The sequence below is a fragment of the Gastrolobium bilobum genome, unplaced genomic scaffold, assembly GCF_033153095.1.
Source record: "Gastrolobium bilobum isolate Gb01-03AN ecotype WA unplaced genomic scaffold, APGP_CSIRO_Gbil_v1 utg6496, whole genome shotgun sequence".
NCBI classification, from domain to species: Eukaryota; Viridiplantae; Streptophyta; class Magnoliopsida; order Fabales; family Fabaceae; genus Gastrolobium; species Gastrolobium bilobum.
The window spans coordinates 1-56,399 of record NW_026898615.1 but is presented as its reverse complement, the minus strand read 5'-3'; the positions used below and the strand labels follow the sequence as shown (position 1 = coordinate 56,399).

The following is a 56,399-nucleotide window of genomic DNA, read 5'->3' as shown; positions in this document are numbered from 1 at the left end:
AGATCAATCGTGAACTCAATCTCTCTATGAGGCGGAAGTTGTGGAATTTCATCTGGAAACACATCCACAAACTCCCTCACCACGGAAATAGTGCCAATCTCCTCTCATGACTTCCGCCTACTACTTTCTAACCTGCAACACAGATAGATATGGGGAAGAACTAGTAGCAGAATCATCAGCATCAAGCACAATCCTTTTACCGCAGCAGTCTATCATAGCACAGTTCTTTGACAACCAGTCCATACCCAAGATAACTTGAAGGCTGATCATAGGTAAACAAATAAAATCCAGCACGTAATCTCGGCCTTCATATTTGAACTCAACATCTTTACACAACACGGATGTATAACACTCCTCTCCAGTAGCAGTAACCACTTTCATTGGAGGGCGAATGTCATACATTTGCAAATTTAGCCCAACGGCCATAAAATCAGACATACAGGAGTGTGTAGCTCCTGAATCAAACAACACTTCAACATCCATATTATCAATGTAAATTGTACCTTTCACTAGATTCGGAGCCTTCTCCGATTGCTGACGGTCCATGGTATATATTCTACCAACCGTCTGAGACTCTAGCATAGGTTGAACAACAGAGACCGGAACAGCAGTAGCTTGAACTGCCATAGTCCTTGCTTCATTCTGAGGACACTGCCTGGAGTAGTGACCGGATCTTCCACATTTAAAGCAAATCACCTCACCAGTAGCACATGGACCTCTATGCTCTTTGCCACATCCCTTGCACTTGGGAGGAGGTCCTCTATCAACAAACTTCTTCTGAGTACCGGGTTTCTTGAACAAGTCAAAGGGCTTATTCGCATTCAGCTTCTTGCCTTGCACCTTCCTGTTCTTCCAATAACCTGAGCCCGTTGCTTTATTGGAACTAGGTGCCTGGGCCTCAGAAGACTTCTTGGTTTGGGACACCTTATACACTTCCTCCACCTTTCTACACTGGTTTACAAACCGACTGAACTCTCGGATGTCACAATTTGACATCTTCCGAGACATCTTCTCATTAAGACCCCATTGGAACTTGGAGGTCATTTCAGCCGGGGTGGGTAAGGCTCGCCCATAGTTGGCGTATTTCACCAACTCATTGAATTTTGAGAAGTATTGGTCAATAGACATCGACCCTTGTTTGAGATCGTTATACTCATTCTGCTTTTGTTCCCTAGCCTCTCTAGGGAAGTAGTTATCCAAGAACAATGTCTCGAATAACCGTCATGTGATCTCCCGACCTTCAGCTTCTAATGGCTGCACGGTATTTGTCCACCAATCTTCTGCTTCCTCTTCCAGCATATAAACAGAGTAAGCCAACTTCATTGCGTCAGGGCACCTCATCACCCTGAATATCTTCTCCATAGCTTGGAGCCATTTTGCAGCTGCCATTGGCTCATAACCTCCCTTAAAAGAAGGGGGTTTATGTTTTCGGAAAGCCATCAATCTCCTTTCCTCCATTTCATGATCGCCGACATTTTCAACTTGAGGTTGACGAACCTCGGTGTGATGACTCAGACTCCCAGAGTGGTGACTACCTTCACCCTCATTGTTACCCACTCCACCCTCTTCCTGTGACGGAGGCGGAGAAGGCGTAGCAGTGTGAGGAGGAGGAGCGGGTTGCCGGTTCACGGGCCTAGGACCCCTCAACGTCCTCAGCTCGGTCATCATCGCGGCCATAGCAGTCCGCGAGTCTTCATTTGTCTTTAACAAATTTTCATTGGCTTGCCTGCTAGCAGCCAACTCTCTCTGAACGGCTGCAAGAGCTTCAGCCACGGGATCAGGCGGTACGCCCGTTGCCCCACGGCCACTTCTAGGCCTCACAAGAGCAGCCAAAACAGGTTCTGGCTGAGCATTGGTGTTTGATGGTCCGGGGTTGTTTCGGTTCCTCGTCATGTCACTACACATGTTACACAAAGAAGTGAGTTGATCAGGCCCACACTTAGTGATCACAAATGCAATAATCATCAAGAGTACTAAAACAACTATAAAGCATCAAACACTAAGCATACTTAACAATTTCCGACGAAACTGCTCTGATACCATAAAATGTAACACCCCGTTCTAGAACCGGTTTGTTAACATCGCATTATGATATTAAGCGCAGTTACAATCACATGGGTTCAATTAAAATCCGGATAAATTTTTCATTTTAAAACGTACCGAACTTATAATACCCAATTTCGTGATCATAACCATATTACCTTGCGGAAACAGATAAATTAAGCTTAACATCATGTTCATTTCCCATTTTTAAACCATTAATTTACTTCTTGTTTAGTTCAATACTTCTACTATATTGTAGGTTTCTTCATTAGCTACCCGTGGCTTCAAACCGTGCTCAAATCGGAGCACTGTAGTCCAAGTTAGGACAATTTGAAGCAACACAAGAGAGTGTTGGTCACAGGCCCCGCGCGCTTCAGCGCGCTACCGGGCGCTCAAGCGCGCGCTATCGGGCGCTAAAGCCTCCATCTGGGCGCTTAAGCGCACGGAGGCAGTAAGCATCAGGCATTCCAGTGTGGATGGGCGCTTAAGCGCGCAACAGGGCGCTCAAGCGCGCTATCCTGGGCGCTCAAGCTCCCACGGGGACGTTTTAGCACGCAGAGACAGAAGCATCTCCTCCTTCAGTGGCGAAGGGCGCTTAAGCGCGGACCAGGGCGCTCAAGCGCGCAACCCTGGGCGCTTAAGCCCCACCCTGGGCGCTAAAACACGAGGGGGCAGTAAGCCACCCAACTTTCTGCAGCAAAGGGCGCTTAAGCGCACGCCAGGGCGCTCCAGCGCGCAATCCTGGGCGCTTAAGCCCCCACTTGGGCGCTCCAGCGCAAGGAGGCAGAATGCATTGGCACTCGCAGGGGCAGCAGGGCGCTTGGGCGCGCTCCTGGGCGCTTAAGCGCGCTGCCAGGGAATTCCAATTCCCACATTTCTCAAGTCCAAGCCTAGGGGAAAATGCATCCCCATTACAAACCCCAAATGTCCATGCCCCAAGACTAAATCCTAGCACTCATCCAACCTCTCCTCATGAGATTTAGCTAGAATTTGGGCAGCATGACCTTTGTTTTCTCATCGTTTACCAGTTTAAACGAAGAGGGTACCTAATTGATTTTCAGCCCAACCAATTCAACAACTCAATACATAACAAGCATGCATATATTGAATTCCAAGTAGGCATCATTTACATTACATATCCTTTACAAATCCTAGAACTTAGCTTACAAAACACTATGATCATTCCCTTGGCTCCCATCAACAAAAGGTGTAACCAAAGGCATGAGCATAGGCTAAGTTCATCCAATGAATCAAGATATACAAATGATCATGGGCTTTCAAAATAAAATCCTATACATGTCAACTACAAAAGGCATGCATAAACTCAAAGAAGTGCCATATTTCATGCATAATCTAGGTATGGCCACTTGCCACCAGAGGCTCCTGCAGCATCCTTACCTGAAAGGGGGTCCCCACAACACGGGGTGAGATATACGAATATATCCAGTAAACCAGGGGTCCTTGGAGCATCTCTCCACCCCACAGTTCCATATCAGTGTAATAGCAATAACAATAATAATGCAGTAAATACATATCTATGCAAAGTGCAATACATCTCCAGGAGAAATCCCTCGAGCTCTCAAGCTGTCCTAAGGAAACCCAGATGCAAATAGTCCTACTGGCCAGCTAACTACCAAGTATGATTTACGCATCGTCATGCCACATACCCACATAGGGAAACACCATCCTATGCCACACCAAATGCATACACATACGTATAACAAAGCATTACACTATTTTATTGCATTTATATACACTATAATCACCACTACCCTTTCAGGGCTTGGTGGAACAATCAAGGGAATTACACCCAAGGTCCGAAGGCTTACCTCAATGCTTCAGTCGACCTTTGTTCTTCACCAATGTCAACAATACTCTACTCCAAAACCAACACCTACACATGGTGTAATGCAATCAACACATTGCATCCAAGAGTATTTCACAATCAACCATCAAATGTTCAATTCAAAACACCACACAAGTGTGAGCTTACCAATTCCAATGAGCTATTCAAGCTCCATAGCTTGCTCCAATGGTTGATCACTCACGGTTGGTCCAAATGTCTCAATCCTAGACATCACAAGGATCCAATCAATCATTCAACTCACTAATTGTTCAACATGCTAGAATACTAACCAATCCAAGCATGAATTTTCCAATATTATGAACAATTATCAAATGACTATCTAGGCTCATTTCCACCGATTAAATGACATTCCTAGCATTTTCCATAACATGCTCTAAGCTCCATTCTTCCTAGAACATAGCTAATTCAACTACATTTCATAAAAATCCCAATTTACTATTCACAAACCCTAACTCATGCAAATTTCAAGGGATCATGAGGTTCAAGGGTTAGAATTTTACCACCAATGGTCACATAACCAAGGATTGATGGCTCCTCAAGCTTCAATGGAGGTAGAAACTCTCAAAACCCCAAATTTCTCCAAAGGGCCGAATTTTTGAGAGCCAATATCCCACCACACAAAGCTCCCCACTTAAAACTAAGCTTGGATTATGAAAGAGGGCGAGATTCTAAGCGATTTAGGCTTTTGAATCATCCAAAACCATCAAGGTTTGATCTCTCTCTCTCTTCCTCCCTTCCTTCCTCCTCTTTTCTCCTTCTTCTTCTTCTTCTCTCTGTTTCTTTCTCGACGGGTTGCAGGGGGAAATGGGTTCACTTTTGGCTTTTGGTCACTTAACATTGGTTAAGTGGCTTTAAGCGGGTATTGGTTCGTCTATCTATTCAACTCCAATAATTACCAAACTTTACCCAAAAGTCTGGAATATTATTCTAGGAATATTACTATTTTTATTTTTATATTTTGGGTACTTTTGCCAGTACCCATTTATACCCCTTAATTTTCTCTGAGTACACTTTTAACTCCAAAGTGACTCAGATTCATTTAATTAAGCCTTATACTTAATTTCACTCACTAAAACATATTTAATTAATTAATTATACTTGATTTACTAATTAATTAAGATGGGCTATTATAATGTCCTTATCTTGAGGCAATCAAGCACTTGATACAATAGATTCATCAGTTTTAAGTAGCATTAGAAAAACCATTCTCTGCCCCTTGTTCAAAAGTTTAAATTTCTTAAGTGGATCTTTGACACGGTGTTAGTATATTGCTGACTAAGGGGTCTAAAGTTTTATCCTTATATCCCCAAATATAAAGTAAAATAGCGAGACTTACTTGGTCTATGTTTCAAGGCATGTTTAAGTTATAAAAACCATTATTGGATTTGGACCATTACCTAAAAGCTTAAGTCACAAAGCTTATACCAAAGAAAACACAACAGAAAAATCATGGAATGGTTAGCCGCAAACACTGTAAGCAGATATGGGACAATATTATGTTCATATAATAGGAATATATCCTTCCAAAAGTAACCAGAAGAATGAAAGCCAAGTTACTTATTCATAATTTTGTTCAATGCCTTCACTGTATCCTTTCTTACACTTTTATATTCAACCAATTTAACTGAATCTGTTTTCCTTTTCCCCATTTTCCCCAGTTAATTTTCACAGCTAATTTTCTATTTACAGAATATAAAAGCTTGAATAACAAAATTCAAAGTCAGCTCAGCTTCTTACTCCTCTCTTCTGCAACTGTGTCAGAGAATCAATGACAATTTTTTTCAGAATGTGTCCCTCATTAAACAAGCCTGAAAATTGCTAGGAGCTTAATAATGCTAGCTGCCAGCTTCAGACATTGTTTTTTCATGAACCACACCAGGGGAAAGAAGTTAAGAGCACCTAAGAGATCCCTATACCAAAAGTTAAACGGGGGCTGTGTTGATATTCCCATTAAGTCCTCATGAAGAAAAATTCACAAAACAGTAATGCTTAAATCCTTTCAGATATGATGCATAAGAATTTGAAAACGTAGCAGCAAAGATTCCTCAGCTAAGATATATAATTAGCACTTGCAAACTCCCTAAATATCATTTTGGTTTTTGCACTCACCGTATGAAGGCTGAATAATTAGCAAGAACACTTTTGCGCATTTCTTCTGCAGAAGCCTTCTTCAGGTCAACAAGATAAGCGCACAAGTGCCTTATCTCCTGTAAACAGTGCAAACATTGATTGAATAAGAAGGCAGCAAAATTTCTTCAATGAAAAAATGGACAAAAACGGTAGCATTTTTTCCATAACCACTTGACTTCATTTACCAAGAATATTTGGCACTGAGCACACTGCCTAATTAACACATTGCATACGAACGACATGGGTATTGAAATTATAATTATAATTATAGTTTTAAAGCATGGAAAATTAGTTTAATTCTTATGACTTAGGATTACTCAACCACTCTGTATTGGAACCTTTTACTAGGATGAATATCTAGGACCTTTACATCACAAATTTGTAAATTGCACGAATCTAAACTAGAATTTTTTTATTTAATAAAAAATCTATCATCTAACAGTAGACATATGAAACCTTCAACATAGCAGGCATGAATACAGTGTTATAAGCACAACACTTTTATTTTAATTTTTTTGGAGATATTCCAATGGATTCATCGTTTCGCGACTAGTCCGATTCAGGGCGGGTTTCAAGGCTTTAAACTCTTCCCAAAGACAGTACTGGGATCGAATAGATGCTCTCACCCCCACCTGTTCTTTTCTGACTCCAATTGAACTACCATCATTTGGTATCACAACACTTTTATAACAACTAAAAACTCAGCAATTTTTTCCCTATATGTTTTTTTTTTTTAGTTTTGACGAAGCTCCCATGGCGAAACCCAATTTCGAGCAGTCAACCTGCCAATGGAAGAAGAAAACACTACAATAGAAGAATCTCAAGAAATCCTAGGAGTTAGGGTGAGATTGTGAGAGAGACATCCTATTTATATTTTTCACTAAAGAGTCTCACGAAATTCACACCAATAAAAAATTCATTAAAATCGTCAGATTTTTGAATACCACGAGATTGTGATTCCATTGTTTAAAATCATGATTGAATACCAACGTATTTGGACGGATTCTAAAATAATCCTTTAAAATCCTAATCGAATACCACGTGATTTTTTTTCAATACATTAAAATCCTAATCGAATATCAACGGATTTTTTTGTCCAAAAGCAATTCATTAAAATCTTTTGAAATTTCAATCTAATACACTCCCTACGGTATATTACTCACTTTTCTTCCCGAGCCAAAAGGCCATATTCCACTAGCTACTCCAACTCCCTTAACAATCACACCACAATTCCTAGGCCCATAACCTAGATCTCGAATCAGTAATAAATCTAAATTATCTAATCCACACAATAATTAAACAAGTTTATTAACCCCATAAAGATGATGCAAGGTCTCACTTAAGAAAAAGAGGATAGACACTTCATTAGAAGGTTTACTCATTATCTCACTGTTAGACCTAATTTCATCATCATCCATAACCTTAGAACGAGTCTTGCATTCTATTCACCAACAACAACTAATCACGAACTCGTACCAAACAAAAGAAAGATCAAAAGCCAAACCATAATCGCCTTAAAAAGTCTAATCTATCACGCAATTCCCAAACAAAAGCATCTTCCCCAAAACGCCACTGCATAATTTTCAAATTAGCCTTGCTAAATAGCAATTATACCCTCACGATGTAATCTCGATTTTACTACCGCCACACCACCCTTATAAGCGGTAAATACTGTGACGGTGACCGGGAAAAGAAGGTCAAATTTTACTACCGCCACACCACCCTTATTTTTCTCGTTCTCTATATAACATTGTGAAGTGTGTCTTTTATTGGCTCTTCTTTCTCTCTGTTCTGTTTGTTTGCCCAGGAAATCAAAAGAGAAAATAATTCTCTTTCGAAATTCAAACTTAGAAGATAAAAAAAATTCTCGAAAAAAACCTTTGTGTTCTTTCAGCACTACCACGTTGATGCTTTCAGAAGAATCACAAAGGCTTGAGAAAAACTGTTAAACAAGGCATTTTCTCTATCTACACTGACAAAGATATCATTTTCGATTCATTGCAGGCATGATCAATCATATCAAAGAATGTTCATTTAGTAATTAACATAAACAAATATAGACCCATTTATCCAATTTCTACAATGGAAGATAAGGAAGAGACATATATATATATATATATATATATATATATAGAGAGAGAGAGAGAGAGAGAAAGACCTTCTCGTTCATGCTGCGGGATTTGGAGGCGACATAGGCATTGGGATCAAAAGTGGAGCTTTTGAAAACCTTGAGCTTATCGCTGAGTGTGAGATTGGCCTCAAGTTCTGCAGAGTCTCCAATGCTTGATGACAAAGATCCTCTCGGAGTCGTGAACGGTGATGGATCCATTATTGTCTTTGTTTAAAACATGCATGCAAAAACACAACACAACACAACACAACTGATGTTTGTTTCAATTCAATTGCCTCTATAGAAGAATGATGAAACGAAAGTACAGAATGTAATCAAAGTCATAGAGAGAGAGAGAGAGAGAGAGTTGGATTTATATGATGTGATGATGAGAGAGAAGTGCAGCCATTCCAAACACGTAGGAATCGTTAATGGTTGTTTTTCTAAGTAGTTTTTATCATTTAGGGTTGTTGGCTTTATTTCATTTTGAATGTATGACAATTCAATGATAAAAATCATTTGATTACAGTTCCAAAAAAAAAATATGTTAAGGGTACAAGATAATTTAAAAATAAAAAATAAAAAAATCAGTGTTCATAAAGATATAAAGTCCATACTGTGACACCTCTCTAACTTTTTATAATTTAATACCTCATGGCCTCAATTTAGTTTCGATTAGAATTAACTTCAATCGATCTAATAAAAACACTAATTGAGTAATTTATGGGAATTTTTAATCAATTATAAAGGTGTAAAAAGTAAGAAATATCAAAATTGACAAAGAAAAATTAATAAAAAAAAAGTTTATAAATAAACGGACAAAAGTTATAAAAAAAAAAGTAATCATTTCGTAGCTCTTTATAAATGATTCGTATTGAAATATCAAGGATGTGGACTCTCATGTTGATTGGTAACGAATTTAGTGATATTCATATTAATATTAGTAAGAGAATTCATAGACTGCATGTCTTAAGATTTTGATTCTAAAATATAATGATGACCCCATTCATTATAAGGGGAATGATCCGTTTATAATTTTTTTTTACAAATTACATTAAATATGACCGGTCATACATTCTTGATTGAAGTATGATCGGTCATACTTACTGTAGTTTGTAAACAAAATGTTTATAAATATAATTTTCCTCTTATTATAATTGGTGTAACTTAATGTACTTGTGGTAAATTTTCCCATGAGCTCTTTCTAAACCATCTAACGATCCACTAATCAAGGATTACTAGCAATAATTACTCATAAAAAGCCATTGCAGTTTGATTTTAGGATGTATGGATAACAAAAAAGGAAAGTTAGGATTTGAAGAAGTTTTACATATTTACGTCACTTTACATATAAAACTCGAGCTTATTAACTTTGGCAATTTCGATTGATGTATACCTTAATTAACTTAAAACTATGGCTAATATCTGTGATTCCGACTTCCGATTTTCACTTTTTTTTTTTATCTTTTAAGATTAATTATGAGAAATGTCATCTTAATCTTTGTCATATTTCCACCATAAGTATAGATGTTTCCTTGTTTTTACTATTGATTATAAGATGTTGGTGGGTAGCACATGGAATGCAAGCTTTGCCAAATTTAGACCTTAAATTGGTGATGGAGAATCATTTTATTAGCAAGGTTTATGATGGCCACGTACAACTGTCCCAGATCCATAAATGTGATTTATACAATATATAGTTTAAACCCAAACATGCTAGCAATAATGAATGAAATAGATACACAACAAACTAAAAATGTAAGCTTAATTATATTGGAAAGTATATTATAGTAGTGTTGGGAAAACAAATACCTTTATCCATAGTAATTTTGGGTGCGAAATGTTTAAAAACCAAATACTTTTCTTTTCTTTTTTGGTAAAAAAAAAAAAAAAAACATACATGTACTAATCTAGTAACTAACACACATGTACTAATCTATTAAATCATTTCTGCTAATAATTTATTAAATCATTACTGTTGTAGAGGGATTTTTCCACTTTCGTATAATTTTTGTTTTTAAAATTTATTGTTATTTATTATTCGTTTAATGATCAGAATTTGGGGTGCTGAATCATTGATATGATAGCTTCAACCTTATACAAATCTTCAGTTCTGAATATTAATTTTATTTTTTATCAATAATATATAAAAAAATTATGCATCTCGTCCTTCTTATAAAATCTTCTTACTCTGCCTTTGAGTTTGAATTAAGTTTAACGGGAGGATGAAAAAAAAGATACTACAAAAAATTATGTGATTTGTGGAAGTTATTTAGTGGAGGTTAATATACCCTCCAGAAAATATAAAAATTTTGGCGTTTTTTTAGAACGCCACCATCCAATTTTGTTTTTTTGTTAATTTAATAGTTAGCGGAGGGGTTTGACCCCAAAATTTATATAATTATTTTATCATTATTATTGATGACCGCTACAACTTTATATCTATCGTTAAAAAAATATTTATTTTTCATCAAACTCAGCGACACCTCCCCAACTTCTTCCTTCTCATGCTATCTCCTAAGCGTATTTCCACGTTAGAATCATGGTGAGATCTACAGTAGGGTAATTTCTTCATCCTTTTTATAGAGGATGATGACATTTTCATCTATACACTTTCATTTTTATCTTTTGCTACTTGAGATTTTTATCTTTTGCGGTTCAGATTTTGGATGAGGTTGAAGTTGCGAAGAAACGTTTTGGGAAGCCGAACACGATAGTGATGAATGCGGTCATGGAGGCTTGTGTTCATTGCGATGTCATCGATTCAGCTCTGACGATGTTCCATGAGATGAAAAACCCCAAGGGTTGTGGTGTGGATACTGTCACACATGCTATGCTCTTGAAGGTATTTGGATGTACGTGATTTTCGCAATTCCTTTTTTCTTTCCAAATATTCGTTGATTTTTTTGTTATAAGTGTTCTGGTTTTAGAAATGATGAAGTAACCGAATGATACTCTGTAACTAAGGTATCTTTGGATGGTGGAGTAGAGTACATTTTTTATTTTAAGAAAATATTCTATTAAGAAAATACTCTTAAAATGAGGGGAATAAAAGGAGATATTAGCGTATAACCTCTAATTATCTTTATTTTATTTTGTTGTTTATAATCATTATATGACTTCCATTCCAAAAATGAAAAAGTAACCCTTTATATCCTTTTTTTCTGAACCTTTGTATCCAAACGTACCCCTATAGTCTTACAAATAGTCTCGTTCTCTATCTAACAATTCTGTTATGTGGAATTGTTATCATTTAAAAATTCCACATTGGTGTTTGGAGTTGTTTAATAATTCTATGTTGTTGTTTGAGTTTTTCATCCTTTGCTGTTTGGAGTTAGTGTACACTGTAGACCCCATTACATGTCTGGCTTAATAGTTCTGTACTGTGATGTTGTCTGTGAATTGGTGTGTTGTTTTTATTGGCTGCTAATGCTAAATCTTTATTACAGGCTTGTGGATTTTTGTAATGTATCAATTTGGTTGTATGTTTGCTTGCTAGAATTGGGAATTTCGAATGGGTAGTTTAGTAAAGGTGATGAAAGGAATAGAGAAAATTTTCTTCATTATTTATATGTAATTTATACTTTTAGAGGAAATTGCACGGGAACTTGATATTTTTGGTATTTCGATAGAGTTAATTTTTATAAATTGATTTGCTGAACTGATATTAGGAGGGGTTTCATGAATCCTTAATCAAACTAATTGGAAGTCTAAAAAAATCTTGCTTTTTAAAAACTGTTTGAAACTAATCTGTTTTAGTCTACTTAAATGGAATATTTTGATCAGTTTTTCCCCTTGGGACTGTGATTGAAAAAAATTTGTTTCATGTCTCATTTTTTTTCCTTCAGAAAGCTGCATATTGGTTCCCAATCATATGGATTATTCTGGAAACAAAAAAAAAAGTTGTTTGCTGAGGTTGAAGTTTCCCCATTCATACGTGTGCTTCCCACTTGGGTTTGACAAGTAATAAGATTCACTTGTGCTCGGTTACTCATTTTCTGCCTACATCTAGAAAATTGTTTTCACATGCATTCTTGATTTATTATCATGGTACCTAGTACTTAAGTTTATCTTCTTCCTGGCATTCCTAACTATTGCAATAACTATGTGTGGATCTTTGCTATCATGTATAACTGCATTTTTTTTGAAATTTTTGGATTGTTGATTCGTTGCAATTGACATTTTCTAGATAAACAACATAGAATTTTCTATGTTGCAATTATGAAATGTATAATGGATACCTTTTCTGGATGGCTTTTTGATACTTTTTGACCCTAGTAAAAAGCTGGCAAGGGTGTGGCTTTGAAATTATGTTTTAGCTTTTCCTCCTGTTTAAGGAAACAAATGTTAAGATATGCCATTTGTGCATATTATATATTTGATTTGTTTTATTTATTTGATATAATTTGAGTTATATCAAATGTGAACAGTTTCCCTTGTTCACACTTCTTGTTTTTGATTCAAGACAACATGCACTTCCTGTGGCATGGGTCATTACACGTAGCTTTGCCAAGCCTGATATGTCTAAGTGGCTGAAAGCTTTAATTCATCGAGCTCGTAGTGTCGAGCCTAGATGGAAAGTCAGTGGATTTTTAATTGATGATGTTGCAGCTGATATTGATCTATTGAGGCAAGAGCGCAAGATTTGTTGTTTTCGATATGAATTTGGTTTAAAACTCTATAGTTGTGTTTAATTTTCTTTCTTCTATTGATTGCTTTTACATAGATATATTTTGTTGGCCTGTCCTGTTTTCACTATAACGTGTTCGTAGATCATGGCTAAGGAATATTGTTAAGAAATGCAGTAATATTGAGGTTCAGCGGGAGATTTTTAAATGTCTTGGAACAGTGGTGTACAACATTTGGGGAGGAATTAATACATCACTTGGCTTGGAACAATTTATGCTGGATTTTGTTGACCAAACTGATTTCATGGAATATTTTAGAGCGTCCTGGTTGCCAAAGATTGGTTAGTTCTTTCTCCTCTGCTCTCTTGCATGCACATAAAAAAACTTGTTTGGATAAGGCATATTTGCATACAATACAAATGAAATATTTTTAACATTTTGCTTCAGAAATTATGGCTTAGTCAGTTAGTTATTGATATATTAACTTGCTTTTTCTCCTTGCCCTTCCTTTGCCCTGTTGTGCAGAAATGTGGCTTTCAACAATGAGAAATTTTCCACTAGCAAGCCAGGAAGCTTCTGGAGCATTAGAAGCCTATCATATCAAACTGAAAGCCAAACTTTTTGATGATTCACATCTTGGAGCACTGCAAAGAGTAGATTGGTTAGTTCACAAGCTAACAACTGAGTTGCATTCAAGCTATTGGCTTGACTGCAATGCTGATGAGAGTGATTCTTTCCAGAATGTGAAGGAGGAATATATTGCTTCTACATCATGGCATCGAGCACTTTAAATTCCTAACTCTGCTATTCCCAACTCTGCTTCATTAATCCTATGCCATAAATAGAAGATGTTGTTATATCGACAGAATAAGTAAGATTCTTTGTTTCAACCATTTATGTTACAATTGTCACATTTATTAGGCCAACTTTGCTTATCTTGCAGATAAGGAGCTAGCAAAGAACCCAGTTAAAATGAAGCAATTTCTTTTGAGCAAGCTTGAGAAAATGCCAAATGATATTAAATCCTTAATTGAAATCACTGAACTTGATGATATTTTATCATCTCCGTTGAGATATAGTCATCACTGGGAGCTCATGTTGGGAAATATTAGTAAAGGCAACGTTTGTGTAGCTGGAGATGCCTTTCACCCCATGGCCCCTGACCTTGGCCAAGGTGGGTGTTGTGCCTTAGAGGATGGGGTTGTCTTAGCCAGGTGTCTAGCTTGCATGACTTGTGTACACACAATTTTGCACTAGTAAGTAGTAGAAATCCTCAAGATGTGGGTGGCCTAAACAATTTTGATTTAGTTAAACACAAATAAAGTCACGTGGTTTGTTATGTACAATTGTAAATGTAATTGTGTAAGAAGTGTTATTTTTAAAAGAAGAAAAATGCATAAAATTACAGTTCTTAATCCTTACTTGGCCTTGCAACATATGGTTTATTTCTTCCTATCAAATAGTTGATTAGAAATACATACATTTCATTAATGCATTCTGATCCTTATAAAAATGTGAAAAAAGATGAAGAGAAATAATAGTTGGATGCCCCAAAAGTAAATTGGCTAACAAAAATAAAGTGATGGTGCTCAATTCCCAAATCATAATATATAAACCTTTCAACTTGTGAGATATTGGCAGATTAAAGCTATTACAAAATTTGACAAATAGTGGAGGTTTAAATTTGTCAAAATAATAAACAAATTGTGGAGGTCTATGTTCTCCAGAAAATGATAAATGTTGTGGGGGTCCGTGAATGATAAAAAATCAAATATATTGTGGAGGTTAGCAAACTTCCAGAAATACAACATCTGTGGAGGTCTTAAACCTCTAGAAAGTGCAATATTTGTGGGGGTCTGGAACCTCCAGAAAATATTCCAACAAATTGTGGCATTACACACAAAGACGCCATAAAATATGTTGTGGCGCAGGCAAAATTGGGGGTTGCTGTGAATACCACAAATGTCTTTTGTGGAGGTCAAAGACCTCCACAATATGAAAATACGACCCCCACAAAATGCTTGAATTTTTGTAGTGAGAGGATTATATTATAATCACCAACAATGCCGTACCAAGAGAAATGCAACAATTATAGAAAGAAATTTTTTGAAGAAAATAAATGGTGATTGTCATAATGAATGAGAGCACGACTACAAAAACTTGAAAAAGAGAAGGTCCATTTATTTGTTTAATTGAATGGTTAAGGAATAAGTGAATGTAATATAAACAATCAAATAACATAGATAAAACTCTTTATTTTTATTTTTTTCTATTTAACTAAAATAAAAATGACGTAAGACATGACCTTTGTAAAGCCACTTTTGTGGCTGAAATTTGAGAGACATTATTCACAAAAGAAAAGTAGCACATCTAAGCCACTCAGAGTGGTCTAATAGTGAGAGGTTTGTGTAGATTATATTAGGTTATGTGTTCAATTTTTACTTGTATATAAAATAAAGCACAACTCATTGTGCCAATTTTGAAAAGTTGAAGAACGCGAAGTAACGTGTAACACGAAGATATCAAACAATGTGGAAATTTTTTATATAGATAGGTAACATTGCTCATTGTTCTGGGCATCCAAAAATTCCCACATTCTAGGGAGAAAACTCAAGTGTTTCTTAAGTTGTATTTTGAGCGAGGTGTATTCTTCTAATATAAGAGAGAGTGATATTATTATCTTCTTATATTCTAGAGAGGTGTTGTAATTTCTTTTACTTAGTAAAAATCTTTTTTGATCTTGCTTATGGTTTTTTTCTCCAATTGGGTTTTTCTTATAAATCTTGTGTGTCACTTCAAGTGGCATATTTGTCAATCTCTTGACGTGTGGAATTAAGATAAAGTTTAGGGAAATGAGTGGTTTTTTAATTAGTCACTGTTGTGCAACACAAAGAAACTCCCACTGGTTTACACTTACCTGGTCAATTGTTGTGGTTAATAGTATCTTGAAAATTTGGTTTCTATAAACTCTATTTTAGCGGCATGATACTTTATTACCTAACACTGGTATCAGAGCTGATTGGTTACTAGTTACTATTCAAGTTGCGGTACTATTCACAGTTACTTTTCACATATGTGGTTATATACTTTTACAGTATTGTTAACGTATACTGGATTTGTTCGAGTATATGGTACTATTTGTATATACGATATTGTTCATATATATGGTACTATTCACGGTGAAATAGTGCAACCCAATACAATTAATAATTAGAGTATTGTCAATATCATGCAGGCAACATTTGAGATTGAGAAATTCAATGAGAGTAATTTTTCCTTCTGGAAGCTGAAGATGAAGGAAATAATGAGGAAGGGCAATTGCTTAGCTGCAATTGAAGGTAGACCTATAGAAGTAACAGAAGAAAAATGGTTAAAGAAAATTTGGGATTCGGTCTAGTCAAGTGTTGCTAAGAAGAAGACGACAAAGGAAATTTGGGATGTGCTCACCAAATTGTACGAGGTCAAATTTGTTCACTATAAGATATTGTTAAAGATGAGACAATATACTCTTTGAATGAATGAGTCCACAACGATAACGAATCACATTAATAATCTAAATAAGTTATTTTCTCAATTTATAGCATTGGATTACAACGTAGCAAAAAGTGAACATGTCAAGCTTCTACTCCAAATTCTACTTGATTCATATGATCAACTCATCATCAACATAACAAATAAAAGGTTATTAAACAACTTGTCTTTCAATGATACTGCTGCTGTAATTCTTGAAGAAGAATCTCAATGGAAGAATAAGGAGGATATATTGGAAAACTCAAAGCAAGCAGAGGCTTTGACGATGATGAGACGAAGGTCAATGGAACGTAGCTCGAATGGGAGTCAAAATCAGAGTAGATCAAAGTCAACAAAAAGGAAGAATGTAAAATGCTACCAAAGTGAAAAAAAAGACATTTCAAGAAACATTTCAAGTCTCATGAAGTAAATACCTATCAAGGATATGTTGCTAGTACCTCTAGTGAAAGAGAAATCTTATACAGCGAAACAACAATTAGTTCTAATGGTGAAAAATAACTCACTGATATTTTGATAGTGGATTCGGGAGCAACATGGCACATGACTTTACGATGAGACTAGTTTTGTTCTTATGAACCTGTCTATGAAGGATACGTGTTTATGGAAAATGAGCATGCCTTAGAGATTGTCATAATTGGTACTGTCAAGATAAAAATGTATGATGTACAATTTGCACAATTCAAGGGGTATGACATGTGAAGGGCTTAAAGAAGAATATAATGTCTATTGGACAATTAAATAACCTCGAATGCAAGACGTATATTGAAGGAGGGATCTTGAGGTTATGAAGGACAAATACGTTGCAAGAATTAGACGTGTTAGTAGCTTCAGCCAGTTAAGAAGAATTAAAAATAATGTGGCATCTCAAACTAGGCCACATTTTAAAATGAGGCTTGGATATTCTTGCATAACTTTATCTTCTTCATGGACTCAAGTCGGTAAACTTTTCTGTGAGCATTGTGTTTCAAGTAAGCATAATAGATTTAAATTTGCTACGTGAACTACTAGAAGCAAACACATATTAGACTTGATTCATTTTGATGTGTAGGAGTCACTAGAAATGTCCCTAGAAGGAGCAAAATATTTTGTATCATTCATTGATAACTACTTTATGAGATTATGGGTGTACCTAATCAAGAAGAAGTTAAATGGTTCCAAACCTTCAAAGACTTCAAAGCAGAAGTAGAACTTGAATCTGGGAAAAAGATCAAGTTCTTAAAAACAGACAACAAAGAATGATATACAGATGATAAATTTCTTTCATTTTACAAGCAAGAGGGTATTATGAGGCAATTCAAAACTGCACATACCCCTTAGCAAAATGATGTAGTGGAGCAGATGAACATAATTCTTCTTAAAAGAACAATAGTTATGTTTAGAATTGCAGGTTTAGCCAAGTCTTTTTGAGAGAAGCAGTCACGATCGCTTGTTACGTGATAAACCAGCATCAACAACATATGGGTTAAAAATGCCAATGGAGATATGGTATGGTAAGCCACCAAATTATTCTTCTCTACATGTGTTTGGATGTCCAACATATGTTATGTACAGTGATGTGCCTCTAACAGATGTAATTTTCTAAGTTGAAATTGATAAGAATTGAGTCATAAAAGAGCAATTTAAATACATATTTGCTTATTATATTGATTCTTTCTATGTCAATGATATTTCTCACCTATTGGTTGTGTTTATACAGGTAAAAGAAGTAAAAATTACAAAATTGTAAAAGGCTACTCGATGCAACTCCACACGGGTGATCCTCAATACAGATTCCAGCAACATGGCGCGGAATGACGCCACACCGGCGCAAACTGGCGCCAAATTTTGGAGAATTGCATTTTTCACAGAGAAGCGGCGCCCAGTGGCGCCGGTTTTCAGATTCACACCGGTACTTTTGGAGCGGCGCCCAGTGGCGCCACAACGGCGCACACTGGCGCCAATTTTTGGAGATGGATCAATTTTGACAGGCGCCACAATGGCGCCAACTGGCGCCGGTTTTCGGACTCAACACGTTGCTTTGGAGCGGCGCCGAGTGGTGCCACACCGGCGCCAACTGGCGCCTGTTTTCGAGGAAGCTGGTCCGTCTTTTCAATTTGGACAGAGGCATGGCGCCAACTGGCGCCGGTTTGTGGGAAAGATACATCGTGCTGTCCGAGGGTATTTTTGGAAGAAGGAAAAGAGGAGTATAAATATGATGCCTTTTACAGAAAAAAGGAGGGGAATTCTATTCTATTGAAGAGAACGACGGTGGTGCTCAAAGAGGGTTCTGGAGGTCTATTTCTTCTTCTTCTTCTTCTTGTAATTTACCAGGTTTATGAATATTGAATATTTAGCCATGATAATGGTTGGCTAGTTTTTTTTATTGTAGTTAGGGTCACAAACCCTATGTGAACCCTTGTTACGACGGATTGGTTTACTTTTACTCGTTTATATAAATTATCTTTATCTCTACCCTGTGCATATTTTATATTTTCTTTATTAGAATTGATCAATCTGATAGTTGAGGATAGTTTGAGGGTTAGAACCCTAGATAGGAATATTGAGATTTTGGTCTTGAAAGATGGTAAGATAACAATTTATATGCATGCTAGGAATATATGTATATTTACTTGCAGATGCTTAAATTATTGAGTTCATTGCTTAATGTCATGAGAAACATTGCAAGGAATTGGGGTTTCAATTGGGATTAAAGGGTTAACCTTGCAAGGAATTGAGGGTTAACTATTAATGTTTTTAGATAATAATTTATCTGAGTAATTATATAAATGAATATTGTAAATCAATCCAAAGTAAGAAGTGGGGATCATAAGGTGAGTGCACTCTAGCTACGATGCTTTCTCTTATTTACAAAAATCACTCTCTGTTCTTTTTCTCATAAACAAAAATTCAAAAATATGTTTTACTTTTAATTCTTATTATTCTCAAATCCACAACAATTTTCACACACATATTTAAACTCTTCAGTCTTAAAAGGAACAATTATTTGATATATGATCACAATCCCTGTGGAGACGAACTTTTCTTATCATTATATTACTTGTGCGATCGGTACACTTGCTGGTAAGCATCATACAGCTCCCAAGAAAGAATCAAGTTGGATCCGAAATCCAAGAAATGTATGTTCTTAGGCTATGTTGACGATGTAAAGAGGTATCGCCTGTGGGATCCTACTACCCATATAAGGTTGTAGTCAGCAGAGATGTATTATTTGTAGAAAATGAACTGCAAAGAGAACAAAAAATAATAGCACTTCTAAGGAGATTACTATTGTTGAGATATATGAGAATAATGGAGTAGATGTTTCTTATGAAGTTGAACTAGAGCACAAGAACAAAAACCACATGAGGATGATGATATAGAACTTTGACGATCAATGCACCAAATAAGAGCACCATCGTGGCACTCAAACTGTGTTATGGAAAACCTTGATGCATAATGTCTTCTGTTTAACGAAGTCGTTAGTAATCCAGATGCTTATTTGTGGATGGAAACAATGCAAGATGAAATGGAAGTCTTATATAGAAACAAAACATAGGAACTTGTTACACTTCCAGAAATGGGTCTATAAGATCAATGAGATGACAATGATCAGGTGGAACGATAACATGCAAGATTAGTGTTTAAAGGATGAGCTCACTGTTACCAGTGCTTATGAGGACTGCTGTCAACACCGGTTGGTGAAGAGTATCAAGAGTTGGTGTAATAAGGATTAGAATGTCATCTTCTCACATACGAGAAGTGAAAGTAACTCTTATGCAGACTTCCTAGCTAAACTAGCCTTTTCTACTAAGGAAGCTTTTGTTCTACTGTTAGGTGCTCGTGAGGAGCTAAGACCCTTGTTGGTCTTTGATCTTTGCTTGTAATCTTTCTTTTGGGCACTTTGTCTTCCTGATCTACTAAAAAAAGGATGAGCTAAAAAGAAAGGTATTGATTTCAATGAGATATTTTCTCCAGTTGTCATACTTACCATTATCAGAGTAGTTCTCGCTATATTTGTTGCATTCAATTTACATCTTGAGTAGCTAGATGTAAAAATTGCTTTTCTTCATGGAAAACTTGAAGAAGGGATCTATATGGTCCAATCAGAAGGATTTGAAGAAAAAGGAAAAAGAAAACTTGGTTGGCAGTTTAGCCAAATCTATATACGATCTAAAGTAAGATATTGGTACAGAAGATTTGATTCCTTCGTAATTTTCCTTGGATATAATAGGCTCAGTTCAGACCATTGTACATATTACAAGAGGTTGGTGAAAATGATTACATAATTATACCATTGTACATATGTTGGTAGTAGGCCCCAGCCAAAATTGGACCCAAAAATTGAAGGCACAATTGGCTAGGGAGTTCGATATGAAGGACTTAAGACCAGCAAACAAGATTTTAGGGATGAGAATTCACTAAGACATAAAAGATAGGAAGATTTGGCTTTGTCAAAAGAATAATTTGATGACAATCTTGCGGCGTTTCAACATGTAAGATTGTTAGCCGATTTCTACCTCACTTCCTATCAATTACGAATTATCATCAAGTATGAGTCCTAGCAATGAAGCGGAGGTGATGGAAGCATTGTGTACATAATGATTTGTTCAATACCGGATATTTCTCAAGCAGTTGGTATGGTTAGTCGTTTCATTGCAAATCCTGGTAAAAGGCATTGAAAGGTTGTTTAAAGGATCATGAGATACATAAAAGGAACCTTGTACGTTGCATTATATTATAGAGGATAAGAGTTTATTGTCAGAGGATATGTTAATTCAGATTTTGTAGGTGATCTTGATAAAAGAAAATCTACTAAAAGTTGTGTGTTTACACTTGCTGGAGGAGCAATAAGTTGGTTATCCAAATTACAGTCTGTGGTAGCTTTATTTACTATAGATGTCGAATATATAGTATCTACTCAAGTATGCAAAGAAGCAATTTGAATTCAAAGGCTAATGCAAGAACTCAGGCATAAATAAAAGTTAATTACTATGCATTGTGACAGTTAGATTGCCTTGCACATTGCAAGGAGTCTATCCTTTCATTCAAGGATGAAGCACATAGGAGTTTAATACCACTTTATTAGAGAAGTAATAAAGAAAGGGAGTGTGGATATCCAAAAAAAACCCTGGCAGATTTCATGACAAAACCGATCAATGCTAACAAGTTCATATGATGTCGACCGTTTTATTGTCTATCAGAAACGTAAGCAGCATGGAACTAACAAGAGAAAAAAGATTTTGAAAGCTCACAAAAAGTGACTTTAAGTTTGAGATTGACATAAGATGTGACCTTTGTAAAGCAACTTTTGGGGCTGAAATTTGAGGGTCATTATTCATATAAGAAAAGTAGCATAACACATTGTGCTAATTTTGGAAAGTTGAAGAATGCGGAGTAGTGTGAAACACAAAGATATCAAACAATGCAAAAAAAATTCTCTTATAAATAGGTAGCATTGCTCATTGTTCTGGGCATCCAAAAATTCCCACATTCTAGAGAGAAAACTCAGTGTTTCTTGAGTTGTATTTTGAGTGAGGCGTATTTTCCTAATATAAGAGAGAGTGATATTGTTCTATCCTTATATTTTAACAGTGTTGTTAAACTCGGACCCAGCCGGCCGGGTCAACCCGGGTTCCGGTGATCCAGTTGGGTGATCAGTTTGGGTCAGCTATTGGACTATAAAAGTAATCAAGCCCCACGATCCGCACGAATACTCGGGTTTTTACGGGGTCTCGTTGACCCTCCAGGTTTTGTGAACCGGTCCGGGTCAAAGTAAAAAAATAAAAAATGAAAAACTTAAAAAATCACACAAATAACTATATGTCACTAAAAAATCCCTAAACCCAGCGAAATTCCTAAACGCCTAAACCGTGTGAAACCTAGTGAAATCTCTAGTCTTCTTTGTCGCCACTGCGTCGCTCCCGGTGGTCTTCTTCGCCGCCTACATCTGTCACTTCTAGGTGAGTTTGAGTCTCTCATGTCTCCCTCTTTTCTTTCTATGGTTTACCCTTGTTTGCATATGGGTGTAGCCTTAATTTTTTTATTTTGTTGTGATTTTGTATCTTGTATCTTGTTTTCTTCTAGTTATATCCCACGACCACCATTGCTTTCTTTTGGTATCAAGATTTGAAAGCACATTTACCCAATGGAGTCGTTTGTAGCACAAGCTTAGGAGCAACGACAATTTCCTTTTCCTTTGCATTTTTTCAGATAACAAAAGAGAGGTATTAATGATCAAAAACTTCATGTAGATTTTTTTCTCGGGTTTATTTTTATAATAATGCCACATCTTTGAGCTGTAGTTTTAGCATCATCTCTATGATAAAAGTCTACCCATTTTTGGAGAATTTTTCACAAGGCATCTTAGTTGTGCTTCTTCTTCTTCTTCCTTGTACCTTAGGCGCAGACCCATCAGGGTCAAAGCAAGTGCTAAAGCTAGCCACTACGAGTTTAGCATCTTGAATTCTCCATTGGGACCACGATCCTTGGTGGGAAAGTTCCTCAGTGGTCTTCTGCAAAATCACCCTCAGTTGTTCCACGTTGTTGTTGGGGAAGAGTTGAAGCTCTTGGCCGATGATCGAGATGCAGCATATGCTCGCATGGTGATTGGTTCTGCCTCTGATGAGGCCTTGCTACAATGGTTTGTGGCTAAATTGAGATACCCTTTTGTTTTTTTACCATGTTTTTGTTATGTTTTAAGAGGTATGTTGCAAGAATCACCAAGTATGTTTATAAACATTGTCAACCATTGTATTCGATGAGAAAATTTTCAGGTGGGAAAGGAATACTTCGTCCAGCTCCAACCCATTTTGCCACAAATTTCATTGCTTTGCAAAGTATATTGGCTAAAAAAGATTCACTAAGAGAAATGGTAACATCAAGAAATTGAACAAGTTCAGTTTATTCCAAGGAGTCAAGGCAAAAAGATTTTTGGAACAAGTGTTAGACTCTAAAATTTGGAAACAATGTGCTGATATTGTAAAACTTACTGAGCCACTTGTACATGTATTACGTATTATTGATAGTGAAGATAAGTCTGCCATGGGTTTTCTTTATCAGGCCATAATTAAAGCTAGAGAGGAGATGGAAAGGAGGTTTTAAAGAAATAAGAAGAAGGTGGAGCCATATTTGAAAATCTTAGATACTCGTTGGGATTCACAACTTTGTAGAAATCTATATCCTGCAGGTTATTGGTTAAATCCAGGATATCATTTCAATGTAGATGAATTTGAAAAATATGAGTTCGCAACATCTGACCTTTTGGATGTCATTGAGAGATATGGTTATGAAAATTCTGAGTTGCAAGCTAAATTGACAAATGAGATGAGGATATTCAAAGCTGCTCAAGGTGACTTTGGAAGGCAATCAGCTTTACGTGAACGAAATATAGTGATGCCAGGTAAAATTATTAACTTATCGCTGAAAAATATATTAGTATGAATTAATAAATACTAATTTTTTTATTACATTCTAGATAAAATGATGGGAATGTTATGGCTTTGGTGCACCGAACTTGAGAAAATTAGCAATTCGTATCGTAAGCCAAAACTTGTAGTGCCCCAGGTTGTGAGCAAAATTGGAGTATATTTGAGCATATTCATTCAAAAAAGAGAAATAGGTTGCACCATAAAAAGTTTAATGATCTTGTCTATATTTGTTGCAACTTGAATTTGCAAACAAGGTATTGTTATGTTCATTTATTGTTTACATTCATTTGTTATATTATACATATAAATATGTGCAAGTAATTTTCTGATGTTGAAAATCAAAAAAAAAAATAGGGATCAAACGAAGCGTCAAAATTATGACCCAATTGATTTGGTAATAATTGAGGAGCATTTTGACTGGATTTTGGATATGTCACCAGCATTATTAAGTGATGAAGAAGAGGAAGTTTTACGTCAAAACATAGACTTGAATGTTGTTCCACCAGTTGCAAATGATATTGGTATGCTTTTGTACAACATAATAATTAGAATTTTATTGTTCAATTTGATTTTGATCACTTAATATTTATCAGTAACTTACATGAAAATTTAATTGTCATAGATCAATTAAATTTGGATGAGGATGAGGATAATGATGCCCAAAATGAAAGCAATGTTGGTCAAGGTTTGGATGAGTTCGGTGGGCCTGAATTCATTGACACAACTTTGGCACCATGGGCATAGTGATAGCGTACATTTTTATTTATTTGTACTTATTTTGTGCAATTTATTAAGTAATTATGAACTTGTAAAACTGTAAAAGTGTTATTGGGTATATTTTGAGCTTATTTAGTGAGTTGACAGATGATGGATCTATTTGGTGTTGGGGTTATAATATATGTATCCTTAATAGTTATTATGCTTGAACTACTCCTTTGGAAGAATTGAAGTTATGGTAATTACTTTGTTCAGTTATTCTTATTTCTAGAAATTTGCTGATATTGATGGTATTAGCTTGGGTTATATGTTGCTTATGCATCCAGTGATCAGGAAGAAGAGCTATTGTTTTCATTTTTCAAGATTCGAGATTTTTTGTGAAATCTTTACATATGCATCCAGTGAGCAGGAAAAATTGATGTTTCTTAAGTTGCACCCCAGATTCTAATTCTTCACTCACACATATATATATATCTTGGTCAACCGGTCCGACCAGTGATCCAGTATTTCGACTGGGTAGATGCTTGGTTCGAGTTTAATAACACTGTATTTTAGAGAGAGATTGTAATTTTTTCCACGTAGTGAATTTTTTTTTTGATCTTGTTCGTGATTTTTTTCTAATTGAATTTTCCACGTAAATCTTGTGTATCACTTTAATTTCTGTATTTTTTGTTCTTTTGATTGGTGTAATAAAAATAAAGTTAATTACATTGTTAGTATCTAAGAAAGTGAGTGATTATTTAATTAGTCACTATTGCGCAGCACGAAAAAACTCCTACTAATTTACACTTGATTGACCAATTGGTGTGGTTAAGAATGTCTTGAAATTCTAATTTCTCACAATTATATTTTAGCCACACGATACTCTCTTACATAAAAAAAAATGCCTTATTTATTCTTCCCTTCAATTGCACCATTTATTATAAGCTTGAAGTAAGTGAACTCCAATTTAAGAGCTTTAATATATTATTGACTTCATTAATCAGTTACTATAAATAGTTTGGGCATGCTCCATCCCTGTTTGATTGACTTTAATATTGTTCCAAAGTTCTATGTCAAGCGTGGTGCACCCCATATTTCACGTTTTGAGTTTCTATTTGATTCTAAAATGTTATTTTTTTCCAAAAAAATATTCATTAGATACTTCTAAAGGTACATGTATTTTGGATTTTATTAATCTCATGTTAAAGGAAATAATTCATCTCATGTCATAGAAATAAACTTGTGGGCTCCACCACCTGAAAAATAAAAATAAAAAAAAATAAAAAAATGACACAATTATTGAAGAATGTGTAAGAGAGAAATTTAACACATATAACATAAGAGTAATTTTTCTCATCTGAACTTTAAATATAACTCAACAGCGCAGACATTATAGTTTATAATCACTTTTTAGTTAAAAAAAAACAGAGCACTTACTTTGAGTAAGTTGAGAGAAAGTAAAGTGATTAAACTAAAATATTTCCAAGGTCAATTAATTTATTAAAAAACTTAAAATTACACCACTAAATATTTGGTTCAACGATGTGATTATACCGACTTAAATCAAATTACACGAGTAATCTATGAATCGATTGATAATATCAAAAATAAATAAATTAAACTTAATATTTTTTGCTAACCACCTCGAAGGATTATGAGTTAAGGTGAGATCGTTGGAAGAATAATTTGATATAGACGTGGCGTGGTCGTGGTTAAATGATGGGTTGGTAATGTATTCAACCTGTTGGGTAATGAAAGTATGTTGTTGTTATGCTTTTCCTTTTCCATGTTTTTTCTCTCCTCATTTTTAGTGTTTGTTTAGTATATATTGGATCTTAGCCTGCCTTGGTTGTGGCCTAGTGTATTCTTGTGTCAAAAAGGAATACACAAGAATACACTAGTACCTCTTTCTTTTCTTTTTTTCAATTATAAATTGCCATTATCTTCTATGTAAAGTAATATTCCCTACTCTGTTGTTGACTTATTGTTTAAAGGTAATCATTTAAGGGTTTATTGTTTTTCTTGTAAACTTTATAATTACATCATTTTGAGAATGATGAGAATTAATGAAAAATATTTTAATAAAATTTATATAATAATAAATAAATAAAATTATTAAAATATCCTTCATTAAATTTTTAAATTTTCAAAATTTTAAGTTTGTTGGAGATAAAGTAGAAACGATAAATTTATTATTTAAATACAATAAAAGCAATTAAATATTTTATTAGTACTATGATGGAAAGAAACTATATTCACCTAAGAAAGAATATAAAAGTTGAGCACCGACCCAATTTCGGTAATTGGACAATGAGGTGAGCAATTCATGACCACCTGTCCGCCTTTAGGCTATCCCATATATGGAATTTTTCAGGCCATAATCAATTAGATTCTCTCTCACTCACTCACTCACTTTTTTTAATGAAATAATTAATTAATATTTTGAATTAAAAAAACCACAAAATATTAATATTAAATAAAAGATCACAAAAATTTCCAAAAGTATATGGAAGTTATATGATATGGTATTAAATGCTCTTAAATTAATTTCCTTAATATATGGAAGTAAAAGAAAGAAATTTAATAGGTAATCAATTAAATGAAATTCTGGTTTAAGAGATTCTGAATATCTGATTATGATACATGCGTTTGCCTGCAGTGGTGAGTGGCCCTACTGCTCCTTCTGACGATGTCGTTTTCAGGTTCCAAATTGAGGTTTAATGAAGAATACCAACCTCCATTTTCATGCCCAAGGCAACTGTAGATTCGTGATCTTCTTCAATTTGCTTTGTATGGAAATATACAATTAAATATTTCAAATTAATAAAACAAATTCTCGAACTTTATACAAAGACATCCAAAAGGCTTTCATTCTCTTTCTCTGTTTCTGCATTTATATTCATTTGATAAGAAGAAGAAAACTTTACTTGCTTGCCCCAGGTGCTTTCTTCCTTAGGGTTAAAAACCTTCCAAAACCGTTGAACAAACCCAGGAAAAAAAAAAAAAACAACCTCAACAACCCCATTGATTTTGTTCTTTTGGGTTTAGGAAGAGGGAAGAAAAGTTTAAACCTTTGAGTGGTGGTGGGAAAAGGAAAAAAAAAAAAAAAGATGAAGAGGGTGAAGATGGACCCGTTTGTGCTACCCAACAGGCTCACACTGCTTCAAATATTCATGGTGGTGATGCTTCTTTACATGCTCTTCATGAGTTTCGAAATCCCTCTTGCTTTCAGAGCTGGGTTTGGCTCTGTCTCTTCTGAAAGTGGTGGTGCTTTTGGGTTTCTCACCGACGCATTGCCCATGTCCATGCCCATGCCCATGCCACTGTTGCAAGAAGAACTCCAAACCCAACATGCAATTCGACCCTCAGGGGAATCCTTTGGGGTACCCAGAGGATCGTTGTTGCAGAAAGTTTCCAGCTTGAGCTTCAACGAGAGCTTTTCGGAGGTTTCTGAACTGCACAAGGTTGCTAAGCATGCTTGGCTTACGGGGAAGAAGCTGTGGGGCGAAGTGGAAAGTGGGAAAGTTGAGAGCTTTGCGAAGTTTAAGGTTGAGAACGGTTCGGACTCTTGTAGGGATTCGATTTCGCTGTCTGGGTTTGAGTTCAGGGAGCGTTTCAAGGGTGTGATGGTGTTGCCTTGTGGGTTGACCCTTTGGTCTCACGTGACCGTTGTTGGGACCCCTCGTTGGGCTCATGCGGAGCGTGACCCCAAGATTGCGGTGTTGAGGGATGGTGATGATGCTGTGATGGTGTCACAGTTCATGATGGAGCTGCAAGGGTTGAAGGCCGTGGACAAGGAGGAGCCACCGAGGATACTGCATTTCAACCCGAGGTTGAAAGGGGATTGGAGTGGGAAACCGGTGATTGAGCAGAACACTTGCTATAGGATGCAGTGGGGTTCTGCTCTCAGGTGTGAGGGGTGGAGGTCTCGTGTGGATGAGGAAACTGGTGAGTGGTTTTGGTTTTCAAAATGCATGATCATGTGTTTTGTCTTTGATTTTTCAATTGCATCAAGGGAATTTGGGATAAGGGGTTTGCCAAATATGCTGCAAAGATTCATTTGCTTGATTCATTGGGGTAGGAAGTTGATTTCGTAGTTTTCATTGTAAATGACTGTGAGGAGTCTATTTGCAGATTCATAGTAGTTTTTAGTTCTCTAGTTCCATGGACATGGTTCGTGTATTCTGCAATTCACTTTGTAGTCTGTGCAGTGAGTTAGAGAAATGAAAAAGGATTTAGTTTTGATCCAACTTTTTTACAATATTAAACGATCGTGTTTTGCCAAATTATAGAATAAGTTTGATTATCATAACGACTATCCCAAAACTTTTTACTTTTTAAGTGATGCACATCATTGGATGGTGTAAAAAACTTTACGCTGACCTGCGGATCATTTTTTTCTTTTCTTAAAAGAGCTAGAGAGATTTCATTCTGTTATCATTATTTTCATTTTGATTCTCTTTTGTGAATGTGAACATTTTGTATGCTTGTTTGTTGTTGTTCTTTAAAGCGTCTTGTTCCAAGGGACATTGATTGTCTTTGCTGATTTTCTTGATTTTATGAAGTTGATGGACACGTGAAATGCGAGAAGTGGATTCGTGATGACAATAGTCATTCGGAAGAGTGGAAGGCAACATGGTGGTTAAACAGACTGATAGGGAGAAAAAAGAAGGTGACCATAGACTGGCCATTTCCTTTTGCAGAGGGGAAATTATTTGTTCTCACCATAAGTGCTGGCTTGGAAGGTTACCATGTTAGTGTGGATGGGAGGCATGTGACATCCTTTCCCTATCGCACGGTGGGTAACACTAATCATATCTCCTTCTACTGTATGAATGCAGGAATGTCTTGAGTGTTTATGTTATATTCACATTTCACAGGGCTTTGCTCTTGAGGATGCTACTGGACTATCCATAAATGGGGATGTTGATGTGCACTCTATATTTGCTGCTTCCTTACCTACTTCACATCCTAGCTTTGCTCCACAGATGCATCTTGAATTGCTTCCTCAGTGGAAAGCTCCTCTTCTTCTCAATGCGAATGTGGAGCTTTTCATTGGTATCCTTTCTGCTGGCAACCATTTTGCTGAACGGATGGCAGTGAGAAAGTCCTGGATGCAACATAAGCTAATCAAATCATCACATGTTGTGACTCGGTTTTTTGTAGCCTTGGTAAGAGTGACTGCATCCTCTCTACCCTCAAATAATGATAAACTTCTGTGAATACATAGTGTTTTGATCTTACTATTTTTCCACTTCTCATATCATAGCATGCAAGAAAGGATATAAATGTGGATATAAGGAAAGAAGCAGAGTATTTTGGAGATATTATTATAGTCCCATACATGGATCATTATGACCTTGTTGTGTTGAAGACCATAGCCATCTGTGAATACGGGGTGAGTAATGGGAGAGGAGACAAAATGTTGCTTATTTATATATACATTTCAAGTTTTTACCCACTCTTTTATCTTGCTATATTATTGGTAGTTATTAAACATGCTTCTTTGCAGATTCGTTCAGTGGCTGCTAACTATATCATGAAGTGTGACGATGACACTTTTGTTGGAGTGGATTCTATCATAAGCGAATTAAGACAAGTTCAAAGTGAAAGAAGTCTGTACATGGGAAATATGAATTACCACCATAAGCCTTTACGCCATGGGAAATGGGCTGTAACTTATGAGGTATAATTTTTCTCTTGGTTTCTCTTCTTTTGGGAGCGCTTATCTGCTTTTATTTTTCTGTTCATGCCTGTTCTGCTTATCATACGTAGTTAGCTTTTTATATACTTATTATGTGGAATCTGGGTTTAAAACAATTGCTTTTACTAGTCCTTTTCAAGTGCATGGCTGTAAATTATCATGATTCATGAGATGCTGCATTGGTGGTTATTGAAATCCAATTAATTTTGCCATTTTGTCTACTTACCCAAACTGTGTACTAGGATTTTAACTTTCCATGACTGTTTTTAGGTTTATTGTTTGCATTTTAGTATTTAAAAAGGAAAATATTACTCTCCTTTCACATAAGATAACTTTTCTCATGTTCTCTCACTTCGATTTTCGAACCCCACCTTTTTTTTCTTGTAATGGTGGGATCCACCCATTTTATCTCTATAACATAAGATAACTATCTTATTTAAAAGGAGACTAATAAAGCCCATTTAAAAAAAGGGTTTCAATTTTCTCAGTAGGAGAAAATTTTATTATGTTATAGACACATCTTGTGAGGGGCCCCACATCTATTAAAAAAAGAAATTGCTGCACGAAAATCGAAGGGTCCCTATAATTCTCCTACAACATGAGAAAATATTTTCCCTTAAAAAAAACAATTACCACTTTTATCTTGGATGTTCTAAGTATAATGAATGTTGGTGATCAAATATTTTATTGTATAAAATCAGTATACATGTGGTCAGGTTTTTAAAATTGTTTAAGTGAAATCATTTGACATTTGTTGTCGGACAAATTTCTGACAGTTGAAACATTTGGATTTATAGGTCATTTCCTTAAAGTTCTGCAACTTATTTTTTGTGCTTGCTGTGTTATTCTGAGTGGATGATTAGCAGAGTCTCACTTAATATGACTTCAATTGAATATAAAATGATATTTATGAGATTCATTGTCTTGGACTATTGGTTTCTTATTTGACTTTCGATTGTCATCTCATGTTCTGTGTGGAAACACTACTGACTGTTATTTTGTTTTTCCCCCCATAACTTTCAGGAATGGGTAGAGGAAGAGTATCCTACCTATGCTAATGGTCCAGGTTACATAGTCTCATCTGACATTGCTCAGTTCATTGTTTCTGACTTTGAGAAGCGCAGATTAAAAGTATGTTTGCAAATTAATCTTTTCTTGTGTATTTGTGTGCGCGCATGCATGTGTATGGATGCGTTAATATCTTCTATTTTGTGCATATATTTATGTTTTGCGGTGCAGTTATTTAAAATGGAGGATGTGAGCATGGGAATGTGGGTAGAGCAGTTCAACAACTCAAGACCAGTAGAGTATGTGCACAGCTTGAAGTTCTGCCAATTTGGATGCATTGAAGATTACTACACTGCACATTACCAATCACCAAGACAAATGACCTGCATGTGGGATAAATTGCAAACTCAGGGAAAACCACTCTGTTGCAACATGAGATGACAAATGGTGAAGTTCTATGGTCTTAAAACATATATCTCTGTAAATACACAGTTTTAGGAGGGAGTTGGGGGTGTAACTTTGATACATCACCTAGTTGTTCGTTGTTTTTTCCCCCCATTTTGATTCATCTCCACACCTAAAAGTATAGATGGCCTATGTATATCATCATATATACAGTGTTGAAGTTGGATACCATAGCAATCAGTGAAGGAACAAAATGATGGTTTTGTGTCACAGAAGCAGAATAAATTTATTTTTCTGCTTTGACTTCATTTTGCAGTTTTTTTTCTTTTCTTGCGGTTTAAGTTGTAGCTACCGTATGAAGAGGTGTACCGTTTTACCTCTATAATTCTAAAGGCCTGTCTATTTTTTTTTTTTGGAGAGCCAAAGCATGAGACCACTATGATAAAACTAAACTTAGAAGACCGGTGCTAAAGGCCATGGACAAGGAGCGGCTCCTGGCAGGCTTCCAGCGACGGGGTACATGAATGAATCGAATCAACACCCGAAAGAGAGGGATTCCAGAGACTGTGTTGGTATGGGACGGTACAGTTGGGAATAATTTATAAGAATTAATTGGTACTATCTATACTAATAAGATGCATTTACTTTTCGGTAGCCCGGAACGAAAGAATTTCATAGTTAAGCGTGTTTGACTTGGGGCAATTCTGGGATGGGTGACCTCCTGGAAAGTTTTTCCGGGAAGTGTGCGAGTGAGGACAAAACACGCTAAAAAGTCTGATGTTAGTGTGTGGAGATAGTCGTTGATCCTTGCAAGTTGCCGAGTGTTATAGTATGTATTCACAGAAGAAATGGAATGGGTGACATTATGTTAAAATGGAATGGAACATATAATCTATTTTATTTCATTTTATATCTAATTATATATATATATATTCTTCTTTGCCTCGATTTATGAGATAAAGATGAAACTATTTTATTTTTTAATTTCCGTAATAAATGTTTTTACTTCATTAAATATTTAAATGTTTGTTTTATTTTATTCTATTTAATTATATTTTATTTCACCTATCATGAGATATTCAAAGTAAAGTTCAGATTTAGGCAGGTTTCAGAAATTTAAAATTAAACTCTTATTATGTAATGTCTGACTGCTTCAAAAATCAATGGCTTTCTCCACATACTAACACAAGACTTTTCAGTGTGCTTTTTCCTCACTCGCACATTTCTTGGGAAAACTTTTCAGGAGGTCACCCATCCCCGAATTGTCCCAAGTCAAGCACGCTTAAATGTTGAGTTCTTTCATTCCGGGCTACCAAAAAGTAGATGCATCTTGTTAGTATAGGTAGTACCAATTAATTCTTATAAGTTATCCCAAACTGTGTAGTCTCACACCTGCGCAGTCTTTGGAATCCCTCTTTTTCGGGTGTCGATTCGATTCATTCATGCATGTAACCCCCCGCTGGAAGTTTGTCAAGAACTGCTCCTTGTCCATGCCCTTTCGCACTGGCAATCACTTCCCGCCCTCGTCGGCGCCCGGGATGTTCCATGCCCACCAGCTTCCGCCTGGTTCGTCCTCGAACCACACCGTACTGGAAGAAAGGCCTGCTCTGATACCACTTGTAATGCCCGGCCGCTTCAAGAATCAATGATTATCCCCACATACTAACACGAGACTTTTCAGTGTGCTTTTTCCTCACTCGCACACTTCCTGAGAAAACTTTCCAAGAGGTCACCCATCCCAGAATTGTCCCAAGTCAAGCACGCTTAACTGTAGAGTTTTTCTGTTCTGGGCTACCGAAAAGTAGATGCATCTTGTTAGTATAGGTAGTACCAATTAATTCTTATAAACTATCTCAATCTGTGCAGTCTCACACCTTCACAGTCTTTGAAATCCCTCTCTTTCGGGTGTCGATTCGATTCATTCATGCATGTAACCCCCCGCTGGAAGCCTGTCAAGAGCCGCTTGTCCATGCCTTTTCGCACCGGCGATCACTCCCCGCCCTCGTCGTCTGCGCCCGGGATGTTACATATTATATGTCAAAAGATAAAAAAATTTAAGAAATTATTGTAGAAGTTGGAAAGCCATGTTATTGGTGGAAATTTTGGAATAAATAATTCATTATTTTTTATTCTACATTTTTTTTAATTCATGTAGAAGTTGGAACAAATCATCTTAATCATATGATTTTTTTTTTCCTTTTCTTCCCGGGTCAAACAATCATTAGCTCAGAGCCGCAGACTACTAGACTTCTGGTCATGGAAGAATCTTGTTAGGTTGACTCGGTCGCATCAATCTAAAGTGGCTTCTAGTCTGGAGTTTATGGCTTATGCATAAGCCATAAAGTCAGTAACTCCTTCCAACGTTGACCCAAAAAAAAGATAAAAGAAAAAAGAAGGGCCTGTTTAAACTGTGTTTTTAGAAATAAATTTTTTGATTTTCAGAATAAAAAAATTTTATTTTTAGAATTAAATTTATAAAATATATGTCTAAGTTGTTTTTGTTTTGTATTTTGACTTTTAACTTTAAAAACACAAAATATACATAAAACACTTATTTCATTAACTATTCCATAAAATAGTTTTAAGAATAAAAAAACAAAACATAACGCAATCAAGCAAACCTGAAAATTTTCCTAATAGTTCTCTTTTGCCATTTTATCCCAGTTTGTCTGAAATAAAAAAAATTAAAAAAATAATCATTTCCAAATTCGCAAAGTTGAGAGATGTCGACATAGTCAAATTTTAAGAATGTTATTTTTGTCTTTTCTCTTTTAGTTGGATTTTTTTTAATCTTGCTTTTACCCTAAATTAGCAGCATCTGTTTGGTTGCTTTTATTATTCGATGCATAGAAACATGTTCAAGATGGAGCATATAAAGCTTTACAAATTATGCCATATGTATATTTTGCTAGTTGATTTTGTATTTAGTACCTTAACATGAATAAGTCTGTAACAATATATGAAAATAATTCAATACTATATCGTTCAATGATAGGTTCAATTAAACATGTAACAGGTTGAATTAAACATGTAACGCTCATATCCAATTTATTTCTTAAGAAAATTAAATTGATTTTTATATACAAAATCGTTCTCAATTTAATCTCTATTGTTTGTAGATATGATAACAACGTTATCTATTTGATCTGGACTTAATATATGCGAGATAGAGGCTCAATCCAATAAAGACTCAGAGTCCTAAAACCACCAAATTTGGCCAATAAGGCAACTCATCCTGCATAATGAGAATCTCTCTTGCTTGGTGACAAGTCAAAATGATTTAACATGAAAGGAAACATCATTCAAGCAACTTGACCATAACTTGAAACCAATTACTGAATGGCAGTACTTGTTTGCAGCTATATCTACTGAATCTAGCTCAACCTTAGACTTCTGAACCAAAGAAAATGAATACAGCCCGATGAAAGATGGCATGAAGCAAGGCATTCTACGCTATATATACAGATGCATTCAACCCAAGTAAGACATCTTTCTTTGAATACTTGAATCATATTGAATACTAATCTGGCTTTAGTGTCGGAGTGCATTGCAAGTACCACCTTCAGTCTCCTCCCAACTACCCAGGTGTCTATCTCACTACTATCTCATCTCGTCACCAACTTCAACATCTCAACAACACCTCCTCTCAATCTTCCTTCTCTTTATCAACACCAATCATCTTCAATGGTGTGTGATCCGATCCAACCCTATATTTGTTGAATCGATCCGTATTCATCCTACATGTATGTATAATAGAAAAGGATTGACTTACGAAAAAAAAAAAAAAAGATGTGACAATGACTTATATGTTAAATTATAACTTTAGTTTTTATAGGTGACCCTCTTTTTTAATTAGGAACCAACGCGTGACATTAACATTTAATGTGGTTGAAGATGCACGAAAAAATCTCACTCTATTATTTACAAAATCGTATTAACTTTTAAAATTACTAAAGATTGAATTCGGTATGTGTATACATATTTTAAAAAAAAATTGGTATGTTTTTTATTCTAATACAAGTTAACATGCGTATCAGCGTATGTATGTATATGTTGTTCGGTTAGGTGCTTTCTAGATGAAACTTTAAGCTGTGATGAAAGTGCCATATTGGTGTGAGAATAAAATGTAGGTATAAAGCTTGCTGCAGCTTTTCAGGTTATTAGAGATAAAGAAAAATAAAAGCATTTGACAAAGAGATTCTTTGTTCGTGGATAGAGGCCAAAGACTTGGAACCCCATTCCATATCCCTTATTGTCTATCCATCCATTATCCATACAACCTTCAATAGGTTTACACTTTAAAGATTCACTGTACTAGCTGTATCACAAACTCAAATGTTGCTGATGGTCCACGAAGCTTTCACTTTTATAATCTAATTGGTTACCTTTATAAAAAAAAAAAAAAAGGTGTGGTGAATTCATATGGTTAAATAATAATGGAGCTGAACATAATGTTATTTAGGTGCACATCATGAAGGCAATCTATTAATAATTCCATCAAGATCATTTTTTTTGGCATTCACTGATTGCAAAACATTAATGAACTAAGAGGAGATTCAAATTACTGTTTGCACGTGCACACATCTGCCACCCGAGGACACAGGAATTGAATGGCCTAATTCTTTTAACCAAGAAAGCCATACATAATTTCCTCCCCTAACCATGAAAGTTCCCTACATTCAAAGCTATGAAACCCCTAAGAAGTATTTTGATTGTTTACTTGGGTCAGTAGCTTGATTGTTAAGTACCATTCATCATAACCTACAAGAAGAACCAAACCAGAGACCATGCCATAGGATAGATCAACCATGCAATCCCTGAAAACAAAAGGGCCAACATAATTTTAGCGTTACAAATGAAAGAATGATAGGCTGCAATTGACAATTAAGATAGGGAGCAATTTTTCTTACCATTTCTTAAACCATTATTATAGTTTGATGTGAAGAAACAATCTGTTGTTGTGTTAATCCCATTAGGACAGTTGCAGATAAATGAATTATAGGCTCCATTGTACCCACAGAATCCATAGCTCCTTTCACAAGCAGCACATGAGCTGGGATAGTCATTTGTGACACTGAACTTGTACTTGAGTGCTATTCCATAGTTCCACTTTTCAGGATCAGATTGTTGATCATTGAAGTTGTAAAATCCTGTATATGAAGGGCATTGCAGCTTCTGCAGATCCATTTCAAACGATGGACCAAGATTGACTGGTGTGTAAACACAGCATGAGGAGATTGGGAGGTTGATAGTACTAATAGGACTGCATGAATATAAAAGACTGCAAATTGGTGTCCCCTGATCACATAGAAGCTTTGAGTTGTTCCCATCATCATAACCATTTGATTTGCATATAGATGATGAATTTATAGAACAGTCTACTAGAGCAAAGATGGTACTATCATCAAAGGTGAATGGGGCATCCCAATCTAAGCCAAAACCTTTGCTAGGCACAGTATAAGAACAAGTTGACATGGTGGGGTCTGAGATATATATGACTTGATTGGTGTAGTCAATTGAGGTAACAAGGTAGGAACCTGTGTGAGTGGTGAAGGTGAGCTTTTGTTGGCTACATGTAACATGTGGTTGGAAACGAGGGTCGCCACAACCAGGGTCACTGCCAAATGGGTACTTAAGAATTTCTTTGCCACAGTTTCTCTGGCAGACTTGAGCAGAGATCAAAGAAGGAAGCAGGAAAAGGAAAATGGAGAGAAGAGGAACTGAAGGATAGCTTAACTCCATTACTATGGAAAGGCTTAGGGAGGACAAGGAAAGAGGTGAAGTAAGAAGAGGAGGGGCAAGCTAAAGAGTTTGGTGCTGCTATTTATTGAATTGTTGAACCATGAATGCCTCTAGCAAGCTAGCAGATGAGTAATTCCTTTTTGAGAATTGAAAATAAAATGGAAGCAACAAGGAACTAGCTTTTTTGTTATATAAGGATTTTCTTAATGTTTTTTACTACATGCTGTTTAGCTTTCTGTTCTATATTTTCTTCCACTAAGTATTAGATTAATTAGATGGTTTGGTTCCACTTGTCATCATCTCTGTTCTTTATCAGTACATTACTACAATTCTAATTTGATTTGCTAGAATGAGCTTTATTTCTCTTCTCTACATTCATCCGTTGTATGTTTTTTAAAATTTAAACTAAAATAAAACGAATCGCATAAGATGCTAGGGCACATTAATTATTTCAGATCTCATACTAAGAGAAACAACATGACCACATGCTTGAGCAGCCCCATTATGACCTGTAACACAAGTCACTGGCAATAGTGCCTAGAGCCTTGACTTCCACTATATCATATGATGAACATTTGGTTTTGAAGTAGATCTTTTCTTTATAGCTGCTGTATGAAAGAATAATATTCCACAAATAACTATGTACGATACATATATGAAAGTCATTACACGTAACTTTTTTTTTTTAAGTATGAAAACCTACAGAATAACACTCTTCCTTCTAAAAATATTTATATTTCAAATATTTTAGGACTTGTTATTTATTTATTTAAAACAATAAGAAAAATTTTAATAAAAGAAACAACAGATACCTACTTCATCAGTCCCCAAAACAAGGGTTGCCCAACGTTTCTATGCTTTTGAAGGCTAATGGTGAGTGCCTACACACTTGCTGCGTATAACAAGTAAAAGGGGAATAGAACTCTAAAAGATATGAGTAGAATAATGTAATAATGATTACATTTATGCTTTTCATCTTCTTTTTCCTCCGATCCCTATAATATTTTCTTGTTATTATTATCCAATTATTATCAATTACACCGTGCCTTTAGCCATTTGGATTAAAGTTGGTGGAAGGAGGAATATTTAAAACGCAAATAACTTTAAAAGAGAATATATTCATTCATCTATAATTATACTTTTTCACTTTATTTGTTTACTGCACCCTTTTTTTTTTTAATCTCAGATCTACCGATCACAATTTATTAGATGAACATTTCTAATGTCACATGGTACAATTTCTCCACTATAGTTCAACATGTGAATCTTCTCGACTTCACATGTACGTTTATAAATTTTTCTACGGAGGTAAGTTGTGTTTTGATAATTTAAGTATGGGTTTTATAATTCTCGTGTTGAAGGAGAATTGAAATCTCAAGTTGTAGAGATAAAAAGCACGTGAGACCCATGTGTTAGAAAAAATTATATGCAAGACCCATGTCAGCATGGAAATCGAAAGGTGCGTAAGAAAATTGTAATTCTCATGTTAAATGAGAATTATAAAACCCTTCAAGTATTACATCTTTCAATTTATCAGATCTAGAATATTAAAAAGAAAAAAGAAAAAACATAGTCAGCGCCTATAATGGAAAGAAAAATAAAAAATATTGTGTTTGTAATTAATAATCAATGTGAATAAAGCAGGCTGGTTCTTCAAAACCAAGCATGTTTGGGAATGAGAACCTCTTAAATTTGGATTAGTGGGTGAATGAGCTGAACCCATTTGCTTCATTGTAGTGAGGAATCTGGTTTGTCGGGTAACAAAATAATGAAAATGTATCCAATTCTGTGGCAGAAGAAAGGGGGCACTTCTTCTCTGTGAGTGATAAATCTGTTGTCAAAGAAAGCATACACTGAATGAACAATGATAAAGTGCAGAGTGGAATATGATGTGGTGGTTCCTTTGCTTGATCTTAGCACCAGTCAAAAGTCAAAACCACTTGGGATCTGAGATGAGAGTGCTTACATCTATAACTTCATGACCCTTCTTACAAAGTGCTTAAATCGTTATTAAATATATTATTTGAAGGTTAAAGTGAATGTATTGCTCCTAAAACGATATAGTTTTAGATTGAAAAAATTAAAAAATTATAATGAAAAAGACTATTAAAACTCTGAAATAAATTATAATTACAAAAATATCTTGATTTCCGTCTCCAACAACGTCGTTTTGGGCTGAATATAGATAAGTTATCTATATTGACGGTAGAAAAAACGAACCTTTTTTTTAACCAAAGAAAATTAAATAAAAAAATCTTAACATGATAATATTTTTCTAAACATATAATTTATACCATTGTGTTAAAAATTTAATAAAGAGAACTAAACCATTCTTGTGGTCCTATGATCATCATATCTGCCTCAATTGAATTAGTGGATAAATGGGTACATGATTTTTTTATTTTTTTTTGAAAAAAAGCCTGAAAATTTCAAAATAATAAGATTTCTCAAATTAAAAAAAAAAATAACACAATAAACTACTTGTGTGAAATTAATGATATAACAGTGTCAATTTTGCCAAAACAGTTGGTATTAACCAAGGGATTTGTACTGCATACTATACAATTGACTAGTGAAGTCCCCCGTCCTTCCTATTTCCTAGAACACTGGGCACAATTGGTCGTAAGCTCTCCAACATACTTCTTGAAATCAGATAAAGATTTACCATCCTATACCTAAAATTGGCTGCAGCACCTGGCCTTCCCGAATTCTCATAAGATGCATATTTAAATCTAACAAATTGTAGAGGAGGAGTAATCCATCTTCACGTCAAATTAACAAATCCTAGAAGAGGAACCCGCTAATACATTAATTTAATGTAGAAATTGCAGCAGGTTTTAAGACATGATTTATTGTTATTTATAACATATAGAAAGTTTTTTTTTTTTTTTTTTGGATAAGTAACATATAGAAAGTTAGCAGCTGGTGCAATTGATGGCTATGTCTGATTAAAACTAGTTATTTTGATTATTAAATTGTAACGAATTTTCAATTCAAGAAGCACCAGTGGTCTAGTGGTAGAATAGTACCCTGCCACGGTACAGACCCGGGTTCGATTCCCGGCTGGTGCAAAGATTTTTGGTCTTCTGTCCTTCCAATTCTTTGTCTGCATAATATCAAAGAGGAACGTGAACCTGCGGGCATGGCCCATTCAGTTTTGTGGGCTCAGGGCTCTATAGCTCCTAGCTTGCAAATGCAAATAGAAGAAAAATAAATAAAAAATCAAATCAATAGAAGAAATAAAATTAATTTTTTTTTAAATTTTAGATCCATTTTTTGTTTTAATATATATATATATATATATATATATGTGTGTGTGTATGTATTAAGTGTAACTACATTGAGACATCATCGTAAAGCAGAAAAATCTGGTGATGAACTGTAACAAGAACTAAGAGGAAGGAGAGAAAAATAATAATCGAGGAAGAGAGGGAAGAATTGGCAAACTTTTTTTTGTGTGTATTTTGTGCGCCCCTGGGCTACTAAAGAGATAACCAAGTTCTGATACATGAGGAAATTTGAAAATTGCAAGGAAAATACAAAAATTTTAATGGGCTATTAAACTAGCAACTAAATGTGTTTTTAGTTGGGCTCTCCACGTTTGGACCTCTGCACTGGCCTTCTCCTAGCGAGCCCAGTGCCTTGTCTCAGTTTCAATGGGATGAGGGTCAATATTCTGACCCGTTTCATGCCTAAACGGATGTATACTATAGTATAGTCCACATAATATATGGTGACCATAAAAGAACTTTTTTTATCAGAAAATCTGTCTATTTTTTCCAATGTTTCATTTTTAGCTCTTCTTTGACATAATCACAATCAGAGAATCATTTTCTTTTTCTAGAATCTCTGCAATGCAAATATTGTGGTCACCAAATGAAAGTATTTTATGGTATGTACGTAATGAGTCACTCTCGTATTAAGCCAAGTTGAATACAAATATTCAAATATATATATACGATTCTACGAACAACACTATTCATTAACACTTTATAAAATTTGAACTGTTAATGCTCAAGATGTTATTTATCCAGAGTTAACTCTGACTAAAAAATGAGCTTAAAGCTAATGAATTCGACTTTTTGATGATTTGATTATATCATGAAACAATTGGTGTCTTAGTTTATGTGAAAAATTAAGATTGAAGGGGATGGGAGAATAGAATTATCACAAAAGCTCAAAGATCATGGCCAAGCACTTGTCATATTATTCTCTTGCCATATAATGTTTACCACAATCCTCACCAGATTCAACTAGGAAAGCTGGTGTGCATGCATAGACTTTCCTGAATAATTCAAAAAGCTTTTCCATTCTTCAAGAACATGGAGATTTCCATATAAATATTGTGTTTTCCTGTGCATTTTGTCACCATTGAAGCAAAACATGCAAGAGATATAGAGTTAGGTCAGTTGTCTCCTACAGTTCCCCGGAACACTTCACTAGGGCTCTTCTAGTTCTTGCTAGGAAAGGGATTTTTGGTGTGGTGTCATATCACCTTACTGAAGTGTTTGGGGGAACTCTGGGTGTGTATGACAGCCAAAGTAATTAATTTTCAGTCTCTAAATTCAGCATAGTTCATTCTTTAAAATTATTGTCAAACACTAATAACACTAGTCTCCAGAGACTCATTTTGTGTGCCCAGCCCAAATATGAATGTAGCCAAATTTTAGATGAAAACCTTACATTTTGTATGAGATTTACATTTTATACTAACGGAAAAGTTTCTTCCTTTTTAAAAGACACAAATTTAGATTTTTTTATGAGAGAGATAAACATAAAAAGGTATGACTCACACCTTTATTTTTATTTATTTTTTATTTTTTCAATAAGACGCGTATCTCTTTATATCAATCTCTCTCTTAAAAGGACATAAATTTATAACCTTTAAAATTTTATACATTTTTCCCTTATATGAATGTATCCCAAATATGAACATCCAAAATTTAAGATACAGAAACACAGCATTACACGTGCGAGTATGTACGGATGCAAGTCAAATGAAATTAAATCTGAGCACAAATAACATGTAGAATTTTTTTAAAAAAAAATTATTTATTTTTTATATTTTAATTTGTTTTAGATAATTTACCATGTGTTCTAATAAGGAATTAGCTTTAAGAGCAGTACTCTAAAAATAAAGTGACTGGAGGAGGTTTAGTGTGAGATACCTCTAGGTTATATACCCAAAAAAAATTGAGTTTTTTTTTATGAAGGAGGTGCCCGCTGTCCTATTAAGTGTCAAACTATGGGAGTGATCCTCTCATATTTAATAAAACATGATATATTGACATGGTCATATGGGTAAATCATAATCATTCAAAGGTGGATCGAAATACTTTGGGGGTCAGAGGGAAGATTTATTCCCCTCGAAGAAGGATTAGTTTTACCCTTCATCCGGTGACAGTGGTCAATGCACCCTATATTTCAATAAGGAGCTAGCCTTAAGAGCCGTACTCCGAGGATAAGGTGGCAGAAAGAGGTTAAGATCCAGGTTATATACCAACAAAAAAAAAAATCTTTGAGTTTTTTTTATGAAAGAGGTGTCCACTATCCTAATCGTTTAGATGGGTTTTTTTTCTCTCCAAAAGCTGCTTTTCTCAGGAAAAAAATACTTCTCACTTTAAATTCGTTTGGATATCTGCTTTAAAAAAAAACAGAATTGACAAAAAAAGCTAAAAACTTACTTTTTTTAGAAGCTAAAAATTTTAGCTTCTAAAAAAGCAGAAGTCAAAAGCCAAATATATTTTTTAAAAACTAAATATTTTTATAAAAATATAAATAGCTTTAACTTTTGTAAAAAATACTTCTAAGATAAGGAAGAGATAAAAGCTATTTTTTCTAGAAGCCCAAACAAACGGAATCTAAGTGTCAAACTATGGGAATGATCCTATTAAATAAAACATGATATATTGATATGGTCATGTGGGGGAATCATAACCATTCAAAAGTGAATTAATTATAATAAGAAGAGAGAGAGAATACTGAAATAGGTAGTTACAAAGTCTTCATCGTTGATTTACCTTTATATAATTGTGATTTTTTCACATGATTATATCATATTTTATTTAACATGAGAGGATCGATTTTCGCCAAACTATACTTAAGTGTTGGCTAAGTCTTCAAGCCGTGATTTGTGCGAGCCAAAAAAATTGAAATTAAATTTTTAATTGGACACCTAGTGAAAAGCAGTGGCGGACGTCACAAAAATTTGAGAAATTTTTTTTTTTCCAAAGAGGTGGGTAATTTAGGTCAAGTAAAAAAAAAGATTTAGGAAGATTGAAAAGAAAAAAGTAAACATAGACCTAACCATGGTAGTTAAAATCGGGATCTTACCTAAAATCGAAAAGAGGATAAAAAATCGTAAAACATAAAATCTTAACATAAAAAAAATCATAAAAAATCATAAAATCGTAAAACTGTTTGAAATTTTGAAGAAATCGTTTTGATTAAAAAAAATCGTAAAATCACTGATTTAAATCGAGATTTTAACTAACATGGACCCAACCCAACAACTTCTATAATTAAAAGCTTAAAGCTTAAACTATACCCCATTGCTTTGTCTCTTCTTCTTTTTTTGAAACATAAATTTTATTAGCTCCAAATCTTAATAGACATTAATGATTCCTGAAATTTAATCTTTATCAAGAGGAGGAGAATTGCACGAGATTTTTCACGTTTTTTTGTAAAACAAAAGTGGCCAACTTTGGATCAAATAGACATCGACAGAGGTGGATTTTTTATCAATTAACCCCTACAATTATACTATATTTTATAAATGTCTTTTTGTAGTGTTTATTTATTTTTTAATTATCATTATCGATTATTTCTCCAAAGCTTTACTTTTCAAGGAACGAAGAATTGAAAAATACTTTTGTGATAGTTCTATTGTAACAACTTAGTTGACTCTTGATTATTATTACTTTTATGTTAAGTTAAAGTTTTCTTTTATTGTTTATATTTTTTTAATGTATTTAAAATTTTCTTAAAAAAAATCTTCAAGGGCGCTGCCCCCGAACCCCCGTCCTAAGTGTGCAGACATAAAAAAAAAATTCTAGGTCTGGTGAAAAGTGTTCAACAGAATTTTTTTTCAATACATAGATGTACTTATTTCGGTACATTTTTTTTTTCAAATAGGGAAATTACTTTTTCTTTTATATCCCTGTTTTTCTTTATTATTCCCATTAAATTCCAAAAACTTTTTCCATTAAGTAAAGATGTACCTACATATAGGGGTGTTCATCAACCGATCCAAACCGATTCAAACCGCGAAAAACCGAACAAAAACCGTAAATTTTAATTGGATTGGATGGGTTTTCGGATGGGTTGATGAAAACCGATCCAATCCAAACCGATCCAATATATTAATTATCCTCTACCTACTTGTCAATTCCCCAATCATAACCTAAAAATTTCTAAACTCAAGACTCATTGACTCGTCAAAAAAATTTAGTCACATTTTTTTTTTTTTTTTTGATAACATTTTTAGTCACATTTCATCAACTATAGTATTGTTTACTGGTATTTTTGTATTTCAAACAAAAAAAATTACAAAGCCAATATATACAAAAGATGTTATTTGCACAATAATCATGAAACTAATTTTAGGATATTCAAAAAACCGAAAACCGATCCAATCCAAACCGAAAAAAATTGGATTGGATCGGATCGGATTTGAAAAAAAATCTAAATCGAATGGATGATTACATGATCAAATCGAAGGGATTGGATCGGATGAGTTTTGCTTCCAAAACCGATCCAATCCAGACCGCAAACACTCTTACCTACATATGATGTACCCAAGGTTTTCTCGCATTTGAATAAGTTATTCACGTGCTCAAGGAATGTTTGTGTTAATTAGGGGTGTAAATAGGCTACGTCGGCCTACAGGGACCTATGGCCTAGCCTATATAAGATCAGACTCAGCCTATTAAATATAGTCAAATAGAGCAGGTTTAGACTTTTAAAAAAGCTTATTCAGAAAATAGAGCATAGACTTTTTTTTATATGTCGGGCCTATAAGCCTACAGATCAGGCTATTTCAGATTGTTTATTTTTTAAAAAATTAATAAAATTATTATTTTTAATGATTTTGAATAATAAAGTAATACTATTTTAATTATTTTTTTAAATATTGAATATTTGATTAGTTTAAACAGACTAATAAGTCTAGACGAAGATTTTTATTTTTTAAATATATGTCAGACCAAACTTATAATTTGGACCTATATAAGACTAACAGGTCAGGCTATACCTAAAATATTTTACACAAACTTAAGCTATTTAAACTAAAATCCAACCTAACCTAACCTATTTACAGTTCTAGTGTTAATTTCCACAAACACAAAAAAGAAGAAGGAATGTTGGTGCTAGAAGCATATTCGACACTCTCAACAGCGCATGTGCTTCATAAAATTTAATTAAATGTAAATTATGTTTTTAAATTTTAAATTACTCCATAACTTTATTAATTCTTACTAGATTTAGCATTTTATACAAATGTTTGATTGCTTAAATGTTAATTTTGTTGGTGTTTACTTTCTTAAAAGAAAGAAAAAAAATTGTGTACTCTGACAAATGGCCGAGTGTTCCTTGGCTTTCCCTGTCTTGAATTGGATAATAAAATATATTTTCCTTTTTAATATTATTTAGTACTTTTAAAATTATAATTTAGTTTAAAATATATATTAATTTAAAAAATGATAAGTTTTTATTTTATCGTTTGATAGGTGATGGACATTTAATTTAATTAATGGCACATTACGCAATGTTGACAGTGTAGTTGGTAGTTGGTGCAAGGGAGTAGAGTAGATAAGTAAGGCTCTGTTTGATTGTTGTTCTTGGAAACAGTTTTTTATTTTTCAGATCAAAAAAATTAAAAAACTCGTTTAGTAAGGTCTGTTTTGTAAAAAATATTTTAAAAAATATAACTGTTTTTTTATTTTTAGAATCAAATTTAGAGAACATGTCTGAGTTGTTTTTGTTTTCTGTTTTGGTTTTTAACTTTCAAAAAGAAAAAAATACAGAAAACAACTGTTTTCATGACTATTTTACAAAACAGTTTTAAGAACAAAAAAACCAAAACACAATCAAACAGGCCCTAGGACTCTCGGTTTGATTCTCATTAATCCTATCTTGAGGAGAAACGTAAAAATTATTAATCTATTTCGCATTCGAATTAGTCTCGGTTCAAAAAATTAATGTATCTGAGGAGCCTACTCACCTCAAACAAATAATTAAGATTGATATAAAATAATAATAATAATAGATAATTATCTCATGTCACATAAATATAAAAAGAAGAACATGCAATTTTTTTTTTTTCTTTAATTTGTGGACTCCACATTTGTTATTAGTGTAGAAAAAAAAAATTATCTCATTTTTACCCTATTAAAAATAGCAGTTGTGGACTTCTGGAAGTTGTGGTTGTGGTTGTGCAGCAACCCTACTCAATTATTGAATTTATTGCAGCTGCTTCGGACCACAAACATGTTGTCTCAACTTTCTTTGTTCACATAGATAAGCTCCTCTGTACTTTGAACCTTATTATAGCATTGTCCTGTCTTGGAAAACTTAAGCACTCATAGCGATGGCCAGAAATGACTTGAAGCTTTTGGGTGCATGGTTCAGTCCCTTTGCCCTGAGGGTGCAAATTGCCCTTAACATCAAAGGTTTGGACTATGAGAATGTTCAAGAGACCTTCAATCCCAAAAGCGACCTGCTTCTTCAGTCCAATCCTGTGCACAAGAAAATCCCAGTTTTCTTCCATGGAGATAAACCCCTTTGTGAATCTGCAATCATAGTTGAGTATATTGATGAGGTTTGGACCAATGGTCCCTCCATTCTTCCTGCAAATGCTTATGACCGAGCTAATGCACGATTCTGGGGTGCCTACATAGATGACAAGGTACTTTTATTACTCCTTTTAGTTTTTTTGGTTATTAATTCCTACTTAAGTTCTTGTTGCTTCTTAATCATTTTGGTGCATTTTTTTTTTTTTTCAACTGGGAGTGTAGTGGTTTATGTCCATGGTAAACATTCTAACTGCTGAAGATGATGAAGCAAAGAAGCCATACTTTGAGCAAATGGAAGAAGTGCTTGTGAGGATGGAAGATGAGTTCAACAAGTGCAGCGAAGGAAAGGCCTTTTTTGGAGGAGATAAGATTGGATTCATTGATATTGCTTTTGGGAGCTTTTTGAGTTGGTTATATGTCACAGAGAAGATGAATGGAAAGAAGATGCTTGATGAAGCCAAGACTCCTGCTTTGGTCAAATGGGCTTCAAGCTTTGCTGCTGATCCTTCTTTGAAGGGTCTTCTACCAGAGACTGACAAGCTTATTGAGTTTGCCAAGGTTCTTCAGCAAAAATTGAGGGCTGCTGCTTCTGCCAAATAAACAATATTGTTGAGATGACTTGCTTTTCAATTTGTTATCTAAATTTGGTTATCCCTGTGTTTTCTTCTGCTTTTGGACTGTAATGTTAAAAAACAAATTAGACATATTTGAACTGGTTTGCTTATTATGTATGGAGAATCAATCCATTTACAATGCCAAATTTGGATAAAATCCATGTCCCAACCTAAATAAAGAAAGGTTTCGGCAGCATATTCTGTATTCCTTTAAATAGCATAATCTATTTTTTTTTTTTATATGTACATCTCAGTTCTCAGCAGGTACCCATATTCTGCTATTTTATTCCAGTACTCCATTTTCTTTTGCCCAGTCTTTTTCCATTTTTCAATTTTCTTCAAATTCAATGCTATAAAATATGTAATTTGCATACTTACTTGATTCCCCCATCACTTGCATTCGAAAGCTTTCAGGTGGTAGAGTTAGATTTTTTAAGAGCACAGATATCTATCTATCAATTTTTTCCCAGTAATTTAAGAGAGTCTTTGGTACGAGAGAAATTTTTTGGTATTCGAGAATCACGATTAATGGGAATACAATAGAAATTGAATTTACTTGGAATCTTACGAAAAATGTGTTTGGTTCGCTAAAATCTTATCGAAAATATTAAATAAAGATTACTGATTCCATGTTTGATTTAAATCAAAATATGACTTGGAATATGACCCCAAATTATTTTTACTTTTGTAATTGATAGATTGGGTCTAAGTTTTTAGGTGTGTTGAAGTATTTTTGTCTCAAAAATTATTGTTGTGCTTTCCTTTCCTTGGTACTCTGAATTACCATATTATTTTTGATAATCTGAATAGTGATTTTTCTTTATAAATCAAATTACCGGTAATCCTTGGATATCTGGGAACTGGTCTTTGTTCTTTCTACCAAACATGATAATTGAATTTACCAAAGAAAATTTATCAGTAATCTTTTTGAAATACTTGTACCAAACACCTCCTTAAACTAGTGTAAATCACTCTAGAAAATGTTGGAATTCTTATAGAATTCAAATCTTAAGTTAGATGTGAAGAAATATGTCTGTTGAGCAATGAAAAATCATTTCTGTTCAGTTAACAAAAAAATAATATGAAAATCACTCAAGTTAGGCGTGCTTTTTTTTCTTTTTCTTTTTTATAATCGTTGATCATAACTCATACGTAATGTTGAAACGCACAACATATAGTATTTTTTTTTGTCTTAGATCAGTGACTTTTGAAGGGGCTATTTGATAAAAAGATTACCTTTTTTTTTGGTAATAAGAAAAGAAAAATATTACTTTTGAATAGGCTAGTGGACTTTTGCTGTAGAGTGTAGACTTTTGAGTAGCCCAAATTGACATTTTAGAAACATGAATTTATATTGAAAAGAAATGTGATCATATAGTAACGTGTGATTTACACATTCATTTTAAAATAGAATAAAAAAATATTGACGTTATTAAGTATACAATAAAACTTTCATACTTTAGTTTTGTGTCTGTTAAATACATTTTTATGATTGAACGAGGAAATGAAGTTTGATGGAAGTATTATTTTTTATTTACAATAAACTAACGTAAATATTTATTATTAATCAAATTAATAAAGTGAAGAAATTATTTTCTTCGCATATGAAAATCAATTAAGAGTACAAAAAAAGATGTAAGGACATTTCACACAAAATGAAAAGACACATATTGTCGTAGGAGAAAACATTTAAAAAATTATTTCATTCTAAAGATGGAAGGCTCGAATTTATAATATAAATGAGAATTATTTTTAAAAAAATTAAGATTTTTTATTAAAATATTTATTTTTATGTTTAAAATAAAAAATTGAGATCTAAAACTGTAAATCTCAATTCATTCAAATTTTATTGGAGAACGATAGAAGTTATGAGGTTGAAAGATATATATCGGCAAAGAAGGTTAGAGGTTGTTGACCATAATAGTTAATTGAAGAAATACAGCAAACTTAATGGGTTTTGGTTAGGATTACCGAGTCGAGCCTTCTAAAATAAAACAACAAAAATTTATCCAAACAGAATATACAATTAACAATACTAGTAATTCCATAAATATTTATAAATTCAATGTATATCCAAACAGCATAATATAGAATAATATCATTCAAAAAGCCTGTTTAACCAATAAAATAGGATAAAATAAATTGAGGAGAAAGAGAGAGCTATTATAAGTAGTATAAAAAAATATAAATAAAAAATAATATACTAGACTAGCCTGAGAGACTCTAAGGCCGAGCTTTTGAATTGGAGTCTGAGACCTTTTTATTAAACGATGTTTTATACAAGTTCAAGTCTGGTGCTAACAACTAATTTTAGACATATAAGCTCAGGTCTTTACGAGTCGAGACAAAGGCCCCTGATTCGTTTAGCACCCTTAATTTTGTTTTATATCTATTTTTGTGACGGACTGAATTTATCTACCTTTCAAGTTTAGCAACACACCTTTCATTTAATAAGTAATCTTAATGGGATTAAATTGTTGAAATTCTCATTTTTGTTTTGTTTTTTTTTATTACTAAAATTATTTATAAAATGAAGAGGTACGTTTGTTTTTGTTTGATGCATTAAGGAGAATATTAATTAAAAATTTTAAAGTATAAGATTATTTTTAATTTTATATCGTACCCCTAAAATTCGGTTTACAATTAACCACATTCGATAATTATATGAAAAATGAGATATGTTATTCTACTCTCTTTTTTTCATGCCTACATGAAAAATTATTATAATATTAAATAATTTTAAATTAATAGCCATATTTCTTATCACATTCATCACAACCCAATCGTATTACATGCAACATTTACTATTAAACCAATGTAATCCGTTTTTCATAATGCTTCTGTTATTTATTTATTGCATATAATTATATAAATTCACTTTAATCCATGGTGACACATGGGAATGAGTGTAATTTAACATGTTGAGGTCAAATGAAAATATCTTAATTATTGATAAACAAATTAATGATGATGAAAAATATTAATATAAAGAATGACAAAAAATCATTAATTTATTCATAAATAATTAAAATTATATTATTTCAAAGAAAAAAATATTTCTCCAGTGATTAAAAATAAAATTATTTTTAGTGAGTCCATAATAATATTATTTTAAATTGAAAAATTAAAATAATAAAAACTAATATAACTTTAAGATAAATTGAAAGTACAAATTTTTTAAAAAAAATTAAAAAATTTCTTTTTTTAAAACCAAAAACAACGTCATTTTTTGAGATAATTAATCTCTTGTTCACTTGAGACACCCTAAACCCTAACCCTTACTCAACATGGTCATAAATAAGGATTTCTCTTTTCTCACTTAATTTCTTCTGCAGTATTGAGCTTTGGCGGTATTTATCATGCACTTCTGGGACCCGAGACTCTTGAAGAATCTTTTCCATTCTTCGGTTATGTATGGAAAGATAGAAATAAAATGACTACCATTTTGGGTATTCACTTAATCTTATTAGGTATAGTAAGAGAAAGTATTCTCCTACTATAAACACAATAAGTGATGGATCCTACTTTTCATTAAAAAACAAAAATAAAAAAAATTATTGCACGTATTTCGATGTCTCTTTACTATGTGAAAGAATTCTCACGTAACATGAGAATTCTTTTCCCCCATAAATAATGCATGAAAAGTTTTATTTCCTTGATACAGTAACAACATCTTAACAGAGTGAACGAAGCGTCCGAATTTGATAACACATAAACAAATATTAATAAATAATAGTAGTTCAATTAGTATTAAGAAATTGAATAGGTTAGATGAAAATACGTGTTCAATTATTTTTAGTATTATTTTTACGAGAAATTTAAAGCTTTAAAAATAATGAATTTATTTGAATATTAAAAAAAATGAAATAATTAAAGTGAAAAGCACCCAGACGTTCTGAATCCTAACTTAATGGGGGGAAGTGGGCCTTAATTTCTTTTTTTGGTACACTAATTTTTTATTCTTTTCAACGTGAACATTGATTAAACAAACATCATCCCTCGCCCCCACCGGATAAGACCTCACAATTCTTGTCGGTTTCTCAGGTTGCTCTTATTTCCCTTTCATGTATAAACTCGAAAACCACGACGCTAATGGTTTTGACTTGAGAATTTTGACAGAGCCAAGAAACGATGGAAGAAAGTGTGAAATTGGACAGATGGGGATACGAGGTTAGAACATCCTCTCATCACTGCATTTCAGCCATCAACTCCTACTACTATCAGGTTTGTTTGTGTTTTTGTGTGTGTGTGTGTGTGTGTCACATTTCATATCAATGTTTTTCTTTTCTTTGTTCAAAACTCTTTAATATTCTCAAATGGGGTCTCTCTTTTTTCAATGAAAAGGAGCTCAGCTATGGTAGAGAGAGGTCTGTGATTCTGGAAGCGGTGGCTCATGACAAAGACTGTGTCTTGGCCAACATCTTAGCATCCCATTTCCTTTATTCCTCTGCTTCTTCTAAAGCTCTCCCTCTTCTTCATGCCGCTAAGTCACACCTTGTAATCTCTCATTTGCTTCCTACTAATGCTCTTTCTTTCTCCCAACCCCCAAAATTAAAATTAAAATTAAATAAAAATTCTTCTTATGCTTGATTTAGAATTCTGTTGTCGCAGGAACATGCAACCTTGTACGAGAAACTAGTTTTCGATGCCATCAGTTATTTGATATCTGTAGATAGAGACGATGATGTAGCTGTTGAATTGCATTCTAAGGTGAGTGGATCCCTTAAATAATGTAAAACCTCAATTTAGTCCTACACCAGTTTCATTAGTTTGAGGACCAGTTTGATGTGAAAAATAACATTGAGAAACCAAGTTAATGTCAAATTTTGACATGTATTTATTACTGGAGGATTAAACTGACGACATTTATATCTTTGAGGACCTAGTGAGTATTTACTCAATATTCAATAATACAATTTTCATTGTGTGCATTGCTTTGCTGCTTGTTTATATATGCAATATAAAATCACTCATATCAGGTGATTGTCATCCTCTTCATGTAAAATGTTGGAGGTTATGAGTTTGAGAGAGAAGGGTTTAGAGGTGCTTGAAGTATTACACCAAGAGACATCAAAGTTTGGAATGCTCAACAGTCTTACCTTCAGCTTAAGAAACCCTAGATATAATGCAAGCTATTGGGCTCCAGCCCATATGGACCCAAATAACCATGCTTTCACCTATTGGGCTTATATGTGAACATACTATTGGATTATATTATTAATATACCCAACAATCTCCTCCTATGTTCACCGTATAACACAATCCAATAGAGTGATCAATGTAATATTCAAACAAATATGAATCATTCATATCCAGTCCAAGATAACTAACTCGGATCAATCAAAGAGTTTTAACTGTAAAACATTAAACTCAATAGTCATTTTCAATCTAAATAAATAAATCATCATTATCATGAATCTGTTCTGAGACCAACATACCAAAGTAAATATTTAGAGTTTTAGATTCAATCTAAACTCATCCAAATCCCAACATCCAAAATAAGTCTCAAAATCTGTTCACAATCAATAATGTTCATAAATTAAAGATAGCAAAATGTAAGTCTCAAATAAATGGACTCCATCAAAATGGGCAACAGCGGGTGAACTGTCAAGTCCCAACATACTCTAAATGATATATTCATTCATCAAGGAGGTGATCTTAGTCAAGATCCCTCTCACTAAGCTCTCCTCCATCTCTGCCATCCTCTGTAGAATATCAAGTATGAATTTCATATTATTATGAATTCAATTGGTTGAATAATCTACCAAAGATGTCTAGTTCTACTAAAAGAACTTAGCATCATATCATAAGGCAAAGAAGAACATATATTAATGTCATAAAGCATCGCAATATTATGTTCATAATCATCGAGCCGGTTTCATAAATTATGAACAAGGCCTAAACAGTTTGTTTTGCAAAGATCCATCAACTTAAGTTTATTTGTAAGAGAATAACTATTGTCTAGTTTCAATGAACAGAACCAATAGTCAAGTTACTTACAATAACCTAATCATGTGATGTCAAGTTTCAATTAAGAATATGACCCATAGGCTTCTTATGCAAACAACTATTTCAATGTTTCAATTTGGAATGTCACAATTACTGATTCCTCAAAGTCAAATAATCTAGCATCAAGTTTGGAATGAGATCATTTAACCAAAAGGATGGTCCAAACCGGTTGGATTGAATCATCAAGTTTGGAATGACACAAGTTTCCCAGGTAGAACCTTTGAATCAGGTTCAAGTTATCTTCATCAAGTTTGGAATAAGACAACTTACCCTTTTCAAATTAATCAGCAACTATGAACATCGATGAAACATATAAACAATGCTTATTATTTTTGGCCAACAAAAGAAAGATTCGATAATTCAAAACACACAATTAAAAGGTGAGTAAATGGTAATTAAGACTTGTCTATATAGTCTTTAACCCCATTTCCCCCACTGCTTTGAATAATCGATCTTTAGGCATATCTTTTGTGAGAGCATCAACCAAGTTATCCTTCGATCTCACATCGATCAAGGTGATAACTCCTTGTTTTCTCAGATAATTCAACAACGCATGTCTCAATCTTATATGTCTTCTCTTTGAATTAAAGAGAGCATTTTATAATAACTTGGACAACTGCTTGATTATCACATAATAGGCTTAAAGAATTAATCTTTAGCCGAGTCAAAGGAATATCCGTAATCCGATGCTTTATCCACTTTGCCTCTTCGCCGGCTAAGGCTAAAGCAAAAAGTTCTGATTCCATAGATGACAATGCAATACAAGTCTATCTTTTGGATTTCCAAGTAATAGTAGCTCAACCCAAAGTGAATACATATCCACTGGTGAACTTACTATTTCTGATTTCTGAACACCATGACGTATCAGAATATCTATCCATAATTGAAGGATAACCAGAGTAGTGTAGAGCATAATCTTTAGTAACTTTAAGATATTGCACCAGCCTATCGAGGGCATCCCAATGCTCTTTACTAGGATTACTAGTGAAATGACTCAGCATGCCAACTGTAAAGGCTATGTCAGGTCTAGTGCAACTTGCAGCATATATGAGACTACCAATCAGTCTTGAATACTTCAACTGATCCACACTGGTCCCTTCATGAGAACTTAGTCTTTTATTATAATCACATGGTGTCTCACTCAGTTTGCACTCACTGTATCCCCAGGTAGAAAGTAGCTGCTTAATATAATGAGTCTGGCTAAGGGAGATAACTTGCCTATCAAAGCTTACTTTCATACCAAGAATGGTATTAGCAATACCAAGATCTTTTATGTCAAATTCTTTAGCTAAATTAGCTTTCATGTCACTCACTACAGAATGATCAAAACCAAGAATTAACATGTCATCCTCTAGTTGTCTTTACATCCATTTCATGCACTACATAGTGTTCAATAGATGTCAAAGCAAGAAGAATTCTTATAGTTGATAGATAACACACAGGTGAGTCGACACCAAAATAGTCTACTTCACTTTGTTGTCTATAGCCTTTAGCTACTAAATGTGCTTTGTATTTGGCTATCGATCCATCACTATTCAGTTTCTTCTTCACTACTAACTTACAACCGATAGCCTTAGCCCCTTTCGGCAAATTGACCAGTTGTCAAGTATGATTATGCAGCAGAGAGCTCATTTCATCATCTATGGCTTCTGCCCACAATAGAGATTCCCTAGATCTCATTGCTTCCTGATAGGAGAATGGATCATCCTCTAGATGGTAAGTGACAAAGTCCTCGCCAAATTCTTTAGGAACTCTCTCTCGTAGATACTCCAACTAGAACTGATTCAACAGCCAGTTGTATGGGGTAAGTGTCAGAAGGGCTTGCTTCAGATTCTATAGGAGATTCTAAAATCATATCTGTAGATCCAGAAACACTCAAGCCATGATCTTTGATAAACTTATTCTCAAAGAATTCTGTATCTCTGGATTCTATCACCGTAGTTGTAAATAGATCCAAAAATCTATTTGCAGCACTGTCTTCTGCACTTCCTAGATATACACAAGTAATGGTTCTAGGTCCCACCTTATGTCTCTTAAGATCTTGTATTCTTACATAAGCAATATATCCCCAAGTCTTAAGAGTATCATATCTACAAGAGCGCTTATGCCATATCTCATAAGGAGTCATAGACAACTTAGAGTGCGGCAACCTGTTCAGGATGTGATTGGCAGTTAGAACTGCTTCTCCCCAATAGGAAGAAGGCATGCCAGCTATAAGTAACATAGAGTTAAACATTTCAGTTAATGTCCTATTCTTGCGCTCAGCAACACCATTTGATTGGGGTGAGTAAGGAGCAGTAGTTTCAAGTATTATGCTCTCCGAAGCGCAAAATTCCTTGAACCCTGTCATTGTGTACTCTCTTCCTCTATGACTCCTAAACCTCTTAATTTTCAAGTTGAGTTGATTTTCTACTCTTGACTTAAAAATCTAGAACCTTTCAAAAACTTCATCTTTTGATTTCAACAAATAGACATGACAATATCTAGTAAAATTGTCTATGAATGTTATTAAGTACTTCTGACCACCTTTAGTAATATAATTTCTAAAGTCACAAAGGTCAGAATGTATCAGATCAAAAAGTTGTGTGCATTTAGAAACCGACTTAAAAGGTTTTCTAGTGATCTTAGTTTGTGCATATACTTCACATTTGTCAAATCGAATAGAAGAGTATCAAGAGTTTTAGCTAGATGTTGCATTTTCCTGTAGTTCAC

General features: G+C 34.3%; 5 protein-coding genes, 1 long non-coding RNA gene and 1 other non-coding gene across 8 annotated transcripts; 5 read left to right on the top strand and 2 right to left on the bottom strand.

Annotated features, from left to right (window-relative positions):
• Positions 1-3,230: 3,230 nt before the first annotated feature.
• On the bottom strand, positions 3,231-4,681 carry LOC133317674 (uncharacterized). The gene is made up of 4 exons (XR_009752352.1): positions 4,411-4,681; positions 4,037-4,113; positions 3,873-3,937; positions 3,231-3,441 (listed from the first exon to the last, which is right to left on the bottom strand). It is a non-coding gene; the product is annotated as an uncharacterized LOC133317674 (long non-coding RNA).
• Positions 4,682-10,581: 5,900 nt separating this feature from the next.
• Positions 10,582-13,741, top strand: LOC133317678 (uncharacterized). 2 transcript variants are annotated; one of them, XR_009752353.1, is made up of 4 exons: positions 10,582-10,695; positions 10,813-10,995; positions 12,956-13,119; positions 13,304-13,741. XR_009752353.1 is itself a non-coding variant. In XM_061519545.1 (4 exons), the coding sequence occupies exons 1-4, from the start codon at positions 10,693-10,695 to the stop codon at positions 13,567-13,569; spliced, it is 624 nt and encodes a 207-aa protein (XP_061375529.1). In that variant the 5' UTR covers positions 10,582-10,692; the 3' UTR covers positions 13,570-13,741. The 2 variants fall into 2 exon arrangements, 1 of the variants encoding a protein (XP_061375529.1); XM_061519545.1 differs by having other exon boundaries at positions 12,948-13,119.
• A 13,455-nt stretch (positions 13,742-27,196) lies between these two features.
• LOC133317675 (hydroxyproline O-galactosyltransferase GALT6-like) lies at positions 27,197-31,772 on the top strand. The gene is made up of 7 exons (XM_061519541.1): positions 27,197-28,362; positions 28,980-29,212; positions 29,295-29,585; positions 29,684-29,812; positions 29,927-30,100; positions 31,142-31,249; positions 31,358-31,772. Exons 1-7 carry the CDS (start codon positions 27,525-27,527, stop codon positions 31,565-31,567), a joined length of 1,983 nt encoding a protein of 660 aa, XP_061375525.1. The 5' UTR covers positions 27,197-27,524; the 3' UTR covers positions 31,568-31,772.
• Positions 31,773-36,106: 4,334 nt separating this feature from the next.
• On the bottom strand, positions 36,107-37,432 carry LOC133317679 (wall-associated receptor kinase-like 20). Its single transcript, XM_061519546.1, has 2 exons — positions 36,442-37,432; positions 36,107-36,348 (listed from the first exon to the last, which is right to left on the bottom strand). Exons 1-2 carry the CDS (start codon positions 37,271-37,273, stop codon positions 36,293-36,295), a joined length of 888 nt encoding a protein of 295 aa, XP_061375530.1. The 5' UTR covers positions 37,274-37,432; the 3' UTR covers positions 36,107-36,292.
• Positions 37,433-40,273: 2,841 nt separating this feature from the next.
• On the top strand, positions 40,274-40,344 carry TRNAG-GCC (transfer RNA glycine (anticodon GCC)). Its single transcript has one exon. It is a non-coding gene; the product is annotated as a tRNA-Gly (tRNA).
• Positions 40,345-46,767: 6,423 nt separating this feature from the next.
• On the top strand, positions 46,768-47,874 carry LOC133317676 (glutathione S-transferase U17-like). The gene is made up of 2 exons (XM_061519542.1): positions 46,768-47,177; positions 47,287-47,874. Exons 1-2 carry the CDS (start codon positions 46,860-46,862, stop codon positions 47,662-47,664), a joined length of 696 nt encoding a protein of 231 aa, XP_061375526.1. The 5' UTR covers positions 46,768-46,859; the 3' UTR covers positions 47,665-47,874.
• Positions 47,875-51,660: 3,786 nt separating this feature from the next.
• Positions 51,661-53,824, top strand: LOC133317677 (uncharacterized). Its single transcript, XM_061519543.1, has 5 exons — positions 51,661-51,722; positions 51,798-51,902; positions 52,023-52,175; positions 52,290-52,388; positions 53,729-53,824. The coding sequence occupies exons 2-5, from the start codon at positions 51,810-51,812 to the stop codon at positions 53,822-53,824; spliced, it is 441 nt and encodes a 146-aa protein (XP_061375527.1). The 5' UTR covers positions 51,661-51,722; positions 51,798-51,809.
• Positions 53,825-56,399: the final 2,575 nt, after the last annotated feature.

Bases quoted from the DNA above. Each gene is read 5' to 3' on its own strand.
- LOC133317675 (XM_061519541.1), top strand. From the start codon at position 27,525: ATGAAGAGGGTGAAGATGGACCCGTTTGTGCTACCCAACAGGCTCACA. The intron at 29,213-29,294 runs GTGGGTAACACT...CACATTTCACAG, and splicing joins CATCCTTTCCCTATCGCACG to GGCTTTGCTCTTGAGGATGC. The intron at 29,813-29,926 runs GTGAGTAATGGG...GCTTCTTTGCAG, and splicing joins TAGCCATCTGTGAATACGGG to ATTCGTTCAGTGGCTGCTAA.
- LOC133317676 (XM_061519542.1), top strand. From the start codon at position 46,860: ATGGCCAGAAATGACTTGAAGCTTTTGGGTGCATGGTTCAGTCCCTTT. The intron at 47,178-47,286 runs GTACTTTTATTA...CTGGGAGTGTAG, and splicing joins GTGCCTACATAGATGACAAG to TGGTTTATGTCCATGGTAAA.
- LOC133317677 (XM_061519543.1), top strand. From the start codon at position 51,810: ATGGAAGAAAGTGTGAAATTGGACAGATGGGGATACGAGGTTAGAACA. The intron at 51,903-52,022 runs GTTTGTTTGTGT...TTCAATGAAAAG, and splicing joins TCAACTCCTACTACTATCAG to GAGCTCAGCTATGGTAGAGA. The intron at 52,176-52,289 runs GTAATCTCTCAT...CTGTTGTCGCAG, and splicing joins ATGCCGCTAAGTCACACCTT to GAACATGCAACCTTGTACGA.
- LOC133317678 (XM_061519545.1), top strand. The intron at 10,996-12,947 runs GTATTTGGATGT...AATATTGTTAAG, and splicing joins CACATGCTATGCTCTTGAAG to AAATGCAGTAATATTGAGGT. The intron at 13,120-13,303 runs GTTAGTTCTTTC...CCTGTTGTGCAG, and splicing joins GTCCTGGTTGCCAAAGATTG to AAATGTGGCTTTCAACAATG.
- LOC133317679 (XM_061519546.1), bottom strand. From the start codon at position 37,273: ATGGAGTTAAGCTATCCTTCAGTTCCTCTTCTCTCCATTTTCCTTTTC. The intron at 36,349-36,441 runs GTAAGAAAAATT...TTTTGTTTTCAG, and splicing joins TAATAATGGTTTAAGAAATG to GGATTGCATGGTTGATCTAT.